Raw genomic sequence first — 72,089 nt, forward strand, 5'->3', positions numbered from 1 at the left:
TTTTGATTTGCATTTCCCTGATGATTAGGGATGTTGAGCATCTCTTCATGTACCTGTTGCCCATCTGTATGTCTTCTTTGGAAAGACGTTCTTCAGATCCTCTGCCCATTTTTAAATTGGCTTGTCCTTCCAAACCAAGGCCAAGGCCAAGGCAGTCATGCCCATCACTTGGGCATGAAGAAGTTGGGCTGGACCTGATACTCTCTTCCGTAAGAGAAATTTAATGCAAATGGTGATTAACCAAACTCTTAAGGCTTCAGGGTACTAATTTGATCATATTTTTTAGATGTTATAATTCCTTTCTGGCTACCTGCATAAGATATGAGCTACATCATTCTGTCCTCCACAGTAGACTCCTTAAATTCTTATTACCATCTAAATATTTTCAAAACTATGTCTTGAAAAACATTGTATGTAATTAGATTAAATCTTAATTCAGATTAGGGCTAACATTTCACCATAGATTTGCAGACAGTGGGAAATTTATACCTGGCGATTTACCCTGCTACATGAAATAGATCTAATTCCTCTCCAAGGTAAGAGAAAGAGCTAGGAATGTGCATTTTAGGAAAGTAGAGCCACAGGGTCTGGGGAAAAGCACTGGGCAAGAAATCAGATCTGTGTACAGCTGCATCTCCACCAGCAGCTCCCTTTATTGAGCCTGGAGACATGGCACTAAGAGTAAACACTGGCCTGGCAAGTGCCCTGCTCCAGGCACTGTTCTAAACACTGCGTAAGTGAACTCCTTTAAACCCTTGTAATAACCTCTTGATGTAGTCTCGCTAGTACTTTCTCCGTTTGAAAGTTAGTTAGTCTGTTCGGGATGCTATCACAAAAATACCGTAGACTGAGTGGTTTAAACAGCAAACATTTATTTTTCACAGCTCTGGAAGCTGGAAGTAGAAGATCAGGGTACCAGCAGATTCAGTGTCTGGTGAGGGCCTGCTTCCTGGTTCACAGACAGCCTTCCTGTCACTGTCTTCTCACATGAGGAAGGAGTGACAGAGCTCTCTGGGGGCTCTTTTATGAGTGCGCCAATCCCGTCATGACATGGGACATGACATGACAAGGCAGAGCCCTCATGACCTAAGCACCTCCCACAGGTCCCACCTCCAAATACCATCCTCTTGGGGTTAGGTTTTAACATATGAATTTGGGAGGACATACACATTCAGTCTACGGCACTTGCCCGAGGTTTCACATCTGGAAAAGTCCAGGTGACTGCTAAGTGCCATCCAGGGCTGTGATTCTGAGCAAAAGGCTGAACTCGGCAGCCCTTGCCTGCAGCGGTTTCCTGGAGCTTCTCTGCACACTTCTACTAAGGACCCCAGAAAGGAACCTACTTCTCTCACGACACGAAGGTCACCTGGGAAAACCAAGGTGAAGAGGAAAGAAGTCCTGCCATTCCCTGAATGCCTCCTCCTGCCAGGTCCTTTACTCCCTCAAGGCAATGTCCCTGGAGAAGGAATTGTGATCCCAACTTTACAGACTAGGAAACTTGCGGTGGGAGTGGTTCAGTGATGAGTCTAAAGCAATTGGTCACAGAACCAATCAGTGTGGAAACGTCTATCCTACTGCAGGCATCACTCATTGCTTGGAGTACTTAGTTATAGCCCGAGTGAGAGGAAAAGTGGAGAGTTCTGAGGATGGGGAGTTAACGTTGGTATGGATGTTTGGATTAAATAAAATAAAACCTTTTGAAGGCTTTGGATGAGTTTCTGCAAAAAAATTGTTATTATCTTTTTCTAATGTCTCAGCCAGAAAAGTTCATAAGATAGACCCCCTCCTCAGGGAGCTTGCCCTCTACCTGTTCTTTCAAGGATGATTGCTCAGAGGGTCAAAGATGGAGCAACTCCATGAAGCTCTTCTACGAGTGGGGAAGGACGTGGATGCCAGGCTGCTGCTGATTGAGACCCCAGGGGTCAGCACATCTCCCACCACCACCACAGGGGCTGGCTGCTGGCTCACGCACTGTCACCTTTGGAAAAGGCTTCCCTTTTTTCCTTTAAGCCAGTCTTCTTCTGTATCTGTGTGTGGTGCAAAGGAAAACAAAGATGTGATAAATACTGGGCCACAGGCCCCATTCAGCCTGCCTGAAGGATGTTAATATGATTGTTAAGAACTCTACTGGATCTGTATTCAGAAAATATCATTTAGTTATTCTAGTCCCTTAAATAATATAATTTTTGCATAAACAAGCTACACATACTCTGCAGGCCTCATAGTTACCTAAACTATGAAATGGAGAGGATCGAGAAACAACATTTAAGGTTTTTAAAATAAGCCTCTGCAAAATCCAACTTGTGTGAAAAATATGTATGTATATATTTTTTAAGGCAAGACTATAGAAGCAATTTGACCATGCAGACCATAAGCTCTTCAAGGGCACTGACCATCTCTTTCATTTCTTTTGAAATGAAAGCATCTCTCTAATGCTCGGTACTTAGCACTAAGCAGGTGTTCAGTAAGCCTTGTGGCTGTCAAGCCAAGTGTTAAGATGCAGAAGCTTTATTTGTCTGCACAGATCTGTGCTGGGGGCCATCCCTACCAAAATAGGCCAGGGAAGTAAAGATTCTATAATTAGACCTACAGTGTTGCACCAGGCACTCTGTGTCCCTGCTTGTCAATGTGTCCTCACAATGACGTAGTGACAGATGCCAGTCTCTCTGGGGCCTGTACTCAGCTAATGGGAATGTTCATTTCATGTTATTTTTATTCTTGACAGAGGAAAGACTCATCACAGAAGCCCGTCACAGAAGGGCTGTCGTTTTATAACTTAAGAAAGGGATCCTCTCCACCCCCCACTCCCACCTTAGACTGCAACTAATGGGTTGAGGGTTTAAGTTAAAAAAAAGGAAAAAAGGTCAGTCTGTAAAGTCAAACATACGTAGTGGGGGCAGTCTGAAAGAGGAAATACATATACGATTCAATCCCATTTATGGAGAATTTAATGATGTCAGGAATTTGGCTTTATTTTCACAAAACCCTTATGGCAATACTAGTATATTATTTGCCCTTTTTACAAAAGAGAAAATAGGTTCAGAGAGATAAAACAGCTTGCCCAAGTTCACGTAAATGATAACTGGTGTGCAAGATCATCTCTCTGATCCCCAACCTGCTATACTAATCTCTGTCGTCTCCTCTCCCCTACTTCCTCTTATCTCTCCTGCTCCCTGTTTTATAAGGGGGGAGGGAGCAGGCATTGGTGTGTTTCAGCAGTTGCCTTTCTTCTGCCTTCTCCCTGTCTTCAGTTTGTGCTAAAGAGGTAAATTAGTAGTTCCCTGAAAAACATGTTATGATTGTTCAGTTTGTAGGCAATTCTCCATAGAGTTCTAGGAGCTGCACGCATTTCAAATTGTTTTCAAGTGCTTTACTCTTCCGTCCTTATTACTTTAGTCAAAGAAAGAAAAAGAGCTAGGATTGGGAATAGTAGCAAGCACAAATCAATGTTTACAATTGATAGTTACCAGTTTACCTGATCCTCATAACAAACCCTTAGAGGCAAGTAGGGCAGTACGGTTAATCTTGAATTTATACATGAGGAAGTGGAACCCTGTGTTTTGAAGGACACACTCAAGATCACTCAGATGGTGAAGAAAACACTGCCTTCAAATCCAGATCATTGACTGTAAGTTTAGGATTCTTGAAAATACAGTGGAGTGTGATTTAAATACTCAGTTCCCCTAGATTTCTAGGGGATTTGGGGCAGATGGCAACCTGACCTCAGCCCACTTCCTCATCATTCCCAACACTAAACCTAGCTGTCAGTCCTGATTCAAACAGCTGCCAGACTGGCAGGCAGCTCAGAGCAATTAAGACCTTGGTCTCCATGGGAGTTCCAACAACGAGGAGAGGTCCCAAAGAGCAGACAAAGAAAAATAACACATCCAAGGGCACCCCTCAGCCAAATAAGTGAAGATCAAATAGAACAATGCGAGCAAAGCAGAGCAGCCTGGGAGATATTTACCCACTTTAATGAAGAAGATAAGACCACTTAAGGGAATTCAAGGATAGCTCAAAAGAGAACTTCCAGCTAAAAAACTGTGATTTGTGAGCCAACATGCTAGGTAGACAATTTGAAGGAGAGGATGGACACTGTTGATATTCAGATGAATAATTTGGAAGACCAGGTGGAAGAAAAAAATCTTAAAGCAAAAAATAAAAGCCAACCAGCTAAAACAAAAACACAGAAAAGACACTCATGAGGGAAAAGATAAGAGACTTGGAGAACAGATCCCGGATGGTTAACGTGTGACTAAGGAATATAAGGCAAAACAGAAGAGATGGAGAATCAATAATAAAACAATAGGAGATAGTTGTGCTGAGCTGAGGCTGCTGAAGGAATCTAAGAGGAGATGGTGGGTGATGGGCAGTTCCTCTAGCCCATGAGATTCAGACTTTGATCAGTAATGATAGAGAGGTGATTATTTTGACTTTCTATGTATTGAACACTATGTGTATGTATGTGTATAAACTTACAGTCTAAGGTATGAAGAGATGTCTGAGGAGAAATATACATATATAATATGTATTACTATATGTGAGTGTATGTGTATATATATGTGTGTGTGTGTGCATGTGCGTTTTATATATATATATATATATATATATATATATATGTATGCTCTCCCCTCCCTGTCTCACTTTTGTGTCTCCTCCTACCTTGAACTGTAAGTTTAAAGGCAAGAGCTGTATCTTTGTGTTCTGTGGTGGCTCGTATCTCTGAACCTAGAAGGTATTTAAGATTGGTGACCAATTTACTCTCACTTTCACCCCTCTGTTGCACTTTCTCTTCACTTTCTGGCCATAACTTTCAGCCTTTAATGTGTATTTATTGAATATTGGCTGCCTGGGGAGGGAAAGAAAACATGAGAGATGATCTTGGGGAGTGGGAGAGGCTAATATGTTTTTCCTTAAGGTCACAGCTGCCTCCTTCACAGGCAAAGTTGTGAAGTGGCACTTGGTCCCCACCTACCCACTCACCCATTCCCACATTAGCACTCAAAACTTCTTCCTTGGGCTTCCCTGGTGGCGCAGTGGTTGAGAGTCCGCCTGCCGATGCAGGGGACACGGGTTCGTGCCCCGGTCCGGGAAGATCCCACATGCCGCGGAGCGGCTGGGCCCGTGAGCCATGGCCGCTGAGGCTGCGCGTGCGGAGCCTGTGCTCTGCAACGGGAGAGGCCACAACAGTGAGAAGCCCGCGTACAGCAAAACAAAAAACAAAAAAAAAACCTTCTTTCTCTATCTTGCTTTCACTATCTGTCAACAGAGTCCCCCAGTCCAAATAAATACTCATCATTACTTTCATATGCAAACCATCCCAATGCTGACTGTGTTCATTCCTTTGGTTCAAATCTAAAAAAATAAAAACAAAAATGAAAACAAACAAAAACAACCCTAAAAGAACATCTTCTAAAGAGGTAAAATTTCAGGTATTATCAGACACGAAAGAAAGTATTTGGGGTTAGGTGAGCCTTTGGTGAGCTCCTCAAATGACAGGGATTGACCCCTAGAAGAGTCCTTTAATAAGAAACACTAGCAAGTTTGGAGGGCACACTCACTCATTCAATCCAAGGCAAAGGGGCAAAGCCAGTGGTCTGCAGTTTCAAGCGGGCTGAGTCCTGGTGGCTAATCAGGTAGGTTTCAGTATAATTTTCTTTCTTACTCCTTTCTGAATTACCAGGCCCTAGAGTGGCAAACCGTGTGTGTAAGACGTTCAGGTTTCTTTTAAAATGGAACCAAGAAAGGGCTGACAGATAAGCACACAGCACAGACTGAGGAATATTCAACTGGGAGAAACTGAGCAGAAAGGAAAGTAAGCACACAGCTCACAGAGCCTGAGACGGCTTCCCATTAGTATTAATTTAGGCACCAAAGGGGAACCTGACAACACAATGAAAGCAGCCGTCAAAGATCTTGGTGGTAGGAACAGCAGATAATATGGCAGGATTAAAGAGGTGAAAACACACAGCACGGGTGCCTCCCCAGAGCCAGGCCTCCTGGCCCCTAACTAGGAGGAAAAGGAGGATGAGGAGGGCGAAGTGAAGAGTAACGAGCAGGGGTATCAGGAGGGGAGGAAGGAGCGGATGCTGGGCCATGTGAGTGAGGCTGTAACAGAGAGGAGAGCCCAAGAATCACATGTGCTCCAGACTTCATTTACGCCACATCCACGTGGGAAACCTAGAGGGCTGAAGAGGTGAAGGGCCTGCAAAGCTGGGCCGCATTGCCTGCTCTGGCAGGCCATTATCATTTTCTCTTTTCACCTGCCTCCCAGATGATTAAGTGGCCCGAAGAGAGTGGTGAATGTCTGTGGGATGCCAGTTGTTCGTATGAAGTTGGGTCCACAGTTAGTTGAAACCTAACTGATGGTCATTTCTCTGCTTCCTTATTCTCAAGACAAGAGTCTGAGGCTGGAAAGTGACGGTCTCTCCTTGACTGAACTTTAGACAGGCTCCTCCAAATTCTCTTCCCAACTAGGCCTGGACTTTTCCTGTCAAGCTGGTTTAGCAGAATCCCCCATCTGATCACCCCTGATATCTAACCAAATCCCTCAGTCCCCACCATCCCCCAGGTGATGTCTGATTACCCTGACCTGCCTTCAGCAAGAACCTTGTTAGGTTGATTTAGCCAGAATCCCCTCTTACCTGTGATGTTTCCTCTTAGTAAATTTCTACCCCTCCCCTTTCCCCTCCCCACTCTTCCACCTCCTTCTCATTGACTAGAAAATCTCCATTTTCCTTATTGCATTCAGAGTTGAGCTCATCTCTCTCCCCTACTGCAAAACCCCCAATGCAATAGTCCCCATATCTATCTTATAGGCTCCCTGAATAAAGTCTGCCCTGTTGTTTTAGTATCATGAATAAATTTTTCTTTCACAGAAGAGAGGGCCAGTTATCTTCTGATAATCTGAGGAAAAAGCAAAAGCAAATGAACTGAAACGAGGCACCTGAGAACTCACTAGAAGTAAAAGCATAGCATTCAGACCCAAGGGTGTGTTTTACTCATTGTGGTACTGTAAATTCCTCTTCTCTCTTTCCTGTTCTCCCCCACCAATCCTCTCTCTCCTCCAGCCCCCAAGTTTGCATAATTAATAAATGCAAAATATTGAAGATGAAGCCAGACTTTTGAAGCCTACTTTAGGCTCTCATTGCTTCCCTCCTAGATCCATCTTTCCCAAATTTTAATGTGCATTCAAATTGCATAGAGCTCTTGTTAAACGCAGATTCTGATGTAGTAGATCTGGGGTGCATTTTGAACAAGATCTCAGGTGATTATTGTTTTTGGTTCCCCTTGAATCACCTTGAAGAGGTCTAAAAACATTCTGTAGCCTGGGTCCTACTACCAAGGCTTCTGATTTATCTGATTTAGGTGTGATCTGGGCATGGAGAGTTTTAAAAGCTCCCCAGGTGGTTTCCATGTGCCAGCCAGGGTTGGGAAGAGCTAATATAGAAGATGGAATGATGTGGAAGTGCAAGGGCCTTGTAGCCAATACATCTTGGGTTTGAACCTGGTTCTTCCATTGACTGGCCAGGTAGCCTTAGCTCCTGACTATCTGAGCTTCAGTTTTCTCATCCATTAGAATAAAGGAAAATAATATCTCCCTATTAGAATTGTAAGGCTTAATTAAAATAAATTTTTTTCAGTACCTGAAACAGTGCTACGTATATACGAGTATTTATTCTTTCCCCTCATGTTACTTTCTAACTCAGAAGCATCTAGAGTAAGATTAAAACTCATGATTTGTGGTCCAAATTTGGTCAGCAAATGAGTTTTGATTGACTTGAATAATATTTTTTAAAAATTTTAAGCTATCATTTAAACATCTGGAAAATAAAAATAAAAATCTAGATTTTTATTGTAAATGAAAATCTAGATTTTGGCTTCTTTATATTGAAGTATTGTTGATTTATAATATTGTGTTAATTTCTGCCGTACAGCAACATGATTCAGTTATATATATATTCTTTTATATATTCTTTTCCATTATGGTTTATCACAGGATATTGAATATAGTTCCCTGTGCTAAACAGTAGGACCTTGTTGTTTATCCATCCTATGTATAATAGTTTATATAGTATAACCCCAAACTCCCAATCCATCATTCCTCTACTCCCCCTTCGCCTTGGCAACCACAAGTCTGTTCTCTATGTCTGTGAGTCTGTTTCTGTTTCATAGTTAAGTTCATTTGTGTTATATTTTAGATTCCACATATAAGTGATATCATATGGTATTTGTCTTTGTCTGACTTATGTCGCTTAGTATGATAACCTCTAGTTCCATCCATGTTGCTGCAAATGACATTATTCTGTTCTTTTTTATGGCTGAGTAATATTCCATTGTGTGTATGTGTTTATGTGTGTGTGTGTATATATATATATATATATATATATATATATCACATCTTCTTTATTGATTCATTTATCAATGAACATTTAGGTTGTTTCCATGTTTTAGCTATTGTAAATAGTACTTCTATGAACATAGGAGTGCATGTATCTTTTTGAATTATGGTTTTCTCTAGGTATATGCTCAGGAGTGGGATTGCTGGGTCATATGGCAAATCTATCTTTAGTTTTTTGAGGAACCTCCATACTGTTTTCCACAGTGACTGCACCAACTTACATTCTCATGGATTTTGGCTTCTTGGGAGAATATCAAGCCCTGGTGATAATGGCTGCCACTGGGCCTGCTTGCAGCTGAGCAGCTCCTTTCCTGTTTAGTGAGGGCACCGCCTTTTGTGTGATGTGCATCCACTGTCTCCAATATACTCTAACTGTACACAAGCACCTGCATCACTTCCCAGCTCCATTCATTTGCATAACCTCCCTGGGCCTCACAAACATTTGAGTTCACCACTCCTGGCCTAAAAACCTATGTTCCAATTCCTTACCTTCCAGGATCTGGTTACAAACCACTCCTCTCTCCCATGATTTCCTCTTCTTCGGGCATCTGATACTCTGGGCATGTCACTTCTTGCCATTTGTCACATAGACTCCAACATTTCACATTCTAGTGCTCAAGGTTTTCTCACTGCTTCCTGTGAGTGAAATGACCTTCTTCCTTCTCCATATGGTGAATGATCCCAGTTATTCACTTAGTGAGGAAAAGTGCATGTTATGGATTGAATTGTGTCCCCTCCCCAGTTCAAATGTTGAAGCCCTAACCCTCAGGTATTCCAGTATCCCAGAATGTGGGTCTGGAGATAAGACCTTTATAGAGATAATTAAGGCTAAGGTTAAATGAGGCTGTTAGGGTGGGTCCTAATTTATTGTGATTGGTGTCCTTGTAAGATGAGGAAATTTTCATATGCAAGAGAGAGCAGGGTTGTGAGTGCACAGAGGAAAGACTATGTGAGGACACAGCAAGAAGGGGCTGTTTGCAAGCCAAGGGGAGACGCCTAGAAGTAACAACTCTGCGTACACCTTGATCTTGGGTTTCCAGCCTCCAGAACTGTGAGAAAATAAGTTTATGTCGTTTAAGCCACCCAGTCTGTGGTACTTTGTCATGGCAGCCCTAGGAAACTAATACAGTGGAGAAGAAAGTTTTCTGTTTTAAATAGAATCTATTCTTTTGAAAGTGGTATCTAGTGAATGACACAGAAGGGTCTAGTAGCTTTCTATGGTTTTTGTCTTGAGGTTTGATGTAGGAAAGCTTTATATGAAGAGATTTTCCTACCTAAAATGATTCTTTGTCACTTTCCCATGGGGATTCTATCCATTTTGTAGTTCTTATCAGTTTTATTACTTCTACCATCATGGATATATTGAAGAGTTCCAGAGGCTTGAGTTGGTAGGTGCATGAGTTGGCCTGCAACTTGAATCCTAGTATTCTCAGTGTGTGAGGAAGAGAAATCCTTAAAACCTTCCTAGACAACTAGCCTATTTTAAAATAAATTTTAGGAATAGAGATTTTTCAATAGACAAACTAGTAAAGCAACCAAGGAATTAGGTCATTTAGTTCTACTTTGGGTAAAAGTCACCTGGATTACTGTATTTAGCCATAAACCTCCAAAGGACATTTTAAAATCTGTTGGGATAGACATCAACATTTGGCTGAATCTAGAAGTCCCCAATGGCACCAGCCAGATGTCCACTTCCCCTGGAATTGCTTATCTTCCCACTATATTGGCCCCATCACAACTGGTCCTGACAGCCAAAGGCAGCACATCAAAACAGGGCTCAGTCAATAGTGGGATGAGTTTGCCTTTGGAGGCCAGGAAAAGGAGACTAAACAGGTAAAGAAGAAGCAGTGTTGCAGGAAGTCCTAATAGCAGAAGATAAGAAGCGCCAGCAGGAGAGAAATGTAGTCTCCACAAGGGCAACCATGTGTCTGGCTAAAACTTGAAATTCAAATATTAAGGAATGAAAGATACATTATTTGTTGGCAACTAATGAATTCTGCCCCAGGTACCAAGTCCATGAGTCTAGGGTTCATGGCATTTCCTCTCCCTGTGGTTGAACTAGTTCTAGGATATCCAGAGAGGCTTGGGGCTGAGTTGTATACATGTATGCATTCATTCACTCATTCATTCATTTGTTCTACAAATACCCATTGAGCCATTCCTCTGTGCCAGGGAAGGTACTAGGTGCTGAATTATGAAGGGTAGCAGGCTTCAGAGAGTCAGATAAATTAATCCACAGCTAAGACTTTATTTCCATTATTTAGATCGTCTCTATTCATTTACCCACGTCCTTATCAGTGACAATAATAAATCCTCACTTTACAGATGAGGAAATTGTGGCTCAAAATGTTAACTAACTTTCCTAAGGTCACAATATTACTAGCTGGCCACTCTAGGATTTGAGTCCAAGATTTATGTCTGACTCAAAACTCATGCTTTAATTGCTACTTTATATGGTCTTTCTAAAACTATAGCAGTGGTTCTAGGCCATTGAAGATGGAAATTTTCTCTAGAAGACAATGTGTCCTTAAAATATTTTTATCTTTTTAACAAAAGATACACACACATAGTGTAAAAGTCAAATGGTTCTGCAAAGCTTATTACAAAAGCCACCAATGCCTTCCGCATTTTCTCTCTTTATTTACCATTCCCTGTTAACCACTTTCAGCTTATTTGGCTTTTCCTTCTTACTTTCATCGCTTCTTAATATTCAGTTAGGCATCATCCAGTGAATTCTCACCATGGAAGACTGTTCACTTCTATCATACACTTATTGCTTCCTGCCCACGTCACTTCCCAGTATAGTTAAATCACACTTTGGGTTAGATCCACATCCAGTATTTACATTATTTTGACTATACGAATGGCATTCACACATGAGCTATATAGTATATCATTATTATGTTTCTTTTCTTGTGTGACTGGTTTTCCTTCAAACATACAGGAATTCTGTCCATTTCTTCTAGGAGACAGCTCTCTGAGGGCACTCTGACCTGCTGCATTCTGAGCTGGGGCAGAGCTGTCATCCTGGGATTTTCTTTCACCAACATCTTGGGGATTCCCTTTGTGTCCCTCCTGAGTTAGATCCCTCTCTTCATGGATCCATCATCTTCTTTGATCTAGAAACTTCCTGAGAAAGGGTGTATGGAAGGAAAATTCTGAGACCTTGAATGTCTAAATATGTCTTTCTTCTACCCTCATATCTGTTTGTTAGTTTCAAACTGGGTAGAGAATTCTGGGCTGGAAGTATTCTTCCCTCAGAATTTTGAAGCATTATACTACTGTCCTACAATGATTCCTAAACCTTCTTAATAAGTATTATTACATTATAAATACATCCTCTGTTTTCCCCCATTCCTAGACACTTTTAGGATCTTCCTCTTAGCCCCAGTATTCTGAAATTTTACCAGGATGAGCCTCGTGTTGGTTATTTTCTTCTACTGTCCTAAATTTTCTAAATTATCTCTATGATGATTTCTTCCGGAAGAGACTGTTTTTCAGAACAGTAGCCTGGAGTTTCTTAGTTTCCATAAGGCAAAAAAAAAAAAAAACAAAAAAAACTTTTGTTTAAATTCATCTTTACACTGCCAGCACTTTAGCAATAACAGTAGGCGTTTGCTAAAATGGTACTCAACGATTGTAGTAAAATGAATCCAATTGAAATAAGCTTCTTGCAAAGTTTAAGTCTTCCAATTTAAATCTGTGATGATACTTCTCACATGCATCAGCAAAGGCACAAGATAGATGATCAGAGTATTGAGTGACTGACTCAGCTGATGACCCCTTATTCCATCTAAGGCTTCTGTAAAGGCAGATTGTAGAATGACTGACTACCTCGTAATATGAATGCTCCCAGACCTCCCATAACTTTCCCGTGAAGTATTCCTCCACAGCTAACTCATCCTTCTCTATCTCTTCCCACAGTTATGCTGAATTTTCCATGCTGGGGGCAGGGGGGAAAGTGGTGGTCAAGGAAGGAGGTAGAAAATGAGTCCACCAGTTTCCTGCTGAGTTGATGGAAGCTTTTCCTGTCTGACCTGCCCATAGAAAGAACTGCTTGCTAAGACAGATACAGATGGCTGGGAGAGACTTGAGTTGAGGGTAGGGCCGGAAATGATGTGCAGACAGTCGGGAAAATCCAAAGAAATGAAGGTTAAATGCAGGAATTGCTTAATTTAAATGGAAATCCTTTGGGATGCTTATGAGGGGTAGTTTATCTTTTAACTCAAGATTTACGTTTGAAATGTATATGGTTATAGAGAAGAGGAATCTTCAAATATCTTCTTTACAAAATGAACAGAAATATCATTCTCACCGTCAAAGTTCTGCACTTAATTTTAGAATTAGTAATAAGTAAGACATCTGGGAGGAAATGAACAGAAATGTTTCTAAAGAATTTTGGGATCTGGGCATACTTTTCTGTAAATGAACAGCAGGCTTGGCTTTGGAAAGTATTCTTTAATGTCTAAAGAAATAGCTAAGGACTTGTCTCCCATTCTCTTCTCCTTGGGTTCCCTTCACCACCACAAGCTTTACAGAAGAAAAAATTAGACTTTACTTCTTTAGAGCAGTTTTGGGTTCACAGCAAAATTGAGGAGAAGACACAGAGATTTCCCATATACTCTTTGCCCCACAAATGCAGAGCCTGCTCCATCATCAACATCCCCCGCCAGAGCGGTACATTTGTTACAACTGATGAACCTACAGCGATACATCAGAGTCACCCAAAGTCCATAGTTTATATTAGGGTTCACTCTTGGTGCTGTACAAACTCAAAAGTTTGTACAAAGTTATAGTGGCATGAATTCACCATTATAGTATGAAACAGAATAATTTCACTGCACTAAGAATCCTCTATGCTCCGCCTATTCATCCTTTCCCCCTGTAACTCCTGACAACAACTGACTTTTTTTTTTTTTTTTTACTGTATCCATATAAATGGAATCCTGGACCCAATTTCCAATGTAGGGGTGGGGATTCCCACATCAAAAAGCAATTCTTGGGCTTCCCTGGTGGCGCAGTGATTGGGAGTCCGCCTGCCGATGCAGGGGACACGGGTTCGTGCCCCGGTCCGGGAATAATCCCACGTGCCGCGGAGCGGCTGGGCCCGTGAGCCGTGGCCGCTGAGTCTGCGGGTCCGGAGCCCGTGCTCCGCAAATGGGAGAGGCCACAGCAGTGGGAGGCCCGCGTACCACAAAAAAAAAAAAAAAAAAAAAAAAAAAAAAAGCAATTCTTGAGACACCAGCTGGGTGTCTTACGATTCAACTCATTTCTGACACTATCCACCCACAGATAGCATCAGATTCCACAGATTAAGGGTTCAGTCCTACAAACTTGTCCCCCACCCAGTACTTAGAGCCCATTGCAAACCCCCGCTCCTACTCAACTGCCTATCAACCAGAGGTTCCCATGACCCCCTCCTTAGGTTCGAATAATCTGCTAGAGAAACTCATAGAACTCAGAGAAACATTTTATTTACTAGATTACTTGTTTATTATAAAAGATATAACCCAGGAACAGTCAGATGAGAGAGATGCAGAGGACAAGGTATGAGGAAAGGGTGCAGAGCTTCCACGCCCTCTCTGGGCATGCTCTCTTCACATTTCCACCAACCTGGAAACTCTCTGCATCCCATCCTTTTGGGTTTTTATGGAGGTTTCATTATGTAGGCATGAGGGATTAAACCATTGGTCATTTGGAACTGATTCAAAGTCTACCTCCTTTCCTTCCCTGGAGGTCAGGGGTGTGGGACTGCAAGTTCCAACCCTCTAATCACAGAACTGGTTCCACTAGCAATCAGCCCCCATCCTTAGATGCTTACCATCCCCCCCAAGTCACCTCATTAACATAAAAAAGGCACCTTGAACACTCAGCATTTAGGAAATTCTAAAGGTTTTGGGACCTATGAGCCAAGAACCATGGCCAAAGCCCAAATATATACAAGAATTATCTTCTTGTCATCTGAACTACCAAACATATATTTTTCTTATGAGTCACAATATTGTACCACAGTTTTGCCTTTTCCAGAATGTCATGTACTTGGAGTCATGCATGGAACATGTAGCTTTTTAGATTGACTTCTTTCACTTAGTGATATACATTTAAGTTTCCCCCAGGTCTTTTCATGGCTTGATAGCTCATTTCTTTTTAGTGCTGATAATATTCCATTGTCTGGGTATACCACAGTTTATCTTTTCCCCTACTGAAGTTTATCTTGGCTGCTTCCAAGTTTTAGCAATTATAAATAAAGCTGCTATAAACATCCATGTGCAGGTTTTTTTTTTTTTTCTGTGGATATAAGTTTTCAACTCCTTTGGGTAAATACCAAGGAGTGCAATTGCTTGATCTTACGGTAAGAGTACGTTTAATTTTGTAAAAAACATGTCGAACTGACCTCCAAAGTGGCTGTACTATTTTGCATTCCTACCAGCGATGAATGAGAGTTCCTGTTGCTCCACATCTTTGCCTGCAGTTGGTGTTGTCAGTGATTTTAGCCATTTTAATAGGTGTGTAAAATTGTTGTTTTAATTTGCATTTCCCCGATGATATACGATGTAGAGTATTTTTTTGTATTCTATCCTTATGTCTTCTTTGGTGAAAGCATACACCAAATGGGTGTATATCTTTTAATTGGGTTGTTTATTTTCTTATTGTTGAGTTTTACCGAGTGTCTTTGGGGCAACTTCCTATATCAGGTGATATGGACTTAGCTCATTATTTAGAAGGAGGGAGAAGATTTAAAACAAAACCAACTTTTGGTGAGATCTGGTTTAGTTTAAACCAAAGGTAGAAAAGACACCCCATAAGGGCAGCAGCTGATGGGATTAGGTTAGTTCTGAAGCGTCACCAAAACTGGGCAACCAGAACTAGCTTCTTCCTGTCTCCTGCTTCCATGGAAGCCATCCCAGAATTGTCTCAATGGCCTTCAATTTAGTCTTGCTCAGCCCCCTTCCACAAATATTAATAACATGGCCAACCTTGCTATTGCCGTGTCCTCTGTTCAGTGGTTTGCTTGGGCACAAAGGTAGTGTGGAAGAAACACAGAGCAAAGCTCTAGAACGTTTTCTGTTCAAAGGAGTTATCTAAATTTTTTTCAGCCCACTTGTTTTTGTTCCGAACATCTACAGATGGTTTGGGAGCATCCTCTCTGAGCATGGTGCTGGATTGTTCCTCATGAGAGGAGTCAAAAAGGTGCATGGCAGTGATTCTAAAGAAATTCTTGTGAAAATGAATGGATGGAGGGCGAACACAACAAACTCATGTAAGCAGACAGTTGCAAATGTGTATGATTTTTTGTGCGGACTATACGCTCCTCCTGGGAGAGTCCCCCAAGTTTGGACCTGGGAAGCTGCTCAGGGAGGTTATGTTGAAATTGTATCCCAATTTGCCTCCCTCCATTGAAGCCTTCTCCCTGGGCCGGTGCTTGTGATGCATGGGCCTCTTCAAGTAAACAATGTTCCAGAAGGGTCCATGGGAGCCTTGATTCTCATACATGAGTGTAGCAATGTGAGTTTCAATTTTACTTGTAGAGAGTCCCCTCCTTAGGTGATGGGTTACTTTGCACCAAAAGTGTGGACCTGTATCCTTAGAGCCCTCATAGCTGCCATTTATGCTACATGAACGGTTCAATAAACCTGTTGACATTTGTGAAGTATGTTATTTCATCCAAATTACCCTTCTGAAATACTGCTGTTTAGGGACAACTTTCATGCCATTTCATTGCTCAAGAAAGCACTTGTGACACAGATTAAGTTTCTAAGCTTAAAGATAGCCATTGAGTTTCTATCACTTATATACTTAATTGTAGACAAAAAATACCAGCATGATACGTGAATAACCAAGCTTCCCCAAGTCCTGGCTAACCCCAGGAGCCTGCAGCTGTGTAAGAACTAAGAGAAGGCATTCTCCAGAGGGCAAAGAAGAAGTCTGTCTGCTCTGTCCTATACCTGCCCCAGTGCCTTGTACATAGTAGATGCTCAATTATCATTTGGTCAGTGAAAGAAGCAAACGGTAAATGTAGTTTAATAACTCTCTCCGGTCCTTACACATGTTCCTCTCTGCATCAGATTCTGACTCAGCTGGTATTTAATGGACATTCATTATGTACAAGGCTCTGTGTTTCAAACTTGTTAGTTCATTTAATCCTCATCGTCATCCTGTGAGCTTGCTTAAAATTCAAATCTAACAATTAAAGTTTTCTCACCAGCCTTGAGTGGAATGCATTTGTCTCAAACTTTTAGTATAGTATCAGATTTCATCTCTGAAAATGCAAGTCAAGTTGGGGTCAAAATCCCTTTACTAGCTGACTTCAGCTTTCCGGAAGGTCAACGCATTTCCCTCTTGCAGCCTGACAATGGAGTGGTTCTCTGAGAAGCTCTGACTCCTCTGGTTTCCATGTACCATCTTCTTTCAAAACTAAAAAAATGTATTGTAAAAGTAGTAAATATGTTTTGCAAAAACATTCAAACAATACAGAAGTATATTTAAATAAAACAGTAATGTGCCTGGTTCCTGCTCTCTTCCCCAGGTCTTTCTCTGAGAACTTTATTTGCAATAGGTAGCTGCCACAGTCCATCATCGGCTTGAGAGGTGGTTCCCAGATATTTTCTGGCTTTTTTCTAGCATCATATTAGTATTCATACTGCTTTGCAACTTTAGTTTTTTTATTTAACGACATGCTGTGGACGTCTTCCACATCAGAACATTTGATTTCACTCATTTAAAGAAAATGACTGCTAAGCAGTGACTGGCATTTATTGGGTGTGTCTATGTACCAACTACTGGGCATCATTTTATTTAGTCTCATAAAAACCACATGAGGTAGAAACTTCTATCCCCTCTATATTCCATATGAGGAAATTGAAGTTTTTTTTTAAAAATTATAATTCATTTAATTGTTAACTAGTCCCTATTAAGGCACATTTAATTGAATATATATTAAATATCATCACAGATTATTTATAAATATTATATATATAGTCTGCAATGAGCATCTATAGGATAAAGTCCTAGATTCACTTATTCCACACCTATTTTTGAGAGCTTGCTATGTGCCAGGAAGTGTTCTAGGTACTAGGAACACTGTGTTGCAGACAGATAAGGGTCCTGTTTTAATGGTATTTACCTGCTAGTGGATAGAAAGATAATAAATAGGCATATATATGTCAAAATGTGTGCTAAGAATGACAAAGCAGGGCGAGGAAGTGGAGAGCAACAGCGTTGCTGTTTCAGGGAGAGTGGTCAGGGAAGGCTTCTCTGATGACAGACCTGAACATTGGGCTGAACATCTGAGCTTCCATCACACAAAAAGGGAGAGAACATTCTAGAACAGCAAGCGCAAAGGTCCCAAGATGAAAATGTTTCTGGCATGGTCAAAGAGAGAGAGGAGTACCAAGGATGACTCCTGGGTCTGGAGACTTTGCTAAAATGCTTACTTACTTGAGAAGGGGTGGGAGGGGGGGACAGGAAGGACAAGTTTGAGGAGGTGGGGCAGGGAAGAAGAGTCCCTGTGTGGACTGAGGTTTTCTGTGTCTATCACACAGCTGGGGGACCGGTTCAGAAAGGAGCCTGGGGCAGAGGAGTGGTCAGGGCTGGCTAGTTTGGGCATCATTGGCTTATAGGACATGTTTAAAAATATGGGACTGGGTGAGTGCTCCCAGGGAGAGAGGGAAGCAGAGAAAACAGATTTCTGAGTCAAGGCCATGCAGACATGTTTCTAAATGCTGTTAAATTGCTCTTGGAAAAGTTTTGCTAATTTATACTTATCAATAGCCTGAGAGGGCTACACTCAAAAGTAAGCTATTTAAATGTGCATTTATTTAGTTATAAATGAAATTGAGCCAATTTCCAACATTTTTATTGGCTGTTTTCTCATTTTTAAAAAATCCTGTGACCTGCCTGCCTTTTCCCATATTACTGATTTTAAAAGGGTTACTGATATACAAATTTTATTAATTTATGAGTTCTTAGCATATTTGTATTTAAGAATATTAGTTCTTTGTCATATGTTTTGCAGTCTTTTTCTTTCGACTTTTAAAATGATTTTTGCAGTTCAGAAGATTAAAATGTTTATATAATCAAGTTTAATAATATACTTTCCTTTATAGCTTCTGAATGCTAATTTTTTTTTTTTAATAATTAGGTCTTCTATCATCTAAGATGACAATCAGATATCTTGTAATTCTTTTCAAGTTTCCAGGATATCTTTGGTTTCTCCTAGTTTTGTGGCAGAGCTACTCAGGAATGAATCCACAGCACTAACTTTCCTAGCTCATTTTGCAGTAGTGAGCAGCTGCGGAACCAGGAGGAGATATATAGCAACCGCAAGCTTTGGGTTGAACCTAGAGCCTGGCCCACAATAGGGGCTTAACACACCTTGTTGAAGGAATACGTTGCTGGCTTTCGTCTTAACTCAGCAGGCATAGAACTCTTCAGATGTTGCCAAGTACTTTCCAGGCATTATCACTTGCACAGCCCAAGATTTCCTGCAGGAAAAAAAGGAGGCTGGGGATGATGCCCGGGGTGGCTTGGTCAGCACTGACCAGAGGTGGATGAAAGTTTTATAGAGGAAGCTGCTGAGGTAGTCCCTCCTCATGGTACTGGGACTCCGTGACTGGAGAGTTTCAATCAATTACAGTTTGTACTCGGGGGCTAGCTCGCTCTGAGGAAAAAATTGTTACTTTAAACAAACCGTACTGTAGGCACAATACATTTTGTGGTGTAAACTGGGAGCCAGCTGGGTGTCCCGCTGTGGTTTCCAGTCCTTTTCTTGTCACTTTCTGCCATCTACTGGCCACAGTGCAAATTACTCCGGAGTTCCTTGAGATTATACCCATGAGAAGGACGTTTTCTTCCTGTACCTTCCCAGTCTGAAATGTAATTTCCCGGATAGGTTGTGCTGTAATTCACCAGGATCCAACATGCATATCTCTCAAAATCACAGTTCTGAGGGGACTGAATTATCTGAGCAGTCACCTTGTTATTTCCTCTTCCTTTGTCGGAGAGGCAATATTTGAATTCTGACCACCTGAGTTTAAATCTTGGCTCTACGATTTATCGTCTGTGTGACCACGGGCAAGGAACTCAACTTCTGAGAGCCACAGCTTCCTTGTTTGTAACGTGGGGATAATACTAGACCTTGCTCCACAGGGTTTTGGCTCAAATGACATGAGCTCTCAAATGTAAAGGATACAGTAACTGGTGCCTCGCAAGCTCTAGATAAATGCTATCTATCATTTGCTTGAAGTCTGCGTAAGTTTAGTCAGGTGTGACTTTGGAACACAGTGAATTTCATAATATAGTTATTATTTATAACCTATGCCCAATGTTTGCCTAGGAATTTTGTTTCCAAACTGCTTCCATTTTAACTCTTGAGACTCAGCTCAAAAGCTGCAGCTTCCATTCTGAAGCCTTCCTTCATACCTCCTTCTGGAATAATCTATCTTCCCTCTGAGCTCCCATAGCCCAGAATCGAGACCTCTCTTGGACTAATGATTTCCACCTTGGAATAGAGACCTGCCTTGCCACGCACATTGCCTGGATCCCTGAGGGAAAGAGCCAGTCAGATTCATCATTGTGTCTCTCACAATCTCACTCACAGTATGATGTCATCTAGCAACTGCTCAATAAATGAGAGGATGATATGAATAATCTCATATGATTTCCCTCAGGAACACTGAGTCAAGTACAGCAGATATGAATTGTGCCCATTCTATAGATGAGGAATTGAATGACTTGCCCCACAAGAAATGGGATGGTAGAGCTGGGACTAGGTTTCAACGGGACCGGGTAGAGCTGGGGACTTTGCCAGGCCAAGATGTACACGAAGGGGAAATAAAGCAACGACACTGAGGAGCAAGGCTCACCCTCAGGCCATGTGCACTGGAGCCACATGCTGAAGGCTGATTCTGGTGGGACTTGGAAGAAAGGTTCATGTCTGAATCTGGTCTTCTGGCTTCCATGCCACATCTAACTCCTACCGAACTGCATTCTCACAACCTAATGCCAAGTTCCTAATTCCTGCTGTCCCATCATAGATTGTCGATCTCACTCGTCCTCAAATGACTAGTGCTTCCGGTCTAGACGTCAAAAATATTTATTCCCGAAATTCACTCGTAATTGTCAAGAAGCCAAAGGGTCCCGTCAAAAGAGCCCTGTAACTTTTTTTTTAATCATCTTTTTTCTTTTCCATTATGGTTTATTACAGGATATTGAATATAAGTCCCCGCGCTACACAATAGGACCTTGTTTTTTATCCATCCTATATATAATAGTTTGCATCTGCTAATCCCAACCTCTCAATCCACCTTCCCCCAGTCTCCTACTCCCTTGACAACCACAAGTCTATTTCCTATGTCTGTGAATCTATTCTGTTTCATAGATAAGTTTATTTGTGTCATATTTTAGACACCACAGATAAGTGATATCATATGATATTTGTCTTTCTTTTTCTGACTTACTTCGCTTAGCATGATAATTTCTAAGTCCATCCAGGTAGCTGCAAATGAGCCCTGTTACTTTTTATTAGGTACTAAGAGCTTAGCTCCACTGACAGCCAGGGACCACATGGGTGCCTTTATTCTGTTATCCTCTATGACTCAGTATACTTTATATCTGGAGGCCAAATGAGACTCTCTGATGACTTTCAATATTCATTCAACAAATGCTTATTGAGTACCTACTATGGGATACACAGAGGGCTGGGAGTGCAGGGAAGATATGGTTCCTGTCCTCTTCCTTATGTCCAAGTGGAAAGTCAACTGCACGGATGAGCACTAAGTGATATCAGACAGTTTGGAGGGCTTGGTTTAAACTGGGTTTGTTATTTAAATGCATTTCATGGAGGTCCTCAGAGAACTCAACTGAAATATTTTTTTAGGTAGATCTCTTTTAAGGATTTCAGACATGAAGGGGTTGATTGGCCAAGGAATCTATCACTCTTTCAGATCTTTCTTGTTTTTAGGTTAACTCTTGCATTCTTTCATAAAAAGTGACCAAGTATCAAGGAAAGGTAACCTTCCTCATACCCCCAGCCAGTGGCTGGTCATTACCCCAAGGAGAAAGTCCTCAACTGAGAATAGAAGTGGTACATCTTTACAGTCTAAGTTCAGGAAGCACCCTTGCCTTGTGCCAGACATCCATCCAGGCTTGTAGGGAGGTGGGACTGGATGGCCAGATGGGGTGGGGATTCTGGGAGAACACCCTACCCTCGGAAGTGGACATAACACGTGACAGTGTTAGGATCTAGGAAAACACGGTTGCCCCTCTGGGAGCCGGAGCTGCTAGAGAAATTGGTCTGGCTCCCTCAAGGACATCAAAGCCATGGAAACCACATGGGGCACTGTTAGCCGAGCCAACAGATGCTGTAAATGTTAGCAGTGATGCGGTGCAGCCCTGGGATATAGAGTAGACAGGACCGAGAAAGTGAAGGGTTTCCTCCAATTTACACATTATATTACAGCATATGAAAATTCCTATTGCTCTACATCCTCATTTTTAATGTTTGACAATCTGGTGGCTGTGGTTTTAAACTTGATTTACTATTGAAATTGAGTACTTTCACTTATTTTATTGATCATTTAGGTTTACTATTCTGTGAAGTACCCATTTAAATATTTGGTCCATATTCTATTGGTTTTTCTTTTTAAAAACATTATTTGGTAAATATTCCATATGCAAGTCTTTTATCGGTCTATGTATTGTAAGATATTCTCTCCCATTCTTTGGCTTTTATCTCTTTATTGTGTTTTCTGACGATTGGGAACACTGAATTTTACTGCAGTTGGACCTATCATTTTTCCTTAATAAATAGACATTTTTGTCTTCTCTAAGATATCTTTCTACAGCTCCAAGTTAATAAAGATATTCTTCTACAATATATTATCTTCCAAAAAAAAGAAAAGTGAAGGGTTTCTTTCTATGTCTAGCCTCTCACATAGACTCTGACCTCCAACCTCCTGACCCACTACTGCTGACTTTCTGTAGCCCATCCAAGCAAATGAGATCAGGCAGAGAACCAGGCGAGACCAGACCAAGAATATAACATTCCAGCTCCTCTCCTCCTCTCAACAAGAGTTCCATGATTTTGACAAGGCCAACAAGGGGACAGAGCTATGAATGGAGGTGATAATACCCAAATTTCTTGGATCATGGTGAATTTCAAGACTTGGACAATGTAAGATACCTACTCTCAGGAGAGCAAAGTTGAAAAATAAAAGTGATTCTTATTTTGCATATATCTGATGGTGATTCTCTGATTCGTGCTTGCTACAGCATTGTATTCTATGCCACCTGGAGGACACAAAGGTCAAAAAAGTGGCCACGGGTCAGAGTGGAAATTGCACTGGCTTTGGAGGTGGACAGAGGGTGTTTAAATCTCCCACTACCAGCTTTGTAGCCTTCATTCACCTCTCTGTATTGTCTACTCATCTGAAAAATGGGGATAATAATATATTACTTTCAGAATTATTATAAGGATTAAAAAATATATATAAAGGATGGAGCTTGGTACAGTACCTATTATTATTATGAAGAATATATTGCCTTGCCCTCAGGGAAATTGTAGTCTAGTTTGCAGTGCTAAGACTATAATAATAATCAAAGTAATGTAGCCTGTAACAAAACAATGCCCTTGCAAGTCAGACAGGAGTTTGAAGTAGGGAGAGAAGCATTCCACCAAATTCCATTACATCTGCTCAGTTTTCTTCAACATACATTTATTAAGCATCTAACATGCACCAGGCTATATTATCAGAGTAGTTCAGTTCACAGGTTCTGGAGAAAGATCTGGGTTTCAATCCCATCTCTGTCACTTACTAGAGGTGTGATTTTGGGAAGTTACTTAACAGACACTGAGTTTATAGAATAAGGTTGTTAATAGTATCTGCTTCACAGGTTGCTGTGAGGAATAAATGAATTAATGCACATAAAGGATGTAGCAAAGTCCCGGGCACACTGTAAGTGCTGAACAAAGCATAGTTGCTGTCATCATCATCATATCACCACCACCAGTCTCTATGCAATGTCAGGGATTTAAAAAAAAAATGAATAAGATACATTTCCTTCCCCCCGAGCACCTCACAGTTCAGGTCATCCTGGGACCATTTCTGATCTTTGAAGCCTTTTGTAGGTGAGCTAGGCAGAATATAGCCTATTTTCCTAGAATGGGAAAAAAAAATTTTTTGCCTGGGAAATTAGCAATACTTTGACCTAGAGGAGGGTATTTACTTTCCCTTAACGACACCCACTTTGGGAATGTGCTTCCCTCTAGCTCCCTGTGAAATTGAGACAGAGGTTTGAGTCTTTACTAGGTCTATGGGTTTTATAGGACTGAAACTTATCTTGTTCAGTCTTTATAATAATGCAAACGGACAGATTTAGAGATTAGGGGTCCCAACTTGCTGTATCCTTTAATATATATTTCATGCCTGTGGCTGTGGTTTGTATATTCCAGGGTATTCTAAAGATCCATAAAATAAAATACGACAGAGTTGTTATTATACTGCATAGGGATCACCTAATTAGGGAAGTAGCATTTTTAGCATTAAAGTGTCATAAAAGTCATGAAGGGCACGCTTCAGTAAAAGGAATTTCTAGTATCTGGACTCAGGATAAGGGCTTTCGCTCCCGGTTATGAGAAAGAAAAGGAAACAAAACAAAACAAAAACCATGCACCCTTGATAAGAGCCTTTAATCTAAGGATTTTGAAGGGTGAAGTGTAACTGTCTGCTCAGAGGCAGGGGCTAGACCAGTTGGCTTTCAAGTTTCTTTTTTTTTGTTACGGTACGCAGGCCTCTCACTGTTGTGGCCTCTCCCGTTGCGGAGCACAGGCTCCGGATGCGCAGGCTCAGCGGCCATGGCTCACGGGCCCAGCCGCTCCGCGGCATGTGGGATCTTCCAGACCGGGACACGAACCCGTGTCCCTGCATCGGCAGGCGGACTGACTCTCAATCACTGCGCCACCAGGGAAGCCCTCAAGTTTCTTTTGCTTTTTGCTGTTTAGCTCATTTGGTGGAAGGATGAGCAGGACACAGAACAGTTAAATGGGGACGCCCATCAATTACAGACCACAGAGTTCTCTTAAGACTTCTTCCAACACTGTCTCCTACTATCTATAGCAAGTCAGCATCCACCAAGGAGAAGGACATCTGTGTATTTTTAGATAGAATAGTGCTGTCTCCTTGTCATTTTGTAGGAAATGCTTTTCTGTCTGCTTCCCTTCATCGGGCCTGGTGGTATCTCCGAAGAGAAAGGAGCTACCTGGTAAATAAAGATAAGCTGTGCTTATTAGCAGAGATTTGCACGGAAGAGGCTGTTTAAAAATGGATAAGGAGGTAATTGTGTTCCTCTGGCTTAAAAGCAGGGACTCGCTTTCCTCCGTCAGGGCCGGGCAGCCAGCGAGGAGCTGAACAAGCGTGCTCGCCACTGTGGGGTGACCTGGAGTTCGCATGCACGGGGTTGCTCTCAGCCGCAGGAACCCTCAGGCCTTTGAAGCTGCTGAGTTGTCCCGACAGTAGATCCCTTCCATGAAGGACTGATGCTCTGCCAGGAGAGTGAGACGCCGTCGTTTTTAGACTGCCCTTTGGAAGAAAGGGGACAGTCGTGCGGTGCAGCTCCAGTGCCAGTCTCACTTCTGATGGAGCCGCCGTTGTGTGTCTCCCCAGCCCCACCCTCTCCACACAGCAAGCAAGGACTGAGCTGCTGCAGGGCTCGGGTACCAGGTCCCTTGGGAGGATCCAGGTAAACCATCGGATACGGAAACGAAGGATGGTGGTAGAGGCCACATCGATACAGTGTCTAACATCTGGTTCAAAACTGAGTTCAGTCATCTCTCCAGATGTTTCCACACACACAGAAGTTTGCCACTGAGAATACAAAGCCAGCTCTTTGTCACACTTCCCGTCCGATTGTTCTGGAGTCACTGGTCTGTTCTTCTATCACGTTTGCTTTTCGATGTGAAGAATTGATCTGGGCCAAATGATAGAGGCACCCAAGGTTTTTTCTCTAACGTTCATCTCCCACCTTCCCCTGCCTTTCCCATCAGGAGCACGTCAAGGAAATGGGAGAGCCCTGCACCCAGGGGACTAAGCCTGCTCTTTGTCGGCACATGAGCTCAGCTTATCCTGATTGTGCTGACTCTGTGGGATTCCCAGAAAATAAAAGCCAGGGACAAAGCACCGAGAAAATGACCTGGTCCACCTGGTGCCTGGTCTCCTTCCCATAGCCCTGCCGTCTGTGAGTAGCCCTGGGACGGGGGCAGGCGAGCTTGGAAAGGGGTTATGCTGAGAAAGCGAATACCTTTGCAGCCCTCACATTTTCTTTTCAGGTTAATTTCTGAGGCATAATGAATGTGTGTGTGTCATACCTCAGACAGTGCCACAAAGCAGAACGCAAAGTCTGTTTCCTAGGAGTTGGAGATGTCAACCTTCCACCCGCCCACCAACAGTTTTGCTGAAGGCGTTTTAAATATCATCTGGTTATTTGGTTATTTCTGAGGAATAAAGGATAGCTGTGAACTGAATGTTATTGAAATATCCATTTTCAGCTGTGATTTTAATTGCTTGGAAGTATGGAAGTTCAGTTTTTAAACTTCCAGACTGTCTCTCTTCCTGGCACTTTCTCTTCAGGTTTCCTTTGCAGGAAGAGACAGAACTCCAAATACTTGTAGAATAAATCTGCCACTCAAGAAGCCCCTCAGTCAGAGGTGGATTTACCGTGAATGAATTAAGCTTAAGCTTCCGAGCTTCTCATTTTTTAAAATAATTAATTAATTAATTAAAATTATTTTTGGCTGTGTTGGGTCTCCGTTTCTGTGCGAGGGCTTTCTCTAGTTGCGGCGAGCGGGGGCCACTCTTCATCGCGGTGCGCGGGCTCCTCACTATCGCGGTCTCTCTTGTTGCGGAGCACAGGCTCCGGACGCGCAGGCTCAGTAGTTGTGGTGCACGGGCTTAGTTGCTCTGCGGCATGTGGGATCTTCCCAGACACGGCTCGGACCCGTGTCCCCTGCATCGGCAGGCAGATTCTCAACCACTGCGCCACCAGGGAAGCCCCGGAGCTTCTCATTTTTATAGGCAGCTTTCAAGGTCCTGAGAGGGGGTCCTACCAGTGTATTCACATGGTCCCGTAAATTTGTAAAAATAAGATCTTTTAAAAATGGAGTTTTTCTTAAAGAAGGCTACACCAAAGCTATAAGTTTAGATTCCTGAGCAAACTCTAATAGCAGGGTGAGTAATTTCTTATAAACTCCCATCTTAATAAAGGCACGTAAATTAGGTTAACTTAGAATAATTTAAAGAGGAATTTTGGGGCAATTGCCGTGGTCCTCTCAATATGCAAAACACCATTTATTATACTTTGACTTATCTTGAGGAAAGAAGCTGGAGATGACAGAAGGCTTTCCAGAGGATTTCACAGAGCTAACTAACAGGGAAGAAAATAATAGCCAATATTTCATGACAGGAAGGGACCACCTCCTTGATATTTGGTGGGACACTAGCTATTGGCAAAAGGACTGCATGGCACATCTTCTGGACCCTTTCTTCAGGACTAGAAGAAATTAGAGGGAGGTTGGATGACTTAGGGCCCTCATATTTCTCCTTTTATCTTCAAATTTTTTGGGTGGCAAGGCTTGGGCCTAGATGTTTCCTATGATTGGCTTTGGTAAATCAAGTGGGGGGTTCCAAAGGAGAAGGGAGCAATGAGTGTCCTTTGGGCAGTGTGTGGGCTCTGGAGAGGGTTCAGTGAGAGTGTTGCTTGAACCCCAGCTCTGGTCCTCATGACCACATCACAACAGGGCAGCTTGCTGAAGCAGAGATAGAGGCAGGACATAGGAATTTCATGGACCCCAAGACTCAGTTAGTATGGTCCCAATCCTTACCCCCTCTCTTTTCTCCTTGCTTCTTCCTGTGCGTTTTAAATTAATTCAATAAACCACATGATTGGAACATGTTAGCTTGCTCTGTGAGTCTTTCTATTCCACGATCTCAAAGGTAGTTTGTCTGGTAATATACTTGGAGGCTACCAGTGCATCAAAGTAATTTCCCTTTAACACGACAGCATTAATCAGAGTTATTCAATGCTGGTAATAACCCCCCAATTTAAGAGGTTTAACAGACTCTATTTTTGCTCAACAACAATCCAACAGGGATGTTCCTTGTCATGCAGCTTTCCTGGGTAGCTCTCCTCAAAGCTCAAAGGGGACATGGGAACCTTCCATCTTGTGGTTGTGCCTCTTGAGGTCCTTGGAATCCTCTTTATTAAACACACAGATAGAGTGGATTACACATGGGAGGATTTTATGGGGCAGAATTAGAAGACGCACACATCACACTCACCCACATTCTACTGGCCAAAACTAAGTCACATGACAGTGCCCAAGTGCAAGGGAGTCTAGGAAATGTAGTCTAGCTTGCTATCAGGAAGAAAAGGGAAACAGGATCGTGAAGGTTCAGCCAGTCTGTGCTGAAGTGTACCTACAAACTAATGCCAACTATGAAGCGAAGATGTGGAATCTTCATTCCTCAGAATTAGTATTGCAAGATTCTTCTTCTTTTTTTTTTTTTTTACTTCAGAGCATGGTGGTTGAAGCTGTTGGCTTCTTAAGCCAATTAAAAATGACACAAATGGTCAATGCTCATTTTAGAAAAATTAGAAAATACTGATTCAGGCGACTACTTGATATACATTTTAAGCAATGGTGTACTATAGGGGTAGAATTCTGCTGAGTGGTAAGAAGTGTGTGGATTGATTTTTTAAGACTGTTTTGAATCATAGAATAAAGCAAGGAACTAAATACATAGAATTTTAGAATTAGAAGAAACCTTAGAAATGATTAAATCCAAAGCTTTAATAGATGATAAAACTGAAAGCAAAGCAGAAGGAAGGTACATTTCCTGAGCTCTGACAGCGCTCTGAGGTCAAACTCTCTCCATTCCATGGGGAAACATAATGGTGTGACTTACCCAAGGTCACACACCTACTGACAGAAGTGAGACTGGGGCCCAGTGCTTCAAATTATGAGTCAATGTGCTCTTCACATTTTTTTTTTTTGCAGTACGCAGGCCTCTCACTGTTGTGGCCTCTCCCGTTGCGGAGCTCAGCGGCCATGGCTCGAGGGCCCAGCCGCTCTGCGGCATGTGGGATCTTCCCGGACCGGGGCACGAACCCGTGTCCCCTACATTGGCAGGCGGACTCTCAACCACTGTGCCACCAGGGAAGCCCTTCACATAGTTTTAATTAGCCCCCTCCTCCTCCCCCTGCCGTGGTCACATATATACATTCATGCTCCTCTTCCAAGTCATTCATGTGAGTTTAATTCACAGTCCACTGAAATGGAAGGAAGACACGATTAATGTCCATTATGCTCATAATGTGAGGCTAGCGGGTCTGTGGTGTTACATTCGTAACAGCATCGTTTTCACGGCTTGTATGCTATTTGGCAAATAGCGCCGAAGTATTTTACTTGGTGATCGCCAAGTTCCAAGAGAAATGAGATTCTTTTCACGGGTCTGGAAAAGAGCAAGTTGCACTGGCCGACTTCAGAATGACCCATTGTTCCGAGCCTAACAGGTGCAGGTTTCAACACTAAGGGTCGGATCCCATTACCACTCAAGTTGCATGGATCACTGACCTTGAAAGGGGTCTGCACACACATCAGTGTGGGACCCATCCTTTAGGAACCAAGGCCACTAATCTGAATGGCTATTTAGAGCCATGAATGGCATTTAACAGGCGCTCCTCCATTCTCCCATATGCTCACTGAAGAATCCCAGTCCTTTCCTCCTGCTTATTAGAACTGACACTTCCCAGGCCAGAGGGCTGACCAGGGTGAATCAGAGAGGTGAGGTCTTCATCCTGAAGGACAGGGTACAGTTTGGGGCCAGCTGGGGACGAAAGAAGTTACTATGGACAGTTGGGAGTTGGGGCTTATGATCATGTCTCCATTACAACAAACACACAGTTACGTGGAATATCTCAAAGATACCTCAGTTTGAAAGTTAGATATCAATGTAGTCATTTTATAGTAGCCTGTTCAAAAGAATGAATCCTTCAGCCTTCGTGCGTACACCACCTGTCCACTCTTAATATCTCAAGTAAATAGACATTTTCCCTCAGACGCTGGTTTAATGCTCTGTTTCCATTTTATTTACTTCATTTAGGGTATAGTTTGCTTTTGTATACATGGTGGTCATATTTACCACTTTGACTAATTCCTTGAAATCAAAACATAAAAAAGACACTACACATGTTTTAACAATTCAACTGAATTTTGAGGGTATGCAGCCACTGTATGGCTATTTCATGGAGCAAATTTTTTTGTTTGCTACTGGAGGCAAATTAGGCATTTACCACTCTTGAATCCCATGTTATAGTCAGTTACTGAATTGGTATTCTACCAATGGATGAAAGGCAGGAGCATTACATACAAGTATGGAAATAACTTCCATTTAGTCTAAAATGGAAGTGATTTTCTTGGGGTTTGATTACCTAGCTAGTTCATCTATTCTGGTTAAAGTAGACGCAGGCTCACCGCTCAAAAGTCAATAACGAGGCCAGGTTGGTGGAAAGGAAAGTTTGCTTTACTTTCGATGCCAGGAACCGGGGACAGGGTCGACGGGGTGGTGGGAGGGCAGACGCCTGTCCAAAGGCTGGCTCCACCCTCCCACCGACAATCAGGGGGCAAGAGCTTTTATAGACAGAGGGAGGGGGCTACACGCAGAAACAATACAGTCAGCTCTGACAGTATTCTTGAAATTGGTCCTCAGTGGTGTGACCAACGTCATCTTGACTGTGTTAGGTACAGTTAATCTTCAGTTCCAGGTTCGCTTTGTTTCCATTCCTTTGAGGCCAATTCTCAGAATTGTGGCAGCTTATGTCATGGTTACAGTCAGGTCATCATGTAGTTCACTTCTCCCACCTGGTGGAGGTCTCAGTATCGATAAGACAGCTCACAAGATATGGCTGAGAATATTATCTATAACCCTTGAGGAGGAACTAAAGGTCATTGACTATGCTTAATGACTAAACTATTATTATTCGGTCTCCTTTGACTGTTTTTCTTTGTCTCTGCACTTTCTCACTTCTCATATTAAATGTATTCTTTGGCTAAAGTTTTACCACAGACAAGAGACAGGCAGAGGACATGGGGGGCAAGGACCATAGGGTCCTGCTCCATTTCAATCTTTGCCAAAGGTAACACTCTGGAAAAATTTCTATTATTTTGAAAAAGTAGCACTGTGGCTTGTGTGTGATAACTATTTATTATATTAATTAATGATTTTGTTCATTCTTTTAGCAAACTGTTGAGCACTTCTTATGTGCAAGATGCTGGAATATAAAGTTGAGAGTGACATGATCCCAGCCTTCAAAGGGCTCACAATTTAGTGGAGGAGACAGGCAAACATCCAGATACTACATGATGTGTTAAGTGTTTTGGTGGCCATATATACAAACCTATGTATATGTATACATATATATATTGTATATGAATGTATATATGCATGTATACATTCATATGTAAATGCATATACATTCATATATGATGTTTAATGGCTCCCCTTCCCAGCCATTTGGATGAACGTAGTTTACAGGTTTCTAAGGGGCTAGGGGAGTCCTGTGAGGGGAGTGTGGAGGAAGAGTGATGAGTTTTTCCAATGAAAGTCTACACCTGTGCCTTGCAAACCTGTTCATCTGTACCATTTTTCTAGATTCCACATACATGCATTAATATACGATACTTGTTTTTCTCTTTCTGACTTACTTCACTCTGTGTGACAGTCTCTAGGTCCATCCACATCTCTACGAACGACCCAATTTCATTCCTTTTTATGGCTGAGTAATATTCCATTGTATATATGTACCACATCTTCTTTATCCATTCGTCTGTCAATGGGCCTTTAGGTTGCTTCCATGACCTGGCTCTTGTAAATAGTGCTGCAATGTTGTCCTGTGTTTTTTTCATCCCTTCTGAAGGCTAAGCTTTTGAAACCCAAAAGCCGATAACAGATTCCATTCTTCCCTGTTTTCTACCTTATAATTCTTTTCCTGAGGTAAAGGAGCTGCAAAGGTCTAGATCAGTGTTCTCAATCACAGCTGCACGTTACCATCACTCTGAGTGCTTAAAAACGAACACAAATGCAGTAGATCTTCTTCCTGAGCTTCTGATTTCATTGGCCTGGGGTAGAGCACAGACATTGGTATTATTTAACTGGCTCCCCAGCAGATTCTAGCTGTAGTCAGGATCAAGCATAGTATTGAAAAAGGTCCAACATATTACAAAATGCAGGGGAAACATCAGGTAATATTGCAAAGCATTTTCCAGTCCTGGTTGGCCAGTACTGCATTTGGAAGAATCTTGAATGCCCTAGGATGGAATTTTGACTTTATCATGATGGGAATGCAAGATATTGAAAGAAAAAATTAAGTAATATTTACTACCTACCTTGTGCTAAGTGCTATGTTGTAAGTATTTATCTTATTTCAGCCAGAGATGAATCCTGCAAGGTGGTCTTAGTTTTTAATTTTATGGAGATATAACTGACATATAACCTTTTGTAAGTGTAAGGTGTGCAAAGTGTTGATTTGATACATTTATATATTTCAATGTGATTGCCGTCATAGCATTAGCTGATACCTCTAATATGACACACAGTTGTAATTTCTTTTTCATGGTGAGAACAATGAAGATCTAGTCTCTTGCCAACTTTGAGGTTTATAACACCGTATTGTTGACTATAATCACTATGCTGTGCATTAGATCTCCAGAACTTAGTTATCTAGTAATTGTAAGTTTGTACCCTTAAGTGACATCTGTCCCCTCATTGATCACCCAGGTTGATTCATCTGATCCGGCTGGCTAGGTGGGTGCCCCTTTCCTCCCTCGCTGCTCCACATATGTGCCTTGTCGACGAGGATGCCCTTCCCTGATAGAGGAGGACCATTCTTCAGTCAAGGGTATACAAGCCCCTGTGCTCCCCTACTAGAACCTCAAAACACACTCTCAAGATCTCATTGCCTTTAGTCTGCATGTGGGGAAACGGTGAGTTTATAGAAATTTCTCAAGGTCATTGGGTAAGAAAATGGCAGCTCCCTCATTAGAATCCATCTGCTTTTTCAAAACCTAGGCTATTTCATGAACTGCTGTTGCCTCCCAAAGTGACCAGATAAGATAGTGTTTTAATTGAATAAGTCAATGACGAGTTCTGTTAACAAAATAGTAGAAGAGTGAAAGGTTAACCCTAAGGAAATGAATAGGTTGTTGGCTGAGGTTGCCTTCTTTTTCAGGTGGTTTTCATCATCCATTTAATGGTTATTACCACTTAGGTCTTAAGCTTTCTTTCAGCATAATTTAGGGAACCAGAATTTAAAACATTCATTTGTATTTGTTTTACAAAAATCTAATTCTTTACCAAGTAATCTTTTTTTATCCAATTTCTCCCTATTTCTCCTGATTTATTTGTAGCAATGAGTTTTTATAATTAATTTCAGCACTTTTTGCACTAGTAGAATGTAATGTCACTGAACAAAGATAGAAAGCTAAACTCCTAAGTGTAAATAAAGTATCCTTGCTGCTCCCCCGAGTGGGGTTTACATAACCTTTGCTTTCTTTACATATGTCTGAGGAACATCATTATCTTACTTTCATCTCTAGGTTGCTTCATTCTCTTTTGATGACAGTTATCAGCATGATTCAGATAAGACTTGCTAGTTATTTCCTTACTTGTGGCCATTAATTTTCTTAGTTTCTACTTTTCATTGTTTAGGGCACATGAATGTCCATACTTACTGAGTCCATTTTTCCTTCTTAGAATGAGGATGGATAAAATCCCTTCTTCAGAACTTGCTGCTGGATAATTTACTTGCCGAGAGATCACATTCCATTTTATTAAGTGATCTCTTGTTGGAGACATCAGAAAATCAGAATATATTCAAAACATTGTTTTGCCTCCACTAGTTATTGTACATTTACTTTTCCTAGTAATCCAGGTCTAGCAGAGTACGTGACACAGTGTAATTAATGTTGATTCCAATGTGGTCTTCACGTGTTAAACCGGTATGGGGTAAGCCAGGTACATTTCATCACCCATTGTTGAAATGCAAATGTCCTAGTTATGCATCAGGTGTCCAGAAGTATAAGATTCTGATCTGAGAGAAATGCATAGTGAATTCTGCCTTTCTACTGATGTTTAAGTCGTTTCTGCCCAGCCCTTCCATTCTGGACATGATAGCAAGCTTTCCTTTGATGTCGCCAAATCTCCATATTTGTTTCATTTCCTTTTCCAGAGCCACACACTTATTTATCTTCCCTGTGTGTGTTTTGGGGTTGTATCTACTTAGTGAAAAAACATTTTCAATAACATCTTCTGCTTTTATGATGCTTCTATCAGCCTTCCCCTTTTATTACACAAGTTGACCTGGGCCCCGTCAAAGAAGCAAGGGGCTTTCAACATATAGGATCCAGTAACACAGAGTAGAGACACATAGTGTGGCAGTAAAATTTAGTACAGAGAGTCGAGGTGGTTAGAAAGGTGGAGAAATCATGGCTAGTGGAAGAAATGATGAATGAACAGTAGGCGTACTGAAGATGTGTTTCAGGAGGGATATGTGGTTTTAAAAACAAGGTTGGGGCAGAGGGATGACCTAAGAGCTAAAACATAAATACAGTGGTTTATTTTAGGGAATTGGGCTTGAGAGTAATGGGAACACTGGCTTTCCAAGTCTCGGATGGGTTCCCCAGGCTTGTTTAGATTTGACTTTTATTAAAATCTATTACTACTGTTACTTTTTGCTTTTTTCGCTTTTGAAGGCCTCTGTTGTTCTGATAGTATATTAGAACTACATTTGGATGGTGGGGGGAATAGTTTTAAAAACTGGATGTCCTGATAGTAGGTTGTTTGAAAGTTTCATGGTTAGAGGGGGAGAGGCAAAGGGGAATTTGCCAATATTCTCATATTAGGAAAGATGATTTGCAAGGAGTGAGATTTCAGAAACTGCTCAGTTAAAGGGGACCTTCTAACTGACAGAATGTGCAGGGGGAGAGGAGGCTGTGAGGCAGGAATGGAGGAATTGAATGGAGAAACTGAGAGTGCTGGTAAGTTATTATGAAACGGATGCTTCTTTTGTGGAAGCTGCTGCCCTGAACTTGTCCATATCAGACCCTCTGGGTGTTCTTGAAACTGGTCCATCGTAGGTTCTGGATGAAAGTCTGTCTTCCTCTTTTGTCCTGGTCAACTGCTTTTTCAATCTTGGTGAATGACGCCCGGCCAGGTGTAGTAAACAATTGAGAGGGTGTACAGAAAAAGAACATGAAGGAAATTAATAGAACAAAACTGTGCTATGGAAATGGTTTCCCTCAGATTATAGATAAACATACATAAATAATGCCATCCCACTCTCCCGAAGTCCCATCCCTGTGAAATTCTGACCCAGCTCAATTATCCTGGCTTTTCTGTGTCCCCAGCACTGTGTGATATTCTCCTTCCTTCCCCTGTGAGAGCATTTTCAGCCTTGTCTTATACTCCTTGTGGGCAGAGATTATGCCTTAGCTCTTTTTCACTTACCTGTAACAAGTACCTAATACATATTTTCGAATCAAATATAGATTAAAATGCATGGAAGATCTTGAAGTACTGAGTCTATTTGGACTGAATTGGTAAGCTCTGCTCTCAGTTTGTAATGATCACATAGATATTTCCATACGTACACACACGTGTGTTAACCTTTACACGTGTACATGTATTTGAAGGCAGTGGTGGTTAGAGGTTTGGCATTCAGGCTCTGGACCTGCCTGCCTGGGCTTTGAATCTTAGGTTTATCACCATCCAGCTGTGTGACCTTGGTCAAGGTTTTCAACCTATCCTACCCTAGGTATTCTCTTATATAACTGGGATGATGCAAGCATCTCTCTTGTAAGACAGTTGTCAGAATAAAATGATATAATACATGTAAAGCACTTAGAACAATCCCTTTCACTAGGGAATACATGCCAAATATTAGCTGTTGATATTATTATTACTATTATGGTCTCGCTTACAAATTCTTCCATCTGTGTGCGTCTTGTCTCTGATCCCAGATTATAAACTTCTTGTGAGTAGAGACTATTTCTCTCTCTTCTGTATTTCGTAGCTCAATCTTAAGCAGAGAGTAAACTTTTAATAATTATGTATTTCTTAACTGTTGGAATTAGGGTGCTATTGGAGCCCAGAGAGCTCATGGTGTTTCAGAACATTTCCCTGAAACATTCCAGGCAGTAAAAGTGTAAAGGTAGATGACAGTTCTGAACCCAGAAGCATCCCATATTTGGTTGGAAAGGCCAGGGCCTCTGGAACTTTCTGAGATGGTAATAAGAAATATTTATAGCTATAGGCAAACTCTTTTTCAACAAATAGCATTAAAAAGAAACTATATATTTTCCAAGTTCTAACCAGGTCCATGTTTTAGGAGTGCTAATTCCAGCAGGGTTCACGAACTTAGGCAACTTTAATTTTTTCTTTGCCTTGATTGCTTTCTTTTTTCAGTAATGATATTTGAACTTAAGTCCTGCTTCATTGCTATGTCCTGAATTTGTCTTATTTAGGATAATGTTGGTTTCTAGATGGTGCAGAAATTAGCCTGGGAATATTCAGCGCACCTTTTCAGACTTTCTATTCAAAGAGGCAAAGGAAGAGAGGGCCAGCAAGATTGTGCTATTGGAAAAATATCTTTGTCTCTTTTTCAAACATTTTGAGATGATGAGATTCCACGTACATAATGCTAAATAAATGCCTCCTTCACCATCAAATATTTCAAGAGAAATTAAATCCTTTAGACTCTGATTCTTTTACCCTTGACTCAGCAGCCTCTTCTTTTGTAAGAGCAACTTGATAGCTCAGAAACCCCTGAAGACTTTATTCTTGAACTAGGAGGTCACATTTTTGCCAGTGCTCATTACAACATGAACTGAGAGAAGCTCAAACTCAGCTTCAAATTTGGAACCCACAACCTTGAGTGAGTCATTGTGCCAGTAAAATCCATTCTCCCTGCAAATTCACTCAGGGGCCATGCTTGGAATAGGATGGTCATCTTAGACAAGTATGTGTTCTGAGGAGGAAAAGTTCTGAGGAGGAAACTGCAAGGCCAGTCGAGAGATGTCCACTGGGTCAGGTCATGGCAGAAATCAGCCCAGGAATGACATTCTGGGAAAGCCGAGAAGTGGAGTTCTGAAGCAGGGGACCCATGGGCTAACATGGGAAAGGAGTACATCAGGGGTTGTAGATGAGGTGAATGTGTTTTGTAGGCTGAGCTCTCAGTGACTGCTCCACAGTGAATACTCACTATATGTATTCATTCATTCTTTTAACAAGTAGCCGTCGAGCCCATTCTGTGAACAAACATTGCACCAACATGGGAAATACAGAGGTAGCAAGGCAGAAGTGTCCCTTTCATCAAAGATAAACAAAGCTGGATACTAGTTAAAGTGGGAAGGACAGAATTTAATCAGAAATAACTATTGCAATGGGGAAGAGAGTCCAGCATGAACTGAACTCTGGTTCGATCTGCACAGAGGTGACTGTATATTTTAAAGGGAGAATGGGGGAGTAGGGTGAGGAGTGAGTGGCAGCTCAGTAGAGTCAGGGAAGTGAAAACTTGCAAAGAGAAGGAAGAGAGGTTGGTCCATGGGAAAGCCATCTGGGTTTGCTAACTGGTGTTTATCGCAGTTACACTCCTACTCTCCCATAGAGATAGGTGTTGGCTGGAAGAAATAGTGAATTCTTTTGGCAGCCTTGAATTTTCCCAGGCAGACACTTTAAGGGGCTGGGGTCATCTTAGGGGTGTGGCCTTAAGCTGTTAGAAACTATGTTATTGTTTCTTTAAGTCTTTCTAGGCTGAGGTTGAGGACTAATGGAGAAGAGGGCCCAGAGGAGAAACTGACCAGAGTTTGGTCAGCGAGAGAATCTTTGTCACTTCCCTTGTAGAACTTCATTGTTTCAGGAAATTAGAGAATAGCACTTTAAGTAAATGTTTAATTAAATCTTTTAGTATTACCTTATGGTAAGAGTGTTCATTCTATAGTTCTGATCTTCCTAGCAAGATGAGTAAAGAAGCAACTTGTCAATTTTCCATGAAATTAACTTTGGAAATTCATGCAAGAATTACTCTGAGTCAGGTGTAATGTGTAAATGAAGGTCATCTTGTTTGACATGTTTGTTTCACTGTCCTCAAAAAGTCTAAAAGTCTACCAAGACGTCTGAGTAGTCCAACTTTCCATTTGACATACCGAGATGAGCTATGTATATTGTATTCAGAAAGTCTGGACTCTCCCAAATCAATGATTTGGATCATTTCAAATATGTGGACACATCTTTCTTTCCCTATTTTGACTCTGACAAGATGACTTGGACACTTTCAGAACCAATTGCTGCCCCAAGTCTTGAAATCCCTTCTTAGCTCAATCAGCTTCTCAGCACTACCTTCTTACCACTTTTGTAGTTTCAAAGCGGGAAACTCATAACCTCAGGGGACAATAAGAATATGAGCAAAAGTAGAACCTGAGTTCTGGTTCCAACCCCATCACGCTTCCTCTACAATATGGGACAAGTCAACCTGCTGGGGCTTCAATTTCCTGCTCTCTGCTCAGCAGGACACAATGAGATGTACTCAGATGTGCTGTGAAGATGAAAACATGCTATGCACATGCTAGCTTCCATTAATTTCATAAGCATGCCTTGTGCACAGAGCACATGGTAAGATTAGGCACTATGGTGGAGACAAATTACATGAAAGACTTGGTTCCTACCCTTAAGATATTGACAATCAGTTAAAGTTGATGACATAAGCAATTAAAAGTGAAACAGGGAGTGATACTGTGGTTTTTGTTGTTGTAGTTTTGTGGTTTTTAGGAAAAGGAGTTGGAAGGAGAAAATACATTTTTTCCTCTGTCTTAAGCCCTGTGTATGAGGGGCTAGAAAACACAATTATATTTAACGTGCTATTGTGATTTACTAGAATATGAGATGCAAAGTAAGGTAGTGATCTGGCCACATACATGAGGAGATTAGCCACCTGCTTCTTGGATACAGCGTTTGATGATCAGGGCCACAGGCCAGGTGGTGCCTCCCTCCACGGGGCCTTTGCATGGAATGATGACTGATAAACCCTGACTAGGGAACATGACTGTTCAGAAGAGCCTTTTCTCCTGAGAGCCACGATGTGTCCAAAATGGATCAAAATCTCATTTCTTCTCTCCAGTTTTCCTTAAAAGGGTCACTGGAGTTATTTGTAAATTTGATAGCGACTAAGATTCAAAGTCCTCTTACTCCCCAGGCCTTGACTTCTTGTCTGTTCTGGCCCCTTATCAATACTCTCCAGAGTCTGGGACTTGCAACAATAAAAAGGAGCCAAGATCTATCGTCCGCATCTCAGTAAGGTCCTTGGTATTCTAGACCTGGGATGCCAGGCTGCCTTCTCCTCCAACCTGCTGCCTCCAGATGAAGTGACAACTGAGGACAGAGTCACAGAGAGGGCAAAGCAGCTGAAGGGACAGGACACTCAGTGTCCCCAGTCCCTTTTCCTCTAATAGGAAAATTATGCTGCATCCCTCTGGGGGAAGCATTTGCAGCCTCGTAAGAATGTTAATAACAAAAACTCTCACTGAAAAGTTAAAATTGATGGAAATCCTAGGCCTGATTTTCCTTTGGTTTGAAACGCATGCTGTTGCAAAGGCAAGTGACCTTCCTTTGTTGATGAAATACCTTGAAAATCTCTTTCACAGTCTGTTGCTGCCATGCCCAACTGAGTAAATCCTTTCTCCCTCTGCTCCCTAGAGGAACGCCTCAGGACCACACCGGAAAAAGCGAATGATCGATTAATGATGGAATTGGCCAACTTGCCGGTATCAATAAATTGCTTTGTTCTTCCCACAGCAAGGATGCCAGCTCAGTGTGTAGTCTGTGCCTAGAGACGGAGGATGGGAACCCTGGTCACACTTAACATAGGTGAGCTTTCAGACCCAAAATGAGCACAGTGACGACAGTAAGAGTGACTCACAGGTCTGTCTTGTTTTTGACCAACTTAATATGTTTCATATAGTCTTATGATCAGATATTGACACTTGTGGAAAAAATGCAATACAAGTAGTCAGGATTTGGTCCAAGCAGGCCTCTCTCTGCTTTACTTGAGTGGATGAAATGTATCATGGATGGACAGGCAAATTTTAATGTTTTTAATTTTAATTTTTCTGAAGACAGCAAAACAACAGGAGGACCCACTAGGAATCTGCAGTCCCCTTGAGGAGATAAAATTTGCACATGAAACAATGTGAAAATAAATACCAAACAACGTGCCGTAATGGACAAATGGATATACACAGTCACTATTTTTATTCAGTAGTTTTGAAATCATGGAATTAATTATTTTAAGAGTAACATTAATTATGCTATACAAATTTAAGAATACATAAAATAATAAAGATAAAAATAACTATTAACTGGGATCCACCACTCAGGAAAAAGAAAAGCAGTCACTTAACATTTCACTGCAATTATTTCTCGTCTTTTTTTTTTTAAGCTTGTAGACTTCATTCATAGAAGAGTACTTCACTCATTCTCTATTTATTCTTCTTTTAAAAAACAGTGTGCAGCAGTGTTAAGCACATTCTCGTTGTGCAGCAAAATTCAGATCTTTTTAAAAAGACGCATATACGTGGATATGATAGCTTTTTGATTATATTTATTTTTATAAGTAATGTTTTTTCCCAGTATCAAAAATAATCCATGTTCAATACAGAAAACTTAGAGAATACCCATTATTCTAACACTAATAAATTAAATTTTACTGGTTATCCTTCCAGCCCTTTTCCACGTGAATACAAGTATTGTATAGGTATGTAGGTATGCAGCATTAGGATTTCAATTTATAAAGACAAAATTATATCAAAGGTATCAAATGCCTTTTCCTTTCGGATTATTTTGTGAATGATCTCATGAAAATAAATCTGTACATGCAGTTTTGTTGCCTGATTTTCTTTTATTTTTTTCACTTAACACTGTAGTGTGGGCCTTTTGTGGTTACTTCCCATGAAAACGCTGGAGGAATTTAAGGTAAAGAAAGGAATTTGATTGATCAGGAAGGGCTTTCTGGAGGAGGGAAGCATTAAGGCTGGGGGAGAAGGGAGTGCCGGTCCCACAGCCACTTCATCTCCTGCCAGGCTGTTGGCTACCTCTCCCGCTGCTCTGGCCTCTGAGGCATTTACAGGTGGCGGGCTGTGTTCAGTGTCTACCCAGGGCGCAAGACTAGGGGAAGTTCCCTGGGTTGTAGTGAAATAGGCCGGCCCAGCTGTTGAAGATTAAGCTTCCCGCCTCTTGTTTGCTGGCTAAAAATCTCTTCTTTTCAGGTTGTAAGATAATAACGTTCTGGTGGAGCACTAAAGGCAAGAGGAGAGGATACTGAAAAGCAGATACTTATTTGTTGCCTATAGTATGTTTCAAGATACACAAGGGAATTTACAAATACTCCTTAAAATAAGAAATAATTTCAAAAATTTCAAGCAATTAGTAACAAGCAGGAAGTAGGCCAGATTATAGAGTTTGAACTGTATCTTGGTGTTTGACAAATTGAGACCTTGGGTTCATAGGAGTCCTCTTTAATCTGCGATTCACATAAATTGATACATATCACTAATCACTTTAATCATCACGCAGGCTGTAGACAAGCTGAGAGAGTTGTTATCGGATTGCTGGGGGTGGAGGTAGAAGTAGCACGTGTGGGGCTTCCCTGGTGGCGCAGTGGTTGAGAGTCCGCCTGCCAATGCAGGGGACACGGGTTCGTGTTCCGGTCCGGGAAGATCCCACATGCCATGGAGCGGCTGGGCCCCTGAGCCATGGCCGCTGAGCCTGCGCGTCCGGAGCCTGTGCTCCTCAACGGGAGAGGCCACAACAGTGAGAGGCCCGCGTACTGCAAAAAAAAAAAAGTAGCATGTGTGACAGGTCATAGAAATTCACTTACTATGAAAAACTCTAAACACACACATATACGCACAGACCTACACACACAACATATATTCCTACTACCTGGTTTGATTATAAAAACCAGTAATTTTGAGGTAAATTCAGAAAGAACAGACCTTCTTGTTTTACAGTTGAAGAGAGATGTTGAGTGATGGCTTCGGGCAACACAGCAGATTAGCAATGTCTGACTTCCCTTAAAGGCTTCCTGGGGGGTCTGGGGCTCTGACTGAGGCTGGAGTCCAGGAGCCTGGACAGGGTGGGTGAGTGGACAGAAGTGGTATGTGGTTCCAGGCCATGGGTGTAAAGTCTGAGTCCCAGTAATGGTAGTCCAAAGGGTGAAGTCTAAGAGCTTGGCGGAAGTTAGGATAGGGTGGAGGCAGATCCAGGAGGGATTCCCGAAACAACACTGCAGAAAGATTGAAGAGGGAGAGGGAGAGAGTGAGAACTTTTTTACCAGGGACCAGCTGTCCAGTCTGTAAATATGGCAGCTGGTTCTGACAAGTGCAGAATCACGCCTAGAGCTTGGGTGTTCTGACTCCTAGGTAATTTCTAAAAGCCACACAAAAAGTCAACACATTCTGCCAGCAGGACACTGTTCTGAGCATGTTCCAGAAGCACACATCAAAAGCAAAAGGTCAGTGTGGTGGATGTGACGGCCACCACCCTGATCCCTGTCCAGGAAGAGAGGACTGATTCCCCGCCTGGAAGACCCCAGGCTGTCAGCTGCTTCCAGGCAATTGTCTCTGCTGAAGAAACCCTTTCCCAGATAGCCTGAATCCAATGACTCAAAGGAAAATAAAGGTATGGGCCCCTCTGACAACTTGGAGCTATTTTGAAAGGTCACCCCTGCTTCAGAGAACCATGTACGACTGGTTGGGGACTGCGTTGAGAATATCCCAGCTCATTTCTGCTTCCTTTTCTTTTCTTTTGCAGGTGTTGAGCCCTGAAAGCTAATCACCATCTCAGAGTCTGTTTCCAGGATCTGCCCTGGCTGACAGTCAACTTGTCTTCCAGGAGACTGGGGTTGTTACCGAACGGAAGTCTGTGTGCCTAACGCACAGCGAGGCCAAGCAATACAGAAACGTCAGAGCTTGGAGCAGAGAAAGGTTTATTACAGGGACATGCAAGGAAATGGTGGCTCATGCCTTAAAAACCCCAAACTCTTAGAAGGCTTTCAGCAAATCCATTTTATAGGAAAGGTGAGGAAGGGGTGTGGTTAGTTGTTGCAAACCTCGTGGTGTCAGATCCTTTGTTCTTGCAGCTGTCCCCGTAGGTCAGGTCACGGTCAGGTCATGAATTTCCTGTAAACCTCCATCCAAAACAAATGTTATTCTCTGTTCTGCAACTTTTTTTAATTAAAAAATTCTTTTTATTGAAGTATAGTTAATTTACAATGTTGTATTTAATTTCTGCTGTACAGCAAAGTGATTCAGTTATACATACATATACATTGTTTTTTTAATATTCTTTTCTGTTATGGTTTCTCACACGATATTAAATATAGTTCTCTGTGCTATACAGTAGGACCTTGCTGTTCACTCATTCTATATATAAAAGCTTATATCTGCTAATCCCAGCCTTCCACTCCATCTTTCCCCAACCCCTCCCCCTTGGCAACCACCAATCTGTTCTCTCTGTCTGTGATTCTGTATCTGTTTCATGCATAGGTTCATTTGTGTCATATTTTAGATTCTACATATAAGTTATATCATATGGTATTTGTCTTTCTCTGTCTGACTTGCTTCAGTTAGTATGATAATCTCTAGTTCCATCCATGTTGCTGCAAATGGCATTACTTCATTCTTTTTTATGGCTGAGTACTATTCCTTTGTATATATGTACCACATCTTCTTTACCCATTCATCTCTTGATGGACATTTAGGTTGTTTCCACGTCTTGGCTACTGTGAATAGTGCTGCTATGAACATAGGGGCATCTTTTTTTTTTTTTTTTTTGCGGTATGCGGGCCTCTCATTGTTGTGGCCTCTCCAGTTGCGGAGCACAGGTTCCGGACGCGCAGGCTCAGCGGCCATGGCTTACGGGCCCAGCCGCTCCGCAGCATGTGGCATCTTCCCGGACCGGAGCACGAACCCGTGTCCCCTGCATCGGCAGGCGGACTCTCAACCGCTGCGCCACCAGGGAAGCCCTATCTGTAGACTTTTTGATGATGCCCATTCTAACTGGTGTGAGGTGATACTTCATTGTAGTTTTGATTTGCATTTCTCTAATAATTAGCGACGTTGAGCATCTTTTCATGTGCCTCTTGGCCATCTGTATGTCTTCTTTGGAGAGATGTCTATTTAGGTCTTCTGCTCATTTTTCAATTGTTGTTTGTTGTTGAGTGTTCTACAACTTTTTATCTAAAGGTGTAATGCTCTTAAAGGTCATAGCCTTGAGAATAAGCAAAGAGACATCATTACCCCTCATTTTAGTTGTTCAATGTCCCAAGGCTTGACTTTCTCCCTCTGAGGTCCAGGCCCTGGCTAAGAGGAGGGGTTCCCTGCACAAGCCGGTTACCCTGCCTCAGAACGTTCTTCTAGCACCCATTCTGGGTCCTCTTGCCAGTGCGCAGACCTGGCTGAAGAGGCAGATCTCAGCTGGAGGTGCCCTGGGGGCCAGGTGTCCAGACCCTGCCCAGCCATCATCCCTGAGGGAGCCAGGCGCCCAGGACCCAGCCAGCCCTGAGGCTCCTCAGGCCACCCAAAGAGGGCCAGGTCCCACGGACTGCGACCCAGGGTGACTGTCAATGCCAGGACCACCGCGATGCTGACTGTTGGCAGGGCGGTACCGCTAACCACCAGGCGCCAAGGGTCTCTCGCTAACAGTCTCGGGCTAACAGTCTCGCACTAATGGTCTCGTGCTAACTGGCTGCGCACCTGCTCCACCTCTATTAAAGGGTCACAATAGTTTGACAACATGGTGTGAAGGTCATTTTGCTCTGTGATAATATTATCAGCTCACTTTAAATTTTCAAAACTTTTCCTACAAGGCTTTGATCATCTCAACGACCTTGTGAGGTAGGTGGGACAGTGTTTCCCCCCCGCCCCCTTTTTACAGATTTGGAAACCAATGCTAACTGAGGGTTACGGACATGAACAAGAATCCATGACTAGTAAGTGGCAGGGACTTTGAACTCTTGATTCCTGGTTTACTACCCTTATAAAATATATGAAAATGGGACTGCCCTAAAAAAAAGATGGGGATTTATGGGGACACCACAAGCAGGGAGGCAGGAGAATTGCTATAAGGATCTACTGAAGTACAAACAATACGGCATAGATGTGTAACCATGGAAAACTGAAGCAGTGTCAGCTGGGGGTGGGAACCGGGGGGGGGCGGTCCTCAGGGATGGTGGAGATGCGGGGAGAAGATCATTGAGGATACTTCCCCCTCTCTGAGGTGAAAAGTGAAAGTGATCTGGTGACAGTTTCTGAGGTTGGTAGCTCTAACCCCAAACTGAAAAGCAAATTTTCTGTGAAGGTCCTACATGAATCACACCATTTCTGTCGGTCAACATGTTAGTCTTTCGATAACAAAGAATAATTCTCTTTTTTGGTCACTCAAAATACACATATAAAATTTTATATTATATGTATAATTATATACCATATATATATGTAATTTTCCCCCTACCAGTCACTTCTACGGCTATTGTCCTGCAAGCTCTCTTTCAAGCATCCAGTGTTGTGGCTGCATGGACCACTTCCAGCTTAGTCTCAGATTACAGGTATTTCTAACGTATTTCTGCGTGTTCGAAACATGCACATTAGAGCACAGAGCGGCCAGCCCAAGTTTTCTCACGGTTTCCTCTCCTCCCGAAGCTGCCTTCCTTTTGGCCCCCGAGCCGCAAGTCACAGGCAAACAGGCAGTTTTCTTTCGGGAGGTACCGTGCCGCCTGCCTGCTGGTCCAGCTCTGCCCTTCTCCTGCAACAGACCACATCGGGCACGAGGATGTTGAGAGCAAACACGCCGCTCTCTGGTGTCTCTGACCCGATGGGCGACCTCGGAGCGCAGGCACCCGCTACACTCCTATCAGGCAATTAGCTGATTGCTTGCAGCCCGAGAGGTGCGCGGGGACTGGACTGCCTGCCCGTTTCTATTGCAAATACAGGCACGTTCTCCGACTTTGATAGCTCCCTGGGTTCCTGTGAAAAACAACCACAGCCTTTCCGTAGCGTATTTCTCAAATACCGGCAACAGGGGATCGCAGAATTATAGCAACAAATGTTACGAGGTGCTATTTCCAAGTAGACATGGGGAAAAAGAATCCAAATAGGACCATTAAATAATCATTAAAACCAAACCAACCCAAACACAATCGTTCTTAAAAGTGTATTAGAGGGAAAACACCAAAATGTTTTGAGAAGATTAATAATCCGTTCATTAATGTTATTGGATAATGACTCATCATTGGTCTTTCCAGAGTCGTGCATTTTTTAAAGTAAAAGTGCCTTTTAGATTTCTCCCGTGCAATGTGCACATCAGGTGTGCAGAGAGCTTTTTAACATACAAAAAGGAATCACAGTATTAGACAATGTGTTATTTTTCTATATCAAGGCAGCCTTTCCTAAAACATTGATCTGCTGCAAAAAGATGCTCCTAATTTAGAAGAAATTAGAGGCAGAGTCTACTCAACAAACACCTCTGCTAAAGCTTCATTAGTATGTATTTTCACATAATTCAATTAGCCAAAACACATACGCATGCTAGCAGTGCTGTTCTCTGCTCTGGGAGTGTCAGCAAGACTTTAAGCAGATCTGAAACAAAATTGCATAAATGGCATGTAAAGCTCTGTGCATACAAAGATACCTTCAGGGTTCTAATAAATTCATGAAACTTTTTAAAGTATGATTTCCTAGCAGGCAATCACTTTTAATTAACGGGATCACCTACAGCAACACATGTCCTTCAAAAACTTACATTATTTTTTCTTTTTGAATTTCAAAGTTTCTGTAGTAAAAGTTGAATAGCTGAGTAGCTTAACCTCAAAAGGATTCCAGGCTTTTATGACAGTTATAAATCACTGTGGTGCCTTCTTTATAAGAAGAAAAGATTCTTAACACAACAGAGAAAGAAGGAAATCTCTTTTTAGTCATAGCTAGAAGCAAGCATTTTCTCCAAAGGTCAAAAAACTTTTCCTCAGTTAAAGAATAATTTTAAGGACATTGCAGCTACTTGTACAAGTAATCTCTTATAATTTACTTTATGAATTAAACATTCAATTTCCAGGATTGTGGTTTGACATGGGATGGACTCACCTCTTTCCGGAGCTGGCTTTGTACAGTTTTTCCTCTTTAGTTTTTAGTAAACAAGGGCCCTGGCTGCATGTAGGGTCTTATTTAATGAGCCCTCCTCCGTGAGGGAAATGAGACTCTGTATACTTGCCAAAGGATTCAGTTGAGTGGTTCTTGCTATTTCCTTTTCAGGCTTTTGTTTGAAAGACAGGGACATGCTCACAGAATGTCTAGGGCTAATGGTAAGGTTGCAGAAATCTGAAAGAGACCTTGAAAATTGAGTTGAGGGAAGAGTAAGGGACACCAAAGAAAAATCTGTTCACCTTCCCTCCCCTGTCCTTAAGGAAACTGGGCAGTTGCTAAGAAAGGATAGATGACCAGCTCCAAGAGCACCACCTGGTGAGGGATCTCCCCCTCCCCACTTCCTGTATCCCAGACCCAACACCCCCTTTCCCAATGCTCTTCTTCTCTTTCCTAGGAGACTCCTTTTACTCTGTGATTTCCCCAAATGTGAGGGGATAAACAGGTGGGATTGGGGGCATGGAGAATCCAGATGATGTCTTCTGCCCTTCTGCCAAAGCTGATAACATACCTGCAGGGTGGACATTGCACTGTCAGGACCATAGGGGAGAGGAGAGGGAGAGAAGCCTTTGCAGGCAGATGCAGCAAAATACCCAAGCTCTTCTCTCCACTGCAAGGCCCCTCCTGAAGCCAGGCAGCATCATTTCTCACCTGCGGCACTGCAGAAGCTTCCCTTCTGGTCCTCCTGCCTCTGGTATTGCTCCTCTCAAACCCATTCTCCACATAGAGTTCATTTGTTGGCTTTTTGAGGAGTTAGCCTGACCACAGACTGTATTAGATGTTAGGAACACGAGATCTTTACAGAGCATAAATCTGATCACCTACTTTCAAGCTCAATTCTTTCAATAGTCTCTTACCATCTTTAAGATAAAATCCAAATTCCTTAATTTGGTGCAAAACCCTTTCATGATCTTCCCCTCTGCTTATATTTCCAGCTTCAACATTCACCCTCTTTAACCATCAATCTGATTTCTAGCTATATTGGACTATTTATATAGGCCCTGACCCTAGCCAAAGGGCCAGTTTATTCCTCACTTTTCCCCCCAAAAATGTGGCTTTTTAGTCTCAGTTTTTGGAAGATCTCTTTCCCCTTTTCCTCAGTTTGAGTCAAAGGCCACCCTAGTTATTACTTATGAATTCATCAAAAAAAAATCACCCTTTCACATCTCTTTGGAAGTGTTCTCTCACTCCTCCAAACTGTAGACTCTTCTAAGCTCTCACAGTGCATGCTCTGTTCATTTCAGTGACAGGCCTCTTTCATTCAGTGAATATTTATTGAGCATTTACTAAGTGCCAAGTACTGTTCTGGGGATATAAGGATGAACAAGAGAGATCTATATTCTAACGGAGCTTGTATTTTGGTGGAGGAAATAAACACAGCATAACCGTTCCTATAAGTAAGGAAATAAATAAATAAGGCAATCTGTGATTGTGATCACTAGGATGGGGGAAGAATGGCCCACTTAAGTAGGGTGTTGAGGTAAGGTCTCTGTCAGGAGATCCCATTGAGCTGAGGTATGAATAATAAGAAGCCAGTCCAAGAATATCTAGTTAAAAGTCATTCCATATGCAAAAGAGGAGAAAACGAGCACAAAGTCTCTGAGGTAGGAACAACGTTGGGGTGTTCCAAGACAAAAAAAAAAAAAAAAAAAAAAAAAAAAGCCAGTGTAGCTTCTGTACCAGGAATGTCTTATACTTTCTGTGACCTGTCTTAGTCTGGGGTCCTGTTAGCCAGCCCATTTGGCTCTCACGCTAAGCAGTGTATTACAACCAAGTCTTAACCAGAAATAAAGCTGTTGTTTTGACCTCTATATGCCATTCCATTGTTTTATTTCTCAGTTTGTTCAGAACTAAGCAAGGTATAGTGGCTATACCAGTTTACATTCCCAATAATAGTGAGCAAGTATTCCCTTTTCTCCAAATCCTCACCAGCATTTTATATCTCTAATCTTTTTGATAACAGACATCCTAACAAATGTGAGGTGACATTTCATTGCGGTTTTGATTTGCATTCTCCTGATGATTAGTGATGTTGAGCACCTTTTTTCTTTTTTTTTTTTGTGGTGCGCGGGCCTCTCACTGTTGTGGCCTCTCCCGTTGTGGAGCACAGGCTCCGGACGCGCAGGCTCAGCGGCCATGGCTCACGGGCCTAGCTGCTCCGCGGCATGTGGGATCCTCCCGGACCGGAGCATGAACCCGTGTCCCCTGCATCGGCAGGCGGACTCTCAACAACTGCGCCACCAGGGAAGCCCCAAGCACCATTTTATGTACCTGTTGGCCATTTGTATGTCTTCTCTGGAAAAATGTCTATGCAGGTCCTTTATCCATTTTTAATGGGGTTATTTGTTTGCTTGTTTGTTTGCTCTTGATTTTCTGCCTGGATAGTCTATCCATTGTTGAAAGTGAGGTATTGACATCCCCTAGTATTATTGTATTGCAGTCTATTTCTCCCTCCAAATCTGTTAATATTTGCTTTATGTAATTAGGAAATCCAAGTTGGATGCATAAATATTTACAATTGTTATACCTTCTTAATGAATTGATCCCTTATCATTATATGATAACTTCTTTTGTATCTTGTTACAGTTTTTGGCTTAAAGTATGTTTTGTCTGATATAAGTATAGCTACCCCTTCTTTCTTCAGGTTTCCATTTGCATGGAATAACTTTTTCCATCCCTTCACTTTCAGTCTATGTGCATCCTTATTTTTTTTTTAACATCTTTATTGGAGGATAATTGCTTTACAGTGGTGTGTTAGTTTTTGCTTTATAACAAAGTAAATCAGCTATACATATACGTATAGCCCCACATCTCCTTCCTCTTGCATCTCCCTCCCACCCTCCCTATCCCACCCCTCTAGGTGTTCACAAAGCACCGAGCTGATCTCCCTGTGCTATGTGGCTGCTTCCCATTAGCTATTAATTTTACATTTGGAAGTGTATATATGTCTATGCCACTCTCTTACTTCGTCCCAGCTTACCCTTCCCCCTCCCTGTGTCCTCAAGTCCATTCTCTACATCTGTGTCTTTATTCCTGTCCTGCCCCTAGGTTCTTCAGAATCCCTTTTTAAAAAAATTTTTTTTAGATTCCATATATATGTATTAGCATATAGTATTTGTTTTTCTCTTTCTGACTTACTTCACTCTGAATGACAGTCTCCAGGTCTATCCACCTCACTACAAATAACTCAATTTCGTTTCTTTTTATGGCTGAGTAATATTCCGTTGTATATATATGCCCTATCTTCTTTATCCATTCATCTGTCGAAGGACACTTAGGTTGCTTCCATATCCTGGCTATTGTAAATAGAGCTGCAATGAACATTGCGGTACATGACTTTTTTGAATTACGGTTTTCTCAGGGTAAATGCCCAGTAGTGGGATTGCTGGGTCATATGGTAGTTCTAGTTTCAGTTTTTTAAGGAACCTCCATAATGTTCTCCAGAGTGGCTGTATCAATTTACATTCCCACCAACAGTGCAAGAGGGTTCCCTTTTCCCCACACCCTCTCCAGCATTTATTGTTTGTAGATTTTTTGTTGATAGCCATTCTGACAAGTGTGAGGTGATACCTCATTAGAGTTTTGATTTGCATTTCTCTAATGATTAGTGATGTCGAGCAGCCTTTCATGTGTTTGGTGGCAATCTGTATATCTTCTTTGGACAACTGCCTATTTAGGTCTTCTGTCCATTTTTGGATTGGATTGTTTGTTTTTTTGATATTGAGCTGCATGAGCTGCTTGTATATTTTGGAGATTAATCTTTTGTCAGTTGCTTCATTTGCAAATATTTTCTCGCATTCTGAGAGTTGTCTTTTTGTCTTGTTTATGGTTTTCTTTGCTTTGCAAAAGATTTTGAGTTTCATTAGGTCCCATTTGTTTATTTTTGTTTTCATTTCCATTTCTCTAGGAGGTGGGTCAAAAAGGATCTTGCTATGATTTATGTCATAGAGTGTTCTGCCTATGTTTTCCTCTAAGAGCTTTATAGTTTCTGGCCTTACATTTAGGTCTTTAAAACATTTTGAGTTTCTTTTTGTGTATGGTGTTAGGGAGTGTTCTAATTTCATTCTTTTACATGTAACTGTCCAGTTTTCCCAGCACCACTTATTGAAGGGACTGTCTTTTCTCCATTGTATATTCTTGCCTCCTTTATCAAAGATAAGGTGACCATATGTGCATCGGTTTATCTCTGGGCTTTCTATCCTGTTCCATTGATCTATATTTCTGTTTTTGTGTGAGTACCATACTGTCTTGATTACTGTAGCTTTGTAGTATAGTGTGAAGTCAGGGAGCCTGATTCCTCCAGTTCTGTTTCTCTTTCTCAAGATTGCTTTGGCTATTCGGGGTCTTTTGTGTTTCCATACAAATTGTGAAATTTTTTGTTCTAGTTCTGTGAAAAATGCCATTGGTAGTTTGATACGGATTGCATTGAATCTGTAGATTGCTTTGGGTAATATAATCATTTTCACAATGTTGATTCTTCCAATCAAAGAACATGGTATATCTCTCCATCTGTTTTTATCATCTTTAATTTCTTTCATCAGTGTCTTATAGTTTTCTGCATATAGGTCTTTTTTCTCCCTAGGTAGGTTTATTCCTAGGTATTTTATTCTTTTTGTTGCAATGGTAAATGGGTGTGTTTCCTTAACTTCTCTTTCAGATTTTCCATCAGTAGTGTAAAGGAATGCAAGAATGCAAGAGATTTCTGTGCATTAATTTTGTATCCTGCTACTTTACCAAATTCATTGATTAGCTGTAGTAGTTTCCTGGTAGCAATTTTAGGATTCTCTATGTGTAGTATCATGTCATCTGCAAATGGTGACAGCTTTACTTCTTTTCCAATTTGGATTCCTTTTATTTCTTTTTCTTCTCTAATTTCTGTGGCTAAAATTTCCAAAGCTATGTTGAATAATAGTGGTGACAGTGGGCAACCTTGTCTTGTTCCTGATCTTAGAGGAAATGGTTTCAGTTTTTCACCATTGAGAAAGATGTTGGCTGTGGGTTTGTCATATATGGCCTTTATTATGTTGAGTAAGTTCCCTCTATGTCTACTTTTGGGAGGGTTTTTATCATCACTATGTGTTGAATTTTGTTGAAAGCTTTTTCTGCATCTATTGAGATGATCATATGGTTTTTCTCCTTAAATTTGTTAATATGGTTTATCAGGTTGATTGATTTGCATATATTGAAGAATCCTTGCATTCCTGGGTTAAACCCCACTTGATCATGGTGTATGATCCTTTTAATGTGCTATTGGATTTTATTTGCTAGTATTTTGTTGAGGATATTTGCATCTATGTTTATCAGTGATATTGGCCTGAAGTTTTCTTTTTTTGTGATATCTTTGTCTGATTTTGGTATCAGGGTGACGGTGGCCTTGTAGAATGAGTTTGGGAGTGTTCCTTCCTCTGCTATATTTTGGAAGAGTTTGAGAAGGATAGGTGCTAGCTCTTCTCTAAATGTTTGATAGAACTCGCCTGTGAAGCCATCTGGTCCTGGGCTTTTGTTTGTTGGAAGATTTTTAATCACAGTTTCAATTTCAGTGCTTGTGATTGATCTCTTCATATTTTCTATTTCTGCCTGATTCAGTCTTGGCAGGTTGTGCATTTCTAAGAATTTGTCCATTTCTTCCAGGTTGTCCATTTTATTGGCATAGAGTTGCTTGTAGTAATCTCTCATGATCCTTTGTATTTCTGCAGTGTCAGTTGTTACTTCTCCTTTTTCATTTCTAATTCTATTGATTTGAGTTTTCTTCCTTTTTTTCTAGATGAGTCTGGCTAACGGTTTATCAATTTTGTTTATCTTCTCAAAGAACCAGCTTTTAGTTTTTTTGATCTTTGTTATTGCTTCCTTCAGTTCTTTTTCATTTATTTCTGATCTGATTTTTATGATTTCTTTCCTTCTGCTAACTTTGGGGTTTTTTTGTTCTTCTTTCTGTAACTGCTTTAGGTGCAAGGTTAGTTTGTTCATTTGAGATGTTTCCTGTTTCTTAAGGTAGGATTGTATTGTTATAAACTTCCCTCTTAGAACTGCTTTTGCTGCATCCCATAGATTTTGAGTCATGTCTCCATTGTCATTTGTTTCTAGGTATTTTTTGATTTCCTCTTTGAATTCTTTAGTGATCACTTCGTTATTAAGTAGTGTATTGTTTAGCCTCCATGTGTTTGTGTTTTTTACAGATCTTTTCCTGTAATTGATATCTAGCCTCATAGCGTTGTGGTCGGAAAAGATACTTGATACAATTTCAATTTTCTTAAATTTCCCAAGGCTTGATTTGTGACTCAAGATATGATCTATCCTGGAGAATGTTCCGTGAGCACTTGAGAAAAATGTGTATTCTGTTGTTTTTGGATGGAATGTCCTATAAATATCAATTAAGTCCATCTTGTTTAATGTATCATTTAAAGCTTGTGTTTCCTTATTTATTTTCATTTTGGATGATCTGTCCATTGGTGAAAGTGGGGTGTTAAAGTCCCCTACTATGAATGTGTTACTGTCGATTTCCCCTTTTATGGCTGTTAGTATTTGCCTTATGTATTGAGGTGCTCCTATGTTGGGTGCATAAATATTTACAATTGTTATATCTTCTTCTTGGATCGATCCCTTGATCATTATGTAGTGTCCTTCTTTGTCTCTTCTAATAGTCTTTATTTTAAAGTCTATTTTGTCTGATATGAGAATTGGTACCCCGGCTTTCTTTTGGTTTCCATTTGCATGAAATATCTTTTTCCATCCCCTTTCAGTCTGTATGTGTCTCTAGGTCAGAAGTGGGTCTCTTGTAGACAGCAAAGATATGAGTCTTGTTTTTGTATCCATTTAGCCAATCTGTGTCTTTTGGTGGGAGCATTTAGTCCATTTACATTTAAGGTAATTATCGATATGTATGTTCCTATTCCCATTTTCTTAATTGTTTTGGGTTTGTTATTGTAGGTCTTTTCCTTCTCTTGTGTTTCTTGCCTAGAGAAGTTCCTTTAGCAGTTGTAAAGCTGGTTTGGTGGTGCTGAACTCTCTCAGCTTTTGCTTGTCTGTAAAGGTTTTAATTTCTCCATCAAATCTGAGTAAGATCCTTGCTGGGTAGAGTAATCTTGGTTGCAGGTTTTTCTCCTTCATCACTTTAAATATGTCCTGCCACTCCCTTCTGGCTTGCAGAGTTTCTGCTGAAAGATCCGCTGTTAACCTTATGGGGATTCCCTTGTGTGTTATTTGTTGTTTTTCCCTTGCTGCTTTTAATATGTTTTCTTTGTATTTAATTTTTGACAGTTTGATTAATATGTGTCTTGGCATGTTTCTCCTTGGATTTATCCTGTATGGGACTCTCTGTGCTTTCTGGACTTGGTTAACTATTTCCTTTCCCATATTAGGGAAGTTTTCAACTATAATCTCTTCAAATATTTTCTCAGTCCCTTTCTTTTTCTCTTCTTCTTCTGGAACCCCTATAATTCGAATGTTGGTGCGTTTAATGTTGTCCCAGAGGTCTCTGAGACTGTCTTCAGTTCTTTGCATTCTTTTTTCTTTATTCTGCTCTGCAGTAGTTATTTCCACTATTTTATCTTCCAGGTCACTTATCCGTTCTTCTGCCTCAGTTATTCTGCTATTGATCCCATCTAGGGTATTTTTAATTTCATTTATTGTGTTGTTCATTGTTGTTTGTTTCATCTTTAGTTCTTCTAGGTCTTTGTTAAATGTTTCTTGCATTTTGTCCATTCTATTTCCAAGATTTTGGATCATCTTTACTATCATTATTCTGAATTCTTTTTCAGGTAGACTGCCGATTTCCTCTTCATTTGTTAGGTCTGGTGGGTTTTTATCTTGCTCCTTCATCTGCTGTGTGTTCTTCTGTCTTCTCATTTTGCTTATCTTACTGTGTTTGGGGTCTCCTTTTTGCAGGCTGCAGGTTCGTAGTTCCCTTTGTTTTTGGTGTCTGTCCCCAGTGGCTAAGGTTGGTTTAGTGGGTTGTGTAGGCTTCCTGGTGTAGGGGACTAGTGCCTGTGTTCTGGTGGATGAGCCTGGACCTTGTCTTTCTGGTGGGCAGGTCCACGTCTGGTCGTGTGTTTTCGGGTGTCTGTGGACTTATTATGATTTTAGGCAGCCTCTCTGCTAATGGGTGGGGTTGTGTTCCTGTCTTGCTAGTTGTTTGGCATAGGATGTCCAGCACTGTAGCTTGCTGGTCGTTGAGTGAAGCTGGGTGCTGGTGTTGAGATGGAGATCTCTGGGAGATTTTCGCTGTTTGATATTATGTGGAGCTGGGAGGTCTCCTGTGGACCAGTGTCCTGAAGTTAGCTCTCCCATCTCAGAGGCACAGCACTGACTTCTGACTGCAGCACCAAGAGCCTTTCATCCACATGGCTCAGAATAAAAGGCAGAAAAAGTAGAAAGAATTAGTAGAAGTAGAAAGAAAGAAGGGAGGGAGGGAGGGAGGAAGGAAGGAAGCAAGGAGGGAAGGAAGGAAAGAAAGAAAGAAAGAAAGAAAGAAAGAAGATAAAGTAAAATAAAATAAAGTAAGATAAAATATAATAAAGTTATTAAAATAAATTAGTAAGAAAACAAAACAAACAAAAGAAACCCCGGACCGATAGAACCCTAGCACAAATGGTGGAAGCAAAGCTATACAGACAAAATCTCACAGAGAAGCATACACCTACATACTCACAAAAAGAGGAAAAGAGGAAAAAAAATCATAAATTTTGCTCTCAAAATCCACGTCCTCAATTTGGGATGATTCGTTTTCTATTCAGGTATTCCACAGATGCAGGGTACATCAAGTTGATTGTGGAGCTTTAATCCGCTGCTTCTGAGGCTGCTGGGAGAGATTTCCCTTTCTCTTCTTTGTTCTCACAGCTCCCAGGGGCTCAGCTTTGGATTTGGCCCCGCCTCTGCTTGTAGGTCCCCGGAGGGCGTCTGTTCTTCGCTCAGACAGGACAGGGTTAAAGGAGCCGCTTATTCGGGGGCTCTGGCTCACTCAGGCCGGGGGAGGGAGGGGCACAGAGTGCGGGGCGGGCCTGCGGCGGCAGAGGCCGGCGTGACGTTGCACCAGCCTGAGGCGCCCTGCGCGTTCTCCCGGGGGAGTTGTCCCTGGATCCCGGGACCCTGGCAGTGGCGGGCTGCACAGGCTCCCCGGAAGGGGGTTGTGGATAGTTACCTGTGCTCGCACACAGGCTTCTTGGTGGCGGCAGCAGCAGCCTTAGCGTCTCATGCCCGTCTCTGGGGTCCGCGCTTTTAGCCGCAGCTCGCGCCCGTCTCTGGAGCTCCTTTAAGCAGCGCTCTTAATCCCCTCCCCTCGCGCACCAGGAAACAAAGAGGGAAGAAAAAGTCTCTTGCCTCTTCGGCAGCTCCAGACTTTTCCCCGGACTCCCTCCCGGCCAGCCGTGGCGCACTAACCCCCTGCAGGCTGTGTTCACGCCGCCAGTCTTCTCCCGGCGCTCCGACCGAAGCCCGAGCCTCAACTCCAGGCCCCGCCAGGCCGGGCGGGTGAGCAGACAAGCCTCGTGAGCTGGTGAGTGCCGGTCGGCCCTGATCCTCTGTGCGGGAATCTCCCCGCTTTGCCCTCCGCACCCCTGTTGCTGTGCTCTCCTCCGCGGCTCCAAAGCTTTCCCCCTCCGCCACCCCGTCTCCGCCCGTGAAGGGGCTTCTAGTGTGTGGAAAGCTTTCCTCCTTCACAGCTCCCTCCCACTGGTGCAGGTGCCGTCCCTATTCTTTTGTCTCTGTTTTTTCTTTTGCCCTACCCAGGTACGTGGGGGGTTTCTTGCCTTTTGGGAGGTCTGAGGTCTTTTGCCAGCGTTCAGTAGGTGTTCTGTAGGAGTTGTTCCCCGTGTAGATGTATTTCTGGTGTATCTGTGAGGAGGAAGGTGAACTCCGTGTCTTACTCTTCCGCCATCTTCCCGGAAGCCTCCTTCTTTGTTTAATATGGTCCTGCGAGACTCATGAATGCCCAGCTCCATTGGCTCTCAGAGCTAGGTGACTGTGGGTCCATCCCTCAAGTGGCAGCTGCAAAAGTTAGGGCACCAGATGTGTGGAGAACCTCCTTTCAGGGAGAAGCTGGTCACTTGTTTTTATTGTTGAAGCAAGCTGGGGGGAGAAGGTAGTTGCAGTGCCCACTGAGTCTTTTAGGTTCATGGGAGTATTACAGTCAGCTCTCAGACGCAGTCTGATTAGAAGCTGTACCCTCAGGCAGCAGCTGGAAAAACATACAGTCAAACCCCTTCCAGGGAGAAGCTGGGAGATGGGCATTTTTTGTCTGCTTCCTCTTCACCGCACCTGGGTGGGGTAGCTATGGGAAGTTCTCCCTTATCTGTTTAAAAACCGCATCTTTGTTTGCTCTATCCCCATGAGACTCGTGAACACAATCTTCACTGGCTCTCAAAGCTGGGTGATTTGGGGGCCTATTGCTTGGGTGGCAGCCTTAAAGGTAGGAGTTATAATTGTGTGTCCCAAGCTCTTTGCCCCTCAGGGAGAAGTTGGGATTTGGAAGTTCCAACCTGACTGAGGGAGAAGATTGGATTTGGAAGTTCTGTCCAGATTATAAGGTGCTGTGGCAGAGATGGGGTTTATGACGAGAATGTTTCTTGGCCTTTCCCATTCCTTTTTAAATTTATTTATTTTATTTATTTATTTTTGGCTGTGTTGGGTCTTTGTTGTTGCGCACGGGCTTTCTCTAGTTGTGGCTTGCTGGTTCTAGAGCACAGGCTCAGTAGTTGTGGCTCACGGGCTTAGCTGCTCCGCAGCATGTGGGATCTTCCCAGACCAGGGCTCGAACCCGTGTCCCCTACATTGGCAGGCGGATTCTTAACCACTGTGCCACCAGGGAAGTCCCTCCAACTCTTTTTGATGTTGGTATTTTCTCAGCTGCCTGATGTGTAGAAGTTGCCCAACCAGTTTCTGGATTTCTTTCAAAGGGGCTGGATCCATGTATAGCTGTCTATTCTGTGCATTTGTGAGAGGAGAGAAAGTCAGGAGTCTCCTATCTTGTCATCTTGGTTACATAACTCAAATAACTTAATTCCTTTTTAAGATGTCTATCCAGTTGTCTTGGTAACTTTATCAAATAATTTATCATTTAACCACTGAATGTCATGGCTAACTTCATTAGAAATTACAGTCCTCGGGACTTCCCTGGTGGCACAGTGGTTAAGAATCTGCTTGCCAATGCAGGGGACGTGAGTTCAATCCCTGGTCTGGGAAGATCCCACATGCCATGAGCAGCTAAACCTGTGCTCCACAACTATGGAGTCTGCGCTCTAGAGCCCACGAGACACAACTACTGAGCCCATGCACTGCAACTACTGAAGCCCGTGTGCCTAGAGCCCGTGCTTCACAACAAGAGAAGCCCGTGCAGTGAGAAACCCATGCACTGCAATGAAGAGTAACCCCCGCTCACCACAACTAGAGAAAGCCAACATGCAGCAATGAAGACCCAATGTAGCCAAAAATAAAAAAATTAATTAATTTTAAAAAAGCCACTCATTAGAACATAATGGGATATATTCATTAAAATAAAAAAAAATAGAACTTACAGTCCTCTATGTATTTGGGTCTATTTCTGGTGCTATTTACTGTTCTATTTACGTGTTCTTAATCTTGTGCCATTACCCAGTGTTTTAATTATTGTTTTATATTTGGCAGCATTAGTTACTCAATTATTTTTTCTTTGAAGAATTTTCTTTGATATTTTTATGTATTTACTTTTGTTTTTCTAAACATGTCTTTATTTTTCTCTTAAATAATGATTTAGCTGAATCTACAGTTATACCTCAACGGTTATTTTCCTTCATCATTGTGTAACATATTGTTCCATTGATTCTGATTTCCATTGCTGCTGTTAAAAAGTGTATGATCAATCTAATTACCATTCCCTTGTGAGTAGTCTGTCCTTTCTCTGTGGTAATTTTTAAGAATTTATTTTTGTGTTTGATGTTTTATCATGATATCTCTAGTTGAGGATTTCTTCTTATTTTTGCTGGAGATTTGTTGAGATCTGAAGACTCAAATCTATCATCAAGTCTGGAAAGTAAGCAGATACTATTATTTTCTCTCTCACATTGTCTGTATGTTTTCCTCTGGAAATCTAATTAGATGTATGCAAAACCTTTACATTTTATCTTTAATGTCTGTTAATTTCTATCTACTTCTCCTCTGGTCTATTTCCAAATTTCAGGGTGTGACAGGACTTAATCATTCTGTCTTCTCTTTCTAGGTGAATTCATCTGTTTTCTGCATTTAATTCCATTTCCATGCGGATGACTCCTAAATTTTATTTTCTGCTTTTTCTTTATTCTCTTTTGGCTTGTATATTTATTTGCTTATTTGCCATTTCCCTTTGAATATCTCAGATTTAAGCTATTCATCTTCTAGTCTTCACCCACTTCAGATAATGGCTCCTTTCTCACCCAGTTATTCGTACTAGAAACCTAGGAGTCATGTTTTTTTACATCTCCCTGAACTGCATATCTGATCAATCAAAATGTTGTACATTTTTAAAAAAAATTTTAATTTTTACTTTTGGCTGCGTTGGGTCTTCGTTGCCGTGCAGGCTTTCTTTAGTTGCGGCAAGCGGGGCCTACTCTTTGTTGTGGTGTGCAGGCTTCCCATTGTCGTGGCTTCTCTTGTTGTGGAGCACAGGCTCTAGGCACACGGGCTTCAGTAGTTGTGGCACGTGGGCTCAGTAGTGTGGCTCGCAGGCTCTAGAGCATAGGCTTAGTAGTTGTGGAGCATGGGCTTAGGTGATCCACGGCATGTGGGATCTTCCCGGACCAGGGCTTGAACCCGTGTCCGCTGCATTGGCAGGCAGATTTTTAGAAATGTTATACCTTTTAAACTTTTAAAATAGTGTTGAATCTGTCCTCTTCACTTATCTTTTTTGCCACCACTCTCATCCAAACCACCCTCATGTATCATTTAGACTCTGCAGTAGCTTAACTAGACTCCTTGCATTCACTTATTTCTCCTTGAATCCTTTCTCCACTCAGTCATAGGAATTTCCTTAAGATGTAAGTCAAGTCATGCTCCTGCTTAAAATTCTTTAATACCTTAATATTGTACTTAAAATAACAATTAATAATATGTCCTATAAGGATCTACATGATCTGTTCCCCTACTCAACTTCTCTAACGTCATTTAATGTCATTTGGCTTTCTTACTATGCTATATAGCCACACTGACTTTCTCTGTCATCTTAAAACGTTGTGTCAGTTATCAGTTTCTTATTCTTAGCTCCAACTTCACCCTTCATTGCGTGCTCTGCAAAAAAAAGGGAGATAGGCCCTTAAAATAGTTTTGCTTTGCCACCTGGCACAGTGTTTCATTTTACTAGTAGAGGACACAGGAAAGACTTTGCAGGCAGGAAGGATTTTGCTTCCTGGTTCCCCTGTACTTGCTCTCCAGGCAGGCTCTTGTAGTTCTTTCAACTTGTCTAGCACTGTATATCTGCAGCATATGTACCTCCTAAGTGCCCCCATATCTACAGGATGGGCACTTTCTCCAGCACCAGGCTTCTGCAGTACTCACAACTTCTTTACTGCCTGGCTCCTGCAGTGCATGGTGACCAGTGACACTAAGAGGCCAACAGTTTCTCTTAGAAACTCGTTTGGACAGTTCTGTGGTGATGTGCCTCTAATGAAACACCTCCCCGTGGACATCTTCTCCTGGCACTCTAGAAGGTAGATTTCTAGCAAGTTCCATCAGTGTAGCACCACAGTGACTTCTCTGCCACTCAGTGAGCCACAAACATGCCCATTCTAAAAGATCTGAATCTCAGCTATGAGCAGGGATTTCTTCTTGGGCACTCTATCTCAGCCCTGGGTGGGGGTGGGGGGGCTAAGGGCTGCTCTTTATATCTGCTATTCCTATATTCTTTAAAGTTCTCTTTATTTTTACTAGCCGCTGCCTCGTTACTCCAATTCTCAGTAATAGTTAATAATTTTTTTATATTAAACTTTTCCTGTTCAAATCACAGTGAGGTTTTCTATTTCTTGATTGGACCCCTGATTGATACAGAATTGGTACCAGGAGTGGTCTCAGAAGATAAACTGGCAATATATAGGATCTTGGGTTTGGCCTGGTCATATCCTTAGGTTTGAGTGCAAGGCTGATCTTCCTTGACAATGGGAAATGGGATGATAGCAATCTACATTATGCAATGATCTCATCCTTAAGCTGTCATCTGTGGTTGATTGTGATGAAATGCCAACAGAAGCACATGCTTTGGGAGCCCAAGTGGCTGCAGTTGACCATTATGGCAAAAATGACGACTAATAACTGTGGTATGGAATGAATTTTTCTGAGTGCACTTAAGTGACGACAAGGAAAAAATGTCAGGCTCAGATCCAATAACTCTCAGCTCAGGTCATGGTCTGAGAATCAGAGAGTTCCCATGACAGCCCTAAGAGAGACTCTTATTTGTTGTAATTAAAGCCAGATAGTGCTGAAAATCAAACACAAATTTAATTGGGTGGTTTGCTGAATTACAAAGACAGTTGAGTTTGTATCTCATCAAGTTACTTGAGTGAAAATTAGGGCATTAATTGGTAAAGAGAAGGATCCTGAAACATGGAATCTGGTTGGATCCAGATGAAATTGATATTCTTGAAGCCCTAAGTTACTATGAGCCTCACTTGACAGTAGAATTAATTTTGCCTATGTTGGTTTTTATTATTTAAACTTTATAGTAAGTATTAAAGTCAGGTAGTATAAATCTCCTAATCAGAATGCATTGAATAGTCTAGGTTCATTGCATTTTCATATTAATTTTAGATTCAGCTTGTTAATAAAAAAAAGCCTTCTGGGATTTTAATTGGATGGTGTTGAATATACAGATTGATTTGAGGATAATTGATATCTCAATATTTGTTATGGGTTGAATTGTGTCCCTCCAAAATTCATATCTTGAAATCCTAACACTCATAACCTCAGGTTGTGATCTTATTTGGAAAAAGGAAAATTGCAGATTTAATTAGTTAAGATGAGGTGATACTAGAGAAAGGCAGGCCCCTAAATCAATCTGACTGATATCCTTATAAAAAGGTAGAAATTTGAACACAGAGACACATATAAAGGAAGAATGCCATGTGAAGAGGGCAGAAATTGGGGTGATGCTTCTAAAAGTCAAGGAATGACAAAGATTGCCAGCAAAGCAGCAGAAGCTAGAGGAGAGGCATGAAACAGATACTTCCTCACAGCCCTAAGAAGGAATTAACCCTGCTGACAGCTTGATTCCCAGATCTGTGAGACAATAAATTTTTGTTGTGTAAGTCAACCAGTTTGTTGTACTTTGTGATGGAAGCCCTAGTAAACTAATACAATAACACTGGGTTTTCCAGTCCATGAATATGGTATATCTTTTCAGTTATTTAGGGATTTTAAAATTTGTCAGACTGTTTTCTAGTTTTCAGTATATAGCTCTTGTGCACCTTTGTTAAACATATCCCTGAGTAGTTCATGTTTTTGACGTGATTGTAATGGCATTGATTTTTAAATTTCCTTTTGCATTTGTTTGTTGCTCGTATGTAGAAACAAATTGATTTTTGTGCATTGACCTTGTATTCTGTGACCATGTGAAATTTGTCTTATTGTTTCAAGTACCATTTTTGAAGATTTCTTAGAATTTTTAAATGAACACAATTACGGGGTTTTTTTTTTACTTGCTTTATCGCTCTGGCTAGGGACTCCAGTACAAAGTTGAGTATTTGTGAGAGTGGGCAGCCTTGCCTTGTTCCCATTCTTATACAGGAAGCATTCAGTCTTCTACGACATAGGATATTAGCTTCAGATTTTCTGAAGATATCCATTATCTCAAGTTAAGAAGTTTCTTCTATTTCTCATTTCCTGATATTTATTTTAAATCATAAATGGATGTTGAATTTTGTCAGATATTTTTATTGCATCTCAATAAGATTACTTGCCTTTTTCTTTTTAGTCTATTAATGTGGTGAATTTCATTGATTTGTCTTTGAATCGTATATCAAGTTAGCAATCCTGGCATGACCTCAACTTGTCAAATGTACAATATATTTTATATATTGTTAGATTCTTTTTGCTAATATTTTGTTAAGGACTTTTGTATTTCTGTAAATGAGAGATATTGGTCTGCAGTTTTTTTGTCATGTTTTGTTTTTGGTGTTATAGCAAGTTTTCACAAAATGAGTTGGGAAGTGTTTCTTCCTTCTTCATTTTCTTTAAGAGTTTGTGTAGGATTGATATGATTTGTTTCTTAAATGCTTGATAGAATTCACCAGAGAAACAAACTGGGTCCAAAATTTACTTTGTGTGGAAGGTTTTAATTATTAATTCAATGTATTTTATTTATATAGAACTATTTAGGAGTCTATTTCTTCTGGTGTCAGTTTTGGTAATTCTTATCATTCAAGAGATTTGTGCATTTCATCTAAGTTTTATAATTTATTGGCATAAAGTTGTTTATAATATTCTATTATTGTCCATTTAATGTGTGCATGATTTTTAATGATGTTTCCTCCATTTGTATCATTTCTCTTCTTTTCAATAAGTCTGGTTAGAGTTTAATAAATTTTATTAATCTTTTCATAGAACCAACTTTTGGGTTTATTGATTTCCTGTATTGTTTGCCTGTGCTAGTTTATTGATTTTCATTCTTACCTTTATTATTTCTTCTTTCTACTTCCTTGGGTTTAGTGCATTCCTTCTTTGGCTAACTTCTTATAGTAGAAAGTTAGATAATTGATTTTAGACTGTTTTCTTTTCCAATATATGCATGTGCAACTATATGTTTTTCTCTAACATTGCCTTAGTTACATCTTAGAAATTGGATGTGTTGCATTATCATTTTCATTTATTCCAAAATATTTTCTAACTTCTTATGTGATTTTCTTTTTTGACCCATTGGCATTTAAAGGTATGTTTTTTTAATTTCCAAATATTTGAATATTTTCCAAATAGCTCTTTGTTATTGATTTATAGCTTGATTTTATTGTGACGAGATAAATCCCTTTAAAGTCATCGAGTTTTATGATTCAGCACATGGTCTAACTGAATCAATGGTCAACATACGATTGAAAAGAATTTGTATTCTGCTGCTCTTAGTAAAGCACTCAGTACATTTGAATTTAGTTAATAGTGTTGTTTAAGTAATCTATATCTTTATTGGTTTTTCTGTCTCTGTCAATCAATGAGAGGAGTGTTGAAATCAACTATAGATGTGGATTTGTCTTCTCCTTTCAGTTCTGTCAGCTTTTGCTTTAATGAAGCTTGAAACTTGATTGGGTGCATATATATTTAAGATATTTATGTATTCTTAGTGAGTACCTAAAAATACATAAGATGGTAATTATTATAAATGACGTTTTTCATCCCAGGCATATTTTTGTCCAGAGGTATATATATATATATATATATATATTTTTTTTTTTTTTTTCTGTGGTATGCGGGCCTCTCACTGTGTGGCCTCTCCTGTTGTGGAGCACAGGCTCCGGACATGCAGACTCAGCGGCCATGGCTCACGGGCCTAGCCGCTCTGCGGCATGTGGGATCCTCCTGGACCGGGGCACGAACCTGTGTCCCCTGCATCGGCAGGCGGACTCTCAACACTGCGCCACCAGGGAAGCCCCAGAGGTATATTTTGTGTAATATTAATATAGCTACTCCAAGTTATTCTGATAGGTTTTATTCTTGGTATGTAGTTTTTTTCACTCTTAATTTTTTACCTATTTGTGTCTTTGTATCTAACATATGTTACTTGCAAGCAGCATATACTTGGGTCCTGACTTTTTATTCAGACTGATTTATCTCAGCATTTTATTTGTAATGTGTAGGTCATTTATATTTAATGTAATTATTGATATAGTTGTATTTTAATATACCATCTTACTATTTGTTTCCTGTTTGTCAATTTAGCTCTCTTTTATTTCCTCTTTTCTTACCTTCTTTTCAAAAAATTGACCTACTTTTGAATATTCCATTTAATCTCCATCATTGGCTTATTAGCTACACCTCTTCATTTTTCTGTTTTTATGATTGCTTAAGGGTTGCCCTATGTAATTTAACTTATCACTGTCTACCTTCAAATACTATCTTACCATTTTATGCATAATGTAAGAACATTACAAAAATATACTTCCGTTTCATTCTTTCTTTCTTTTGTACTATTTTGACATTCATTTTATTTATACATATGTTATAAATCCCACAATATGTTTTTGTTTTTGTTATGAGCACTTATGTTGTAATGAAATTAAAATATGAGAAAAGTATTTTATATGTACTCACATACCTTATTTTCAGCACTCTGTTCCACCATTCTGAAGTACTTCCTTTTGTAAACTCTTTATTTCACCTTAATTTCTGATTTTTTTTTCAATGTATATAGAATTTTAGGTTAACAGGTATTTTTTCTTTCTGCATGTTACAAATGTCATTACATTGTCTTCTAGTTTTCATTGTCTTGTATGAAGTGTGCAGTCATTTTAATTTTTGTTCTCAGTTTGTGATGTATCTTTTTGCATTGACTTCTTTTTTTTAAAAATTAATTTATTTTATTTTTGGCTGCATTGGGCCTTCATTGCTGTGCACGGGTTTTTCTCTAGTTTGTGGTGAGTGGGGGCTACTCTTCGTTGCGGTGTGCATGTTTTCTCTTTGCCGTGGCTTCTCTTGTGAGGAGCATGGGCTCTAGGCATGCGGGCTTCATAGTTGTGGCACGTGGGCTCAGTAGTTGTGGGGGGATCTTCCTGGACCAGGGCTCGAACCCGTGTCCCATGAATTGGCAGGTGGATTCTTAACCACTGTACCACCAGGGAAAGCTTCACTGACTCCTTTATAAGATTTTCTCTTTTTCAGTGTCTTTTTTTTCCTTTTTTTCCCATTTGATTATGTTATACCTTGATGTAATTTTGTTTCTCTTCCTTGGGGTATGTTGAAAATTCTGATCATTATTTCTTCAGATATTTTTGTGCTCTTCCCTGGCACTTTCGTTACACATATGTTACACTACTTGATGTAGTTTCACAGTCACTGAAACTCTGTTTGTGTTTGTTTTTTGTAATTTTTTTTCTAGGTTTTATTTTGGGTAGTTTATATTTCTCTGTCCTAAAGTTCACTGACTTTATTCTTCACTATCCAATCTGCTGATAACTCCACCCCAGTGAATTTTCATTTCAGATGTATATTTCAGTGAGAGAAGTTTCATTTCTTTTTTTTTCTAATCTTCCATTTATCTCCTTATTATATATATTTCTTTAAATTCTTGGGCATATTTATAAAAGCTGTTTTACTGTTCCTTTTTACTAATTACATTATCTCTGTCATTTCTGCATCTATTTCTATCAACTTGTTTTCCTCCTGTTATCAATCACAGTTTCTTGCTTGTTAGTATTTCTTGTATTATTGATTGAGTGCTGGACACTTTAATCTTATGCTGTTGGAAGTCTGATTTTCATTGTCTCTCTTTAAATAGCATAGGATTCTGGTCTGACAATTAAGTTAACTGAGGATCACCTTGATTTTTTTGGAGGTTTATTTTTAAATTTTTAAAGGGTGGTCTAGAGTAGTTTTTACTCTAAGGCAAATTTAGGTCTCCTACTAGGTGAGACATTTCTAAAATCTATGCAAAATCTTGAGTGAACTAAATCTTCAACAAGGTCTCTCCATTTTGCTGGCCAGAACTTAAAATTCTTCCATCAGTGTCTGAAATCTGAAAACTTTCCAAGCAAAACTTCACATTTTCCAAGTTTTTCTTCACCTAGCCTTGTGGATTTTCACCCTATGTATAAGTAGTATATTCTCCAGGAGCAGATTCAAGAGGTCTCCTATGTAGATACCTTTAGCTCTTTTTCTGAATTGTTCCCTCCTCTTTGGTATTCTGCTCTATACATTCTAGCTGCCTCGTTGTCCCTGAACGCTTATCTCTAACTCCTCTACTCAGTTTGATTGCTAGGATCTCCTTTGGTACCCCTTCCTTGCACTGCAGTCCGTAAAATTCCCCCAGGAAGAAATCTGTTTTGTTCTTTTTTATAAACTCAAGATCACACATTTGGCACATGACAGACTGCACATTCAAGCCAAGGGCTTGTGAGTGTCCAGAGCCCATGCCTCTTTTTCCTAACCACATCACAGGGCAATTCACATTGGTTTTGTAGACTACAGGACTTAGAGGTCATATGAATGAAATGCCTTATAATCTGAATAAAGTGACTGTGTAAATTATTAAGGGCTCACTGGCCAAAGAAGATCAAATACCTGAGTTTACAGACAAGCACTAAGTGAAAAGATAATAATAGGAAGGAATGGGAACATACATAATAGGTGGGATTACCAGATTACCTTTCAATACTGTAAATTCATAGCTTCTTAATAGGCAACATAGAAATATTAAGGTGGCTGGTTGAAAAAAATAATGCTGTAGATATTTGCTTTGTAGATCAAACATGCATCCTGAAGTGCTTCTTCCCAAAGAGTTTAAGACAATGACGCCATTTTGATGGTCACTGACGATATGCAGATTGCATTAGGAATCACGACCGCTACTTCTCTGTAGTGTTGTTGTCGTTCACTGTTTTAGACTAGCTGGCTCAAATAGTATTAACTGGAATAAGTCAGGCAGCCCTAACTTAAAAATTCTGATAATAGCAAAAATGTCTGTGTTCAAGTTTACTTTTGTTGTATTTGTTAAGGATTTGTTGATCAGGTAGAAGCACCCATTCTCTCTGATAATTTCAAATTATGTTTATCTACTCATTAAAGCCATTACTCAAATGACTTCTACTTGAAAATTTCCTTTAGAGCAAACAACCGAGGTATATTATTTATTAAAAATATTCTTACGTGAAGACTTTTCACTAGATCATACTTGTCTTTCTCCTTCGTCAGACCACGTATTGGTACTTTGCTATGTTTAGAGTCTTGTAGAAGTGATTTGAACTTGCATTATAACATAGTTTGTCTCTGAATGCTATCAACCTCCCGACAAAACTCCATTCTTCTGAAGGGGAGACTTGGATTCATAAAGCATACCATGGATTTTCAGAGTTTTGTTTATTGGCTGTTTCTGGAAGCATCAGACAGGTAGGAGTCTCAGCGTCTCCTGTCTCAGCAGAGGCTGTTCTGTTCCCCATTTCTTCCCTGTCACAATCATCTTATTGAATGTCATGACCATCCAGCAGGACTAACATGCTGTGTGGCTGAATGGGCAAGTTTTTCAGAACTTTGCTGCTGAGAATTTCAAAGAGCTCTGGGAAAGAGAGATTTATCTGACTTTTCAAACTACCTAACAACTAAGATACCAAGTTTGCAGGTACCTGAAGATCCAAAGGTATTCTAGTTACTGGAAACATTTGATCAAGATATTGGAAAAGAAAAAATGAGTAGAAAGAGAGGTCAATGAAAACATTAGCATGTCTCTCTTTTAAACTCCAAAGAAATCATTGAGGATCACTTTCTAAATGTAGCTGACTGTGTTTCAGGTTCACATGACTTATATATTCTGGCCTCTGCTAACCTATGTTTTCAGATCATTTTGGTTTTCACCTCTGTAAGAAGTGTCAAATTGTGCTGAACTTGAATGTGGGGTTCTTATGGGCTATTACTATTTTAAGCAGTATTGTGTGTGGGATGGTGAACCATATTACCTATAAGGAGGGTGACCAGTTACCTATTTCTGCATAACAAACCATCCCAAAAGTTAATATATTAAAACAATAATTTCTTATTTCTAATGATTCTCTAGTTAGCAGGGTGATTCTCTGCTCCACATGGCCTTATCTGGGAATCACTCACATGCTTGCATCCTCTGGGGCCCCTGGGCTTCTTTATGGCATGGCTACTGAGTCCAAGAGAGCAAAAGCAGTGGCTGCCAAACTTAAGCTGGGCCTGCAACTAGCATTACTTCCACTGCATTCTGTTGGTTAAAGAAAGTCACAAGTCTAGCCAGGATTCAAGGGGAGGGGAAATAGTTTCCATCTCAATAGGAGAAAGCAGCATGTGCACAGGACTATGGAAGGGAGGACCATCTTTGGAGATTAACGTTCATGCATCCAGGGAACCATCCTGGTTTGCTTGGGATCATTCCTGGTTTATATCCATTGTCCTGTGGTAATTAATAGCACTCCCCCTTTACTCTCAAAGTTGTTTTGGTTTGGATGGTAAATTATATGGTCACACTATCCATAAGATACCTTTTAGACCTCATATGCTATAACACAGATTCCACCTGGTAAGGCTGTTTTGACCATGGAGTGAATTGTGAGACACAGGTTTCACTCTTGGTTTAATATTTTAGCAAGGTTTCCTCAAATAAGGGTAATGATGGTTTAGCAAGTCAGTCTTTGTATTTCTGGGTCAACTGCTTGCTGTATGGCAATTGTGAAGAGGCTTTGAATCTGTGAGGGCCAGTGAGAGAATATAATGATCATCACTTCTCTATCTCTGTGAAGTGTTTTAGGTTATTTATATCAAAACTTTCCTAGCAGAGAAGAATGGGAAACAGCAGAAATCAGATATAACGTATTTTGAGAACGTCTATGTTTTAGCTATGCCTTGCTCAAATCACCTGCAACATAACCAAAAGATAAAGCCTTTTAGGATGTTCCTTTGGCCTGAGACTGTGAGGTAGGCCAAGTGTGTTTTTAACACTCTAGTCTCTCCACCTCTGCTTTTGTTGTCTCCTGGGCCCTTTGGCCATGTCCATGTTCACAGACCTCTCATGCCATCCTTTGGCCACACGGCCTTCAGGACAGAGAACAGCCAAGCAGGGCCCTCTTTCCAGGCTTTTCTTTTTTTTTTCTTTTTTTTTTTTACTTATTTATTTATTTAGGGGGGGAGCTGCATAGGGTCTTCATTGCTGAGCATGGGCTTTCTCTAGTTGCAGCAAGCAGGGCCTACTCTTTGTTGTGGTGCACTGACTTCTCATTGCGGTGGCTTCTCTTGTTGTGGAGCACGGGCTGTAGGCACGTGGGCTTCAGTAGTTGTGGCATGCAGGCTCAGTAGCGTGGGTGCATGGGCTTAGCTGCTCTGCAGCAAGTGGGATCTTCCCAGACCAGGGCTTGAACCTGTGTCCCCTGCATTGGCAGGTGGATTCTTAACCACAGCGCCACCAGGGTAAGTCCCTTTCCAGGCTTTTGATCTTGCCTCATCCTCTCCAATAAATGGCAGCATTTGCTTGTCATGTCCACCATCACAGATTTAGAAATTAGTGAACATAGAAATGGTTTATGAATATGTTCTATCTCTTAGGAAAATATTCAAATTTGACAATAGGCTTCTGCTAATCTGACCCAACGTTCTTCATTATCCTTTAACTCTAGGTGAAATTTCTCAGTGCTGATCAACCTTCTTAAAACTATTTCCTCTCTAGAACCCTGAGGATGCTCAAGTCCTCCTCTTATCCCTGAACATTCTCTGTGTTTCTCTGGGTGCACTCACCCACTCACTCTCTGTGTCTCCGTTTCCCTCTCCTTCACTGTAGGCTTCCCCCCTGCACTCTGGTCCTCACTGAAAACCTTTAGTAGGAGGTTGAATCCCCCCAGGGACAGGTCTGGAATTAATCTTGTTGCCCTAATCCAGATAGCTGCTGTTAACCCGTATATTTAACAGCCACTCAGGTTTACATTGTAGAGAAGTACAGCTTATGGCTGGTGCCAGCCTGCACAATGTTGGCAGCTGGTGCATGAGGAGAGAAGTATAGAAACTGAAGTACGTATGCTTGTGACAGGCACTTCTTCAGTCTCTGGAGTTTGTCCTCCATCCCCATCAGGATCTAGCCTTTCCTGCCTGCTCTTAACACTAAGGAACCTAATGCCAATTATGTATATGAATACAAAAAGCATATATATGAAACAAATTGTCACTGTCTAGAATGGAGAATTCATAATGAGATTATGACCTTAGAAAGGCCCAGCATGGTCACAGCCTTACGTCAGATCTCTGTGAGCAAAAAGTAAGTGTTTATTCTTTCAAGGGACTGAGACTGGGGGGTTGTTTGTTGTTGTAGCAAAAACTGACTACTACCAGAGATTATAAAATGAGAAGAAATCATACATTAAACAGAAAAAGAAAATATTATGCAAATCAACTAGATGGTGCAAGAAACCGAAGTCATGTTGAAATCTTACATTTATTACATGTAACTGTTGAGCTACCAAAGGAACAAAACAAGGAAATAAAGAGAAATGAAAATTTCATTGATTTTATATCTGAAATGTAAATTTAATTGAAGAACTGGAGAAAACATCTTTTTCTCTTCCATGTTTCAATTGGAGCATCTTGTTATTTTTTTATAAAAGTATAGTTGATTTACAATATTGTGTTAATTTCTGCTGTACAGCAAAGTGATTCAGTTATTTGTATACATACATTCTTTTTCATATTCTTTTCCATTATGGTTTATCACAGGATATTGAATATAGTTCCCTGTGCTATACAGTAGGACCTTGTTGTTTATCCATCCTATATATAATAGTTTGCATCTGCTAACCCCAGCCTCCCACTCCATCCCTCCCCCAGCCCCCCTTGGCAACCACAAGTCTGTTCTCTATGTTTGTGAGTATGTTTCTGTTTAGTAGGTAGGTTCATTTGTGTCATATTTTAAATTCACATGTAAGTGATAACATACGGTATTTATCTTTATCTTTCTGACTTACTTCACTTAGTATGATAATCCCTAGTTCCATCCATGTTGCTGCAAATGGCATTATTTCATTCTTTTTTATGGCTGAGTAGTATTCCACTGTATATATGTACCACATCTTCTTTACCCATTCATCTCTTGATGGACATTTAGGTTGTTTCCATGTCTTGGCTACTGTAAATAGTGCTGCTATGAACATAGGGGTGCGTGTATCTTTTTGAATTATAGTTTTGTCTGGGTATATGCTCAGGAGTGAGATTGCTGGGTGATATGGTAATTCTATTTTTAGTTTTCTGAGGAATCTTCATACTGTTTTCCATAGTGGCTGCTGCACCACCTTACATTCCCACCAAATTGTAGGAGGGTTCGCTTTTAGAGAAAACATCTTTTAATGTTAGGCACTAATTTAAAAGGTTGTCAAGGGGAAGCCCATTATAATGGAACTAACATGGTTTTCTAGAAAAAGGTATACAAGCCAGTATTCCTGATAATCCAAATGCATTCTGTCGTGTTGCTTACATAGCTTGATTTTGTTATGAGGAGACATGACCTCAGCTGATGACAATGACATTCTTTGGAACACTTCTGAGATTATGCACTATTTTTTTTTTTTTTGCGGTACACGGGCCTCTCACTGTTGTGGCCTCTCCCGTTGCGGAGCACAGGCTCCGGACACGCAGGCTCAGCAGCCATGGCTCACGGACCCAGCCGCTCCACGGCACGTGGGATCTTCCCGGACCGGGGCACAAACCTGTGTCCCCTGCATCGGCAGGCAGACTCTCAACCACTGCGCCACCAGGGAAGCCTGATGTTATGTA

Source organism: Phocoena sinus, chromosome 1 (assembly GCF_008692025.1).
Source record: "Phocoena sinus isolate mPhoSin1 chromosome 1, mPhoSin1.pri, whole genome shotgun sequence".
NCBI lineage: Eukaryota > Metazoa > Chordata > Mammalia > Artiodactyla > Phocoenidae > Phocoena > Phocoena sinus.